Source organism: Vipera berus (assembly GCF_964194415.1).
Source record: "Vipera berus genome assembly, chromosome: 2".
Taxonomy (NCBI): Eukaryota; Metazoa; Chordata; class Lepidosauria; order Squamata; family Viperidae; genus Vipera; species Vipera berus.
The window spans coordinates 233,834,435-233,885,190 of record NC_138203.1 but is presented as its reverse complement, the minus strand read 5'-3'; the positions used below and the strand labels follow the sequence as shown (position 1 = coordinate 233,885,190).

The window sequence follows — 50,756 nt, the reverse complement described above, 5'->3', positions numbered from 1 at the left end:
TTAAGCAGTCAAACTTTTAGCCAGTCAGTAACCTGATAATTAATTTTCCCTTAATATTTTAATTTAACATTTAATATTTTTAATTAACCACAATTTCTTTATCACAATTCCTCACACAATTTAATATTTAAAATACACACCTTATATATAGATTCTACCATCTACCTTAATAATAAGGGACGTGGTGGCTCAGTGGGTTAGGACGCTGAGCCTGTTGATCAGAAGGTCTGCAGTTTGGCAGGTCGAATCCCGAGTGCCGCGTAAGCTTCTGCCAACCTAGCAGTTCGAAAGCACGTAAAAATGCAAGTAGAAAAATAGGGACCACTACGGTGGGAAGGTAACAGCGTTCCGTGTGTCTTTGGCGTCCAGTCATGCCGGCCACATGACCACAGAGATGTCCTCGGACAAGCGCTGGCTCTTCGGCTTTGAAACGGAGATGAGCACCGGCCCCTAGAGTCGGAAACAACTAGCATACATGTGCGGGGAACCTTTACCTTTACCTTAACAAACTAGTAAAAACAATATAATATTCTTATTTCAGTATTTATGGTTCTAGATTTTATATAACCAAAAAACTTTTTATCTCAAGTCATTACAATATCTTCTATTTAGAATACATGTTATATTCATTTAAATATATTCTATTTTAAATCTCATATGTAAGTCAAAACCCCAATACTTTTCAGTCTTATTCTAGCTTTTCTTCTTTGCCAAATCATCCTTCATGTCTTTGCTTTTAAATGTTGAAAAAACCATCCAATTGCTGTTTTCTCAAGAGGGCTAGCTGATCTAGCAGGTCGTCTTCTTATTTTTCCGACTCAGCGTAGTTGTCCCGCAGTATTTATCTTCTCTTTTGTCTGCTTTTCTTTTTGATCTTCGGATTCCTTCTGGTTTATAAGAAGGGTCCTTTCTTTGTTCTCTATTATCAATTTCTTTTCTGTGTTTTCCATTATCTGTTTTTGTTGAATATCTAAGTCTTCTGTCATAATATTTGATTGCTTCGCTTTCTCTGTAGAATCCTGTATAGATGATTCTTTAGTTAAAGTCATGATTTGAGTTTGCATATCCAGGCTGGTTTCTTGTTTTTTTCCTGCCACTTCTTAATTCATCACCAATTATAAGGAAAGTATGGATAATCGCTTTTAACATGCAGAGTTTGTTCCTGTTCTTCCTCTGTGGCATAAATCCATTCCTGTTCTTCTTCCATTATAGTATATTAAAATGAAAGCTTACAGTCAGAGAATCCACTAAGTAAGGAGCTGAGCTGAGTTTCTTGCAGCTGGTGTCTGAGGTAATTTATATCTTATCTATTTTCAAAGCTGTCAATAGGTCTCTCTTAAAGAATTGCACTTTACAATCTCAATTTTAGCCACCAGATATCACCCCAGAGTTATTTGGATCTTTTCAGTTTTTTCCTTCTATTTTAAAAGAAAAAACCCCAGATCTTCATCAAAAATAGTGAGTAAAAATCAGAGAAAAATAAAAAGTAGAGTGTTACAAATCTTATAATCCACTAATTTTAGGAAGTAAAGTTCCAGTTAGGATCCCAGTAGTTTTCCAACGTTTTAAACTCCCCTGGGTAATCAGTCGCCACTGTTTCTGGAGGGAGGGCTAAAATTCCCCTTCCCTCACCACAGGGGGGAAAGTACTTTAGCAGCTTATGCAGGTAAGTAAGTAATTAGCATGTAAGAGAGTAGATCTCATCCAGTCTCTTCCACGCTGCTTTAAGGTTGCCAGATGGTAGATGTGACTTTGGCTGTTAGCAGCATAGGGATGAGCCATGTTTCGTCCGCCTTTCGTCCGCCGGTCTGGAGGGAATCGCCAGCTCTGACGGGAGAGTTGCTGCTCTCCCGCAATCCAGCGAAAGCCCCTCCTTGCTGGTCACCTCTTTGGGGTGACTTTCGGCCCTTTTCAGGGCCCCCCAGCGATCTGAAACTGAACGGGGAAGAGAGAACATCCATTCATGGCGGCCATGTGGCAAACCTGAAGTCAGAAGTCCTGCTGAATTCAATTGGGCTTGCCCAAGGGGAATGGGGCCCGAAAGTGCAGTACTAAGTTGAAGCATTTTGCTTCAATCAGATGAAAAACAGAAAAAATTGTTTGAAGTGGAATATCACAGACTCGACATGACATCCTTCAAGGGAAAAAGGAGTACTGTTTTTAAAACCACAATGATGGCTTTAAAATGTGTTTCAGAGCCATGATGATAGCCCTGAAACTGTTGTATGGTTACCTGTCTTCAAAATGTTCGGGATAGCTTTGAACTAATGTATGAAAAATAATGGAATAGGAGATAAGAATCGATGGGACAAAGTTTAAGCTAGCTTTTAGTGACTTTTCCACAGTCCTCCATTAAAAATATTTAATGGAAAAACCATCAAAACATTATTGTGCATACAAATGAATTCCATATTAAAAATGCTAAAAAATACAAGCATTGTTTGTAAATCTCATCCTATAAATGTGCAAACATATTTCTTATGGAAAAATTAAAAGAAACCGAGATGTAGTTTGGTTTATTGGCTAAGGCAGCTTTTTGAGTCCCAAACATTAGAAAACCATCTTTAGTAACCAAATGAACCTGTTAGTTGGACAATCAACAAAAATGACACAGTTTACATATATATCTTTTAGAATTGGCTTTTCTACTGAAACAATAACAATAATAATAATAGAGTTGGAGTGAGGAAAGCTAAGGCTCAAAATGAACTAAGGCTTTCAACAACAGTAAAAAAATAACAAAAAAAGAAGCTTTCAGCATGTAAAAAACAAGAAAAAAGTTAAGGAAATGATTGGTCCATTAGTGGGAGAAAGTGGCATGAAGGTGACAAGCAACAGGGAGAAAGCAGAACTACTCAACTCATTTTTTCAATCCGTATTTACACAAAGGGAAAAAACAGTCCAACCTATCAAGAACAGTACCGTAAACAACAGATTAGAAACACAAGTGAAGATAGGCAAGAAAATGGCAAGGGAGCACCTATCCACCCTAGACGAGTTCAAATCACCAGGACCAGATGGATTACACCCCAAGGTTCTCAAGGAACTGGCAGATGTGATCTCAGAACCACTGTGTCAGGACCCACCCCAAACCACGTCTTAGGAAGACAAAACTCTTGGAGTCAAATCTAGTCCAAAAAGAATCTTTACTATGACATGCTTGGTTGTAGGAATACAAGACAGGACTTAATATTGTCCCATGAACTAAACCCTTATAAAGAATTCCCGGTTTAACCCCCCTTAACTCCATTTGGTCAGTCCCCCATCATTTACCTTGTATCATCCCTCTCGTGGGAAAAAGGAACTTAGGACCTTTTATGTTTATTGCTCTCTTCTGTGACACAAGCCAGATGCTAGCCCCCCCTTTTGTTTCCCAGTTCAAAAGGCTTCTCTTTTCCTTTGAAATGCCTAATACCGATTCAATACACATCCATTCCCTCCTCTTCGGGAGATGGCAGAATCCATGGAATAATGTTTGAAACATACATTTATGAATATGATATAAATGGATTCTGACAGTCCGCTCTTCTTAGAAAAAAGATGTGTCCATCTGTAGGGGAAGAAAAGAAAAGAAAAAGAAAAAAAACATATGTAAATGTTAACTCGGTTTGTTCGGATATTCTGTATGAAATCTCTTAAGCAGCTTTGGTGCTTTAACGTGGCGTTTGCTGACCCATTCGTTTTCTGAGGAGGGGAGGTGTTTCCAAGCCACTATATATTGGGTCGTTCCATGATGTTTCCTGGAATCCAGAATTTCTTTCACCTCAAAATGTTGTTCCACTTCCACCATGATGGGAGGTGGTGGTGGTGGAATTTTTGTTCATAGGGGAGATTGTTGTTCTCTCTTTATTAGACTGCAGTGAAAGATTGGGTGTATTCGTCTAAGATTTTTAGGTAGTCCTAATTCAACTGTTACTGGGTTTATGATTCTTTTAATTGGAAAAGGTCCAATGTATTTTGGTTTTTTACAGGGTTGGAGAGACTTAAGGTATTTTGTAGACAGATATACCATCTCTCCCACCTTGAACGGTGTGGGATCGGCTCTTTTCTTGTCTGCCTGTGTCTTGTGTGCTAATCTAGCCTCTGTTAACGCATTTCTGACAATAGGCCAGGTGTATTGTAACTGAGCAATCCATTCCTTTAGTTCTGGAATTACCGGTTCTTTTGGGGCTAGATCAGTTATGCGGTTGAAGCTCTGGCCTGTAGCTACTTGAAAAGGAGTGTAACCTGTGCTGGAGTGAACTGCATTGTTATATGCCACTTCTGCAAAAGGCAGTAGGTCCGCCCAGTCCGTCTGTTGGAAACTTATATAAGATCTTAAATATTGCTCAAGTACTGCATTAGACCATTCAGATTGGCCATTCCCCTGAGGATGATGACTAGATGTCAGTCCTTGGGTAGTTCCAAACAGGGATAAAAATTCCTTCCAAAATGCGGAGGTAAATTGCACCCCCCTGTCAGATATGATGCGTTGTGGTGCCCATGCAATCTGTAAATATGCTGTACAAAAGGTTTTGCTAATGCTTTTGCAGTTGGAATTTTTTGGCAAGGTATGAAATGGACTTGCTTAGAGAAGAGATCAGTGACAGTCCAGACAACGGTGTTTCTGTTGCTTTCTGGTAGTTCTACGATAAAGTCCATGGCTGTTTCTTTCCATGGGGCTGAGGGATTCGCTACCGGTTGTAACAGTTCTGGCGATTTCCCTTGTAACCTCTTGGCCATTGCACAAATTTGACAACTGCTCACATAGCTTTCTATGTCTTTTTTCATAGATGGCCACCAAAATTGCCTTTTAGTTAAGTGTAATGTTCTTACAAAGGGACGTGGTGGCTCAGTGGGTTAGGACGCTGAGCTTGTCGATCAGAAGGTCGGCAGTTTGGCGGGTCGAATCCCGAGTGCCGCATAACAGAGTGAGCGCCTGTTACTCGTCCCAGCTTCTGCCAACCTAGCAGTTCGAAAGCACGTAAAAATGCAAGTAGAAAAATAGGGACCACTATGGTGGGAAGGTAACAGCGTTCCATGTGCCTTTGGCATCTAGTCATGCCGGCCACATGACCACGGAGACGTCCTCGGACAAGCGCTGGCTCTTCGGCTTTGAAACGGAGATGAGCACCGGCCCCTAGAGTCGGAGACGACTAGCACGCATGTGCGGGGGAACCTTTACCTTTACCTTTAATGTTCTTACAAACCCGAAATGTCCTGCTGATTTTGTATCATGGCACAGTTGCATGAAATTGGTCCTCTGGGTGGCAAGTATGTATAACTTCTCACCCACCCAAGGTAACCCATCTTTAATAGTGCACACATGCCTATTTTTCTGGAACCATTCGTCCCCTTCCAAGGACTTTTGGAATTCTAACCCGGTTTGGCTATCCACTTTCGGCTTCATTTTTACTTGTGTCCTGGTGGTGACTGGTGCTGCCAGTTGTTGTTCTGGTACGAGTGGTTTAAAGTCAGTTACCCATGTGCTGTTATATTGGGGCATGCGAGATAATGCGTCTGCCAGGAAGTTCTTCCCCCCCGGCAAGTGTTTGAGAGTGAAATTGAATCGGTGAAAGTGTTGGGACCAGCGGGTTTGCTTAGGAGTGAGTTTCCTGGGCGTTTTTAGTGCTTCTAAATTTTTGTGGTCAGTCCAGACCTGGAAAGTATTTTATTTCCTTCCAAAAATTGGCGCCATGTTAATAACGACCACCTTAATGAGAATGCTTCCTTCTCCCATATTGGCCATCGTTGTTCAGTTTCTGTAAGTTTCCTGGATGTATATGCGCAAGGTTGCAACGCCCCCTCATCATTTTCCTGTAGTAATATGGCTCCGACTGCTACGTCGCTTGCATCTGCCTGTATTACAAAAGGTTTGTTGGGATCTGGGTGTTTAAGTACAGGTTCAGCAGAAAAGAGTCTCTTTAGCCTCTCAAATGCTGCTTGACATTCTATTGTCCATTTTAGAGGCTGGCTGGGTTTCACAGGGGACCCCCCCCTTCGTTTTCAACAAATTTGTGAGGGGCATGGCTATTTGGCCAAATGCGGGGATGAATTGGCGGTAGAAATTTGCAAACCCCAGGAAACTTTACAATTGCTTCCGTGTGCGGGGGGGTGCCCACTCTAATACTGCCCTGACCTTCTCAGGGTCCATTTCGATGCCCTCTGGAGATATGCGCTATCCCAGGTAGTCGATTTTTTCCTGATGGAATTCACACTTCGATAATTTAGCATATAAATGGGCAGCTCACAACTTTTTCAGGACTGCTCTGACTAGTTTGATATGTTCCTCTTTGGTTTCTGTGAAGATAAGAATGTCATCGAGGTAAACCAGGACCCCCTTATATAGGTGCTCTCTTAGCATGTCATTAATTAATTGCATAAAGACTGTGGGGGCCCCTTGCAGTCCGAATGGCAATGCTTTGAATTGGTAGCACCCCATTGGGCAGTTGAATGCAGTCTTCCATTCGTCTCCTTCCTTAATCCTAATATGGTAGTATGCTTCCCTCAGGTCTAGTTTGGTAAAAATCCTTCCTTTCGATAGGTGGGATAGCATATCCTTCATTAGGGGAAGGGGGTACAGATTACATTCACTAATTGTATTCAGATTACGGTAATCGACACACAAGCGGAAAGAACCATCTTTCTTCTCCCTGAACAGAACTGGGGCGGCCACTTTGTGTTTGGTAGGCTCAATAAATCCCCTTTCTAAGTTTTTCTTTATGAATCTTTCCATTTCTGCCATTTCCCTTGGGCTCATGGCATACATCCTAGGTTTTGGGAGTTTTGCTCCGGGTTTGAATTCTATGGTGCAGTCTGTGGGGCGGTGGGGGGGAAGCTCATCTGCCCTCTCCTCACTGAAAACCTCAGCCAGGTCCCTGTATTCCTCCAGTTTCTCTGGTAACCCCTTCTCTTTCCCCACTGCTGCTGTCTCCTCCCTTTGGGTTGGGGGGGGTGTTTGGGGGTTTTACATTTTCCTGCTCCCCTTTTGGGAAGTTGAATTCTGCTGTCCTCCAGTTTATCCCGGGGTTCCATTTCTTCAGCCATTCCAGTCCTAAAATCATTGGGCATTCCATGCCTGGGGCCACTATAAACGTTATGTCTTCCTCTTGAGACCCCAGGGACATGTGGATTGGTAAAGTGGCTAGGGTAGCTGGTCCCCACCCTGCTATAGATCCATCTGACTGAGGAGATTGGTTGTTTTAGCCTCCTCACTGGGATGCTCAGTTTCTCCACCAGTGTTGGGCTGATGAGGCAGCGGATGCAGCCAGAGTCTATCAGAGCCTTTATTTCAATGGCTTTAGGTATAGAAGAAGCTAATATAGTCACTGCCTTAAGTATGGGTGGAAGAGGTCCACTTACCAATGGTTCTCCCTCTGAGCTGTCTTCCGAGGTGTCCACCGCCCCTGCGGTGTAGGCCGGAGTCCAATCCCAGGTTTTGGCAGGAATTGTGGACTCTACAGCCTCTGTCCCCTTCATGGAAGGTTCTTTTGGGTTGCCTTGAGACTTCCCCAGCTTTTTGGAAGATGATGCCTCTGTTTTGCGTGGAGGGGCTTTCGAACGACATTCTGCAGCACGGTGGCCCTCTCTCCCGCAATTGAAACATCCCTTTGATTTTTTAGCCGTGGCCGGTGGGTTTTCCCCCTCACGTGTTTGCTCGAGTGGCAGGCAGCCCCATGGCTTTCCTCTGCGTTGTCTCTTCAATAGGTCTATTTCCACTTCCTCTGCCAGGACATACCAGTCGTCGAGATGGTAGGGGTCTCCTCGAGGCAGGCAAGCGTCATACAGGTCGTAGTTTAGACCATCTTTGAAATGGCTGAGGAGGATGTCTTCTGGCCAGTTCAGCTTGCTGGCGATGGCTCGGAATTCTTGGGTATATTCGGCCAAAGGGTATGTTCGCCTGCCCTGCCTCACCATTTTGATTCTCTCCCAGGCCTTCCAGTCAGCCAAAGGGTCCTCGAATCGTCGCCTCAAGGATGACATGAATTGGTTGAAGTCATTGAGCTCTGGGCCGTTGGAGTCATGCAGGTTCACCACCCAGTCTGCAGCCATCCCGTCCAGGGCAGATTGCACAATTCGGATGCGTGTTTTGTCACTGGGGATGTCCCATCCATACTCTTCCATGTAGCTGAGGACTTGGGTTAGGAAAAATCCCAGTCGTGATGGCTCCCCCTTGAACTTTGCTTCCAGGGGCGGGAATCTTTGACTGGAGCGTTGTCTGCGCTGCGGAGGGTATCGCTCCTCATCTTGATCCCCGTCTGTGGGTCTGGGGGGTGGGTACCACTGAGTCAGCGACTCTTGTTCCATTGGATGGCCCTGGGGTTTCAGGTGTTGGATCCCTTCCATTACCCCTCCAGTTGCGACCCCTCACTGGCGTGCAGGGAGTTCTCCATCTCTTGTTTCCATTCCGGTTGGTGGTCGCTCCGTCTCAGGGTCACTTCTCCTGAAGCCTTTTCCCACTCACTTTTCCTTCCAACGCCCATTGACCATCGGGGTTTTCATTCGTGCTGCTCCACCATTTCCTCCCAGGAGGAATATGACGCTTCAGCTTCCCAATGTTTCTGGGAATTCGGCTGGGAGGAAGACTCCTTCTCCGTGGGGCTTCCCTCCTCTCTTGCTTCATCGTCAGACATCATATTTATTTGCAAAGTCCCCCGGTAAGGTTTCTCCTTCCAGGTTGACTTTCAGTGCAAATCCTGTCTAATGTCAGGACCCACCCCAAACCACGTCTTAGGAAGACAAAACTCTTGGAGTCAAATCTAGTCCAAAAAGAATCTTTACTATGACATGCTTGGTTGTAGGAATACAAGACAGGACTTAATATTGTCCCACGAACTAAACCCTTATAAAGAGTTCCCGGTTTAATCCCCCTTAACTCCATTTGGTCAGTCCCCCATCATTTACCTCGTATCATCCCTCTCGTGGGAAAAAGGAACTTAGGACCTTCTATGTTTATTGCTCTCTTCCATGACACAAGCCAGATGCTAGCCCCCCCTTTTGTTTCCCAGTTCAAAAGGCTTCTCTTTTCCTTTGAAATGCCTAATACCGATTCAATACACATCCATTCCCTCCTCTTCGGGAGATGGCAGAATCCATGGAATAATGTTTGAAACATATATTTATGAATATGATATAAATGGATTCTGACACACTGAACTATATTTTTCAAAGATCCTGGAGCACTGGGGAACTACCAGAGGACTGGAAAAGAGCTGATGTAATTCCCATCTTCAAAAAAGGGGAAAAAATAGATCCAGGAAATTACTGACCTATCAGCCTGACCTCAATACCTGGGAAGATCTTGGAAAAGATAAGCAACGAATCAGCAAGCGCCTAGAGGCAAACAAAGTCATTAGCAAAAGCCAACATGGGTTTGTCAAAAACAGATCATGCCAGACAAATCTTATTTCATTCTTTGACCAGGTGACAAAATTAGTGGACTCTAGTATCCTGGATCCATTTTTTCCCTTTTTTGAAGATGGGAACTACATCAGCTCTTTTCCAATCCTCTGGTAGTTCCCCAGAAACTGTTTTATAGTTTTTCTCTTTTTCTCAGCTGAAAACAATAGGAAACTCCTGTCAGAGCTTTGAGGCTGCAGAGAGGACCAGGATTAAAGAAAAGTACTTTAGCTGGTTTTGTCCTAAATACTCCTCTTATTATATTTTTCTCTAATCCACATTTTCCCAGGGAGATTTCTCACACTTAAATTCAAAATATTCTTATATTTTAAATAGGATTTTAAATAGGAAATGCTCTTAGTTCAAAATCTTATTTCCAATCAAGCTGGCCCTTGGTCTGTTTAAAACACTCTGAAATGAATGCTTATTTCCAAATAATATATTTTTCTTTAAGTTCTTAAACTGACATGAAACTTTTTTCCATGAGAATTGAAGAAAATCACCCAATGTAGTAAAACTTATCCTTCTCAAGGTTCTTGGTATCCAGAAAAGCAATTTACAAGCCATATCAGTGAAAGCTATTAAGACAAGAAGTGAACTAAAGGCTCCAAATGCAATTTGGGCAAGACTTCCAGAGCTGTAAAACCCGCCACAAATTGCTGTTTTACGGTCTCATTGTGGGGAGCATCTGTATGGAGAACTATGAGGGATCCCAGGTCCTCCCCTTAATCTGGAGAGGAGTTTAGGGAGCCAATTCATTCACTGGCTCTTTCTTCTGCCTTGGTCATCAGCCCACTCTTCAATTTGCCATTGCTTCCCTGCTTCCCTTTACTAGAGTTTTGTACAGTATTCCAAACACTATATAAAATATTATAGGAAATAAAAATGTATTTCAACTTTGGTTGATGAAAATAACTCTGAGCTTTTCTACAGTATTGTTCCCATCTTCCCATTTGGAAGGCATGGGTATTTATGGTACAAAAAAGTTAAAGTAAATGTTGATTTTAATAATCATTATTATCAGAACCCATTCTTTAATGGGCCCCTTTTCTTCCTATCCTGACCCCTTCTTATTTTCCTAACCCATATCTCATTCTCTTTTCTTCCTGGGTTCTACCATGCTCCTGGAGGGGAGGGGAAAATGCTTGCAGGTTATTGCCTTGACTTCCTCTATCACTACAATGTAGCACTTTGCTGTTTCTGCATATTTCTTCTGTGAACATTCCCCTTGTTCTCAGCTAGTAAAGTAGGGGAGAACAAAGGAATGTACTCTGGCAACTGGTTTATCTCCACATTTTCAAGAGAAGGTGCGAAAAGCTGACAAAACATCGCTGCAGCCCTGGAAACAGCCTGATGTCATCTCCTTTTTCCCACAACAAACTTAACACCTGGGGATTGGCCCATTTGAACTGACCGAACTATGCGGTGGGGTTTTGCTTGGGACACTTTTAACCTATTGATCTGAGCGGGAAACCCTCAGATCCTGTCTATTATGCCTGCTATCAACTTCTCCTAATAAAAGGAGAAGGTTCAATGTCTTAGTGATGGTTTTTAAGTCCTTACATGGCATGGGTCCGGAATACCTCGGGGACCACCTGCTGCCGGCGTCGACTCCCCTCCGCCCCATGCGTTCCCACAGAGAGGGCCTCCTCAGGGTGCCTCCAGTCAGAGAATGTCGGCTGGTGGCCCCCAGGGGGAGGGCCTTCTCTGTGGGCGCTCCGGCTTTGTGGAATCAGCTGCCGGTTGAGCTCCGGATGGCACCAGATCTCCGCTCCTTCCGGCGCGGATTAAAGACCCATTTATTTGAACAAGCTGGCCTGGCCTGATGGGGAATTACTTAGGGTTTTAATATTTATATATATTTTTTATTGTTTTTATTGTGGGCAATAATTTAATTCTTTTTTAACTTTTGTATTTTTGTAGTTTTAAGATATGCCCTGTTCACCGCCCTGAGTCCTTCGGGAGAAGGGCGGTATAAAAATTTAATTAAAATAAATAAATAAATAATAAATAAAAGATCCTTTTGGAAGAAACTGCTTCCACGAGTTCTACTTTCTTAGGATGAGGATTTGAAGTGGGCCCTGACAGACGCATCATATTAAGAGTCTGGAATAAATATAAAACAAGTTTTAAAAAAGCTTTCTTTAGAAAAGAAATGCTGATGAAGCCAGACTGGTGAATGTATGGTAAAATAGTATCTTTCAATTCTGGAGACCCCATCCTCAAGTCTAGGAAAGAATTAGAATTAGAAGGTCATGCTTCTAATGGTTTACCTATCAACAAATGAAGAAAAGATTTAAACTAGACAAAAAAGGCCATGGTTTTGAGTTTGCTAAAAATGAATTGGAAATCCTACTATGTGGTAGTGATGATCATTTAATTGCCAAGGTCTATAAGATGATATTAAAATTGAATTTGGAAAATGAACATGTAAAACACTGTATGAGCAAGGAATTATGGGTATAATGTGAAGTTTGAACAATGTGAGAATATGTGGGTAAAAGGCTTAAAATTCACATTAAATTATAACCTAAAAGAATTTTTTTACAAAATGATGTATCGCTGGTATTTAACACCAGATAAGTTATCTAGATCTTGAATGTATAAAAGTATTTCAAATGAATGTTGGAAATGAAGAAGGAAAAAGAAGGGACTTTTAATCATTTATGGTGGACATGTGATAAGGCAAAGAAATATTGGAGTAGGGTTCATATATTAATGCAGAAAATTCTTAAAGTGAATATAAAGATTAAACCAGAAACTTTCCTTCTGGGCCTAATGGAAAGAGAATTGGGGAAAAAATTGGAACTCTGATTTTATATATGGTGACAGCAGCAAGATTGCTCTATGCACAAAAGTTGTGGTACTGCACTCTTTGAGACTCTAGTCATTATCCAAGTATGTTCTGTGACATCATGTTAAGCTGCCACTTTTTATTAACTCAGATGTAGGGTTCAGCCTCTTGCACAAGCCCTGCTAAAGTGCACCTTAATCTTAGACTACTTTTTTCAACGGAAAGTACTGTACAATCCAGTGCATCTAAATTAAGGTTGTGGTGATCAGGATAGTGATACCACTAGATGGTAGCACTCTCTAGTAATTGCCTAGAGAGCTAATTTAGTGTAAAGCAGGGGTGTCAAACTGCCGGCCCATGGGCTGGATGCATCATGGCAAAACTGCACCCACCCCATTGCCAGCAATGGAAAGAAAGTCACAATACGTTGCGATACATCATATGACATTGCGAGTTTGACACCCCTGATGTAAAGACAGAAATGGGTAGACCTTGAGTTTTAGTTCAGAAAACCACTTCTGAAAAATTTTGCCAAGAAAGCTGCGGGGACTGTCCGGGCAGTCTCTGCGAATCAGATATGATTAAGAAAAAATGGACTTCTTAACCTCAACAAAGCTACTCCACCCCAAATCAGTTTTCCTTAAGCTGGGAATCTTCTAGCTGTGCTGCACTGCAACAACAGTCAACCTGCATATAAAGGGTGAAATGAAACATTTACTATGTTTCACAATTATCATTTCAAATTCTTCTGAAGCCCACTTTGTTGTTTGTCTTCATTTAACTATTGCTTGTATTTTTTTTTTCTTTTGTCAAAAATAACACTCAGCTTGGCTCAAGTTATATTTTGCTTTTAGTCTATTTTTGGAACACCCTTCATGCCTTCATATAGTTGTTTCTTGACCCTCCTACAGCTTGTATAGACTTGTAAACTTCAATTGTTGGTTTTAAAAAAGAAGCCAGCTATATTCCCTTACTATTTTATAGGAAAATATAAAAAAATGGATCTGATTTTAAAAAGAGAAACCTGCTGGGTTGAAAGTACAGAATAGTCATTATTTGTATGTTTCCCCTCAAATCTGCATCCATTCTTCCTACATTCCCATGCTAGAGAACCAAATGGGTCTTTCCTTATCTGTAAACTCAGACTTCCTCTGGAGAATGAAAATAATTGCCAGGTGGTAACCCAACTGCATCTCTTCTCCTTGGAAACTTTTTTTTATAACTTCCTGTTCTGCTATCAGTTCCCCATGCGGCCTTGAATTTCTCCTCTTTCTCTCCAGATGTTAAGAGCAAAGCATAAATGTCTCTAAAAAGTGCAGGCAAAAGTATTTGTAGAGCCATGCTATATTAAGAATGTTTATTTGAAAAGTAGGATCCATTTAATATCACTTCAAATCGGATCGTTTCTTCCCTTCTCCCCAATTTTAATATTTTTTTTCTGATAAACACTTGAGGTACTAAACTTACTAGAGGGTTACAAGGAAAACCAATAGGATTTAGGATTTCTAAACAGAAAGTGACTAACAAGACACAGGACCCATGTCTATAAATTTATGCATGGTAGGGAAAATGTGAAGAAAAAGAAATACTTGTCCCTCATGAGCGTACTGATGGAGGGCCGTCCATTAAAAATTAAATGCGGGATTTCTAAAATGAAGTGCTTAGTTAAACTGCATTTTGATACCATGAGAGTTGATGATGGCCACTAATGTAGGTAATGTAGGTAACAACCCAGATGCATTTACATTGGCTACTAAGTCCATAATTGACTATTAATTGCCATCAAATTATTTTTAGTGGCCACATAAACTTTCTCCATGACAATCTACCTTTAATCTGATCTGAATCCAACCACCTTACTGCCTGGACATTTGTGTTTAACGAGAACTGTTCTGCTTGAGAGTTTTGCATATGCACCTGGTTGGCATGAACCATGGAGGCTGTGTGTGTGCTTTTATTTGTATGCTAGTCATCTGGGTGGTGACTTGATAATTGGTATCTGCATTTCCATGATAACACCTTTCCTCAATTTAATATGTGAGTGAAGTTCACTGACTATCACTTTCTGATTAATCTGTATTCTTCCCATTCTGGTAGTCTCCCAATCTCAGCTTTTGCTTTTTGCTTTAGCCATAATGTCATGTCACAAGCTACTGTATATGTGTGCCCTGTCAACCCAGGATAACCTTCCTTATAATACTCAAACAACATTCAGGAGGATTGATTGGTTTATAATATTTAGTTTATTCAAAGAAAATTAAAATACAAAAGACCAAAATATATTAAAAAAAGAAAAATAAAAAAGACAACAATCAAGACATTAAAAAGAAAAGGTGTCTTTGAAAAAAAAGATTAACACATATACACATAGAAGCCTCCCTAGTTGAATGCTGATTAACATAATACATTAGCTTCCTACCCCGTGCAAAACAGGCCAAAAGAGTTTTAAACTACTAAACTACTAAATCTGTTTACAAATGGTTAGCCAGTAGTCTATATATTATATTAATTAAAAAATAGTTAATGGGAAAAACAATAACAATAAAATATATAAAAGTATAAAAGTAATAAAAATATTAATAATAAAAGAGAGACAAGATTGAAATTCCAATACTCTCTGTTAACAAACTGTTATTGTAATCAGCTCATAGTAAATTTACTATGGCTTCAATCCCAGCTTATCCCCAAAATTAACCCTAATTAGTTCCTGATCAAATATCAATGTTTGCTTCTTAACGCCATCTCTTATCAATTGCTGATTGATTAAATACAATAAGACCAGGGCTTTTTTTCTCATAGAATGCCCAGAACGGAGTTCCGGCACCTTTTTTGGATGGAACCTTGTAGGATAGGCAAGGCGGGTTGTATGACATGTGTGAGTTCCAGCACCTTTTTTGTTTACAAAAAAAGCACTGAATAAGACCAATCTCCAAAACCAATCTATCTTCCCCCAAAAAGCCAGATGAGATTGTTCCCCCAATTAAATGTAATAAGTTCATGCCCCACTCTCCTTCAACCCCCCTAAAAAGGACCTATTTACCACTTTCCACCCAGAGGGTTCGCTACTATTCTATAATTTAATTTAATTTAATTTATTAATATTTCTATACCGCCCTTCTCCCGAAGGACTCAGGGCGGTGTACAGGGCAAGAATAAAAAACATAAAGTTACAAAAATTAAAAAGTAATTAAATACATGCCCGTAAAAAACAATAAATACATTAATAAAACCCCCAATAAAATGATAATAAAAAACCCCACCAATCCCACCCTCAGGCCAGGCCGGCTTGTTCGAACAGGTATGTTTTCAGATAAGAACATAGGATTAAATTTCAAGAAGGTGTATGAAGTCAACTCTGTAATTTCTGGAACCATGTTTCTTCCTGGTCCATTTACTGCCAGAGAATCACACTCTAAGCTCTGAATATTTTCTGCAATCTGGGTTGCTTACATTATTTCTGAGTCTATATTTCTTGCCAACGAATCTGCTGCTTTAAAAACAAATTCCTTTTGTGGATCTAAAGTATTTAGGGCTGGTTTCTACAGAATATTTCCCATGATCTTTATGAGTTCATCCAATCTTTTAGAAAAAAATCCAGCTAGAGATTGCATGTTGCTAAACAGTCTCTTTCTTTTCCTCTTTTCCTGAGTGTCAACCTCCTCCTTTTCTCTGTAATCCAACATGTTATTGCTTAACAAAATAGGTAAGCAGAACTGGGAACAAAGAAAAGGAACTATTTTGATCCAAAACCATTTTTCAAGTCAATAAAATACAGATTCCCTGCAATGAATATTCGGTAATATATAGTCCAAATATAAATACTTTCACCATCCAAAGACATGTGCTGTATTTCCATAAGAAAAAGCAGAAGCTGATGTAAAGAATAGAATAGAATAGAATAGAATAGAATAGAATAGAATAGAATAGAATAGAATAGAATAGAATAGAATAGGGTAGGGTAGGGTAGGGTAGGGTAGGGTAGGGTAGGGTAGGGTAGGACGGAACAGAATAGAATAACAGAGTTGGAAGGGACCTTGGAGGTCTTCTAGTCCAACCAATGCTTAGGCAGGAAACCCTATACCATTTCAGACAAATGGTTGTCCAATCTCTTCTTAAAAGCTTCCAGTGTTGGAGTATTCACAACTTCTGTAGGCAGGCTGTTCCACTGATTAATTGTTCTAACTGTCAGGAAATTTCTGCTTAGTTCTAGGTTGCTTCTCTCTTTGATTAGTTTCCATCCGCTGCTTCTTATCTTGCCTTCAGGTGCTTTGGAGAATAGCTTGACTCCCTCTTCTTTGTGGCAACCCCTGAGATATTGGGACACTGTTATCATGTCACCCCTAGTCCTTCTTTTCATTAAACTAGACATACCCAATAATTAAAAAGAATACCGTATATACTTGAGTATAAGCCGAATTTTTCAGCCCACTTTTTGGGCTGAAAAAATCCACTTCGGCTTATACTCCAGTGAACAAAAAAAAAAGAACTTACCGAGGACTTGCGCGCGGCCGAGGCTTCGGTGCTTCCGGGATCGCGCGCACCTCTCCCAAGCCGCCGCCGTCCGGAGACCTGCCGAAGTTTGGGGAGGTTTGGGGAGGTGCGCGCGCACCTCCCCAAACCTCCCCAAACTTCGGCAGGTCTCCGGACCTCCGTGCCCTGCCTGCCTGCTTCTTTCCGCTGCCTGGCTGCCCTACAATGTAACCCGCTTCATGATAGAGTGCGACGCCTGCAAGGACTGGTTTCATGGCAGGTAACACAAAGCGGTCATTCTCGCCTTTCCCTCCCCCCCTCACCCGCCCGCTCACTTTTTTTTTCCTCTCAAGCATCACTGGACTGGGCCAGGGAAATCAGAGAGAAGCTGGGCGTGCAGCGTCACGGCGATGGCTGGAAGCCTCGCCCAGCTAGAGACAGAGAGGAAAGAGGGAGGGAGGGAGGGCGCGCGCAGGCAGAGAGGGTTTGTTCAGGGTGGCGGCGGCGGCGGCGGACACGGGGAGCTGAGGCGCCGTCTGGTAGGTAGAGGCCGTTATGGGAAGGAGGCGGGAGAAGGGACATGTGGGGGAAGTACGGGGGCCGTGTAAACGGAGTACGTGCGGCGCCGCGCGGGTCTGATAGAACTGGGCCGGCAACGGGTGCTTGTGAAGCGGCTGAGGGCTGGCTAGGAAGGGGGCGGCGGTGGCGGCACTGGCGTTTTGCGGGTGGGACAAGGCTCTCGAGAGAGAACATGGTGGAGGCGGAACCGACCCCGCCGCTCCCTGCAGGGGAGAGAAGCCGGGCAAGCGCTGCTCCAGTCCTCGCTCTTCTTCCCTCTCCCGATTTTGCCTTCCTCTCCAAGATAAGTTCGAGCGGTAGGGGAAAGTTAGAGCCCCTTTCTGAGGCCGCCCCTTACTTGGGATTGTTGGGCGAGAAGGCGACGTGGGCATGGAGGAGGAAGTAAGTCGCGCTTTACTCGTCACTGCGGGGCGGGGAGAAAAAAAGTTCTTGCCGGCCGGACTTGGATGGCGGCAGCGGCATCAGCTGGGAGCCGCAGCCCCGCTTAGTCCGGCTGAGCTGAACCAGCTCAACACAAAGCGATCGGGCCTTTCCTCCCCCCCTTTCCCTCCCCCCTCCCGCTCTAGGGCAGAGATCGTCTTTCGTCTCTTTGGCTCGCCAGGGCTGGAGCGGCGAGAGCGAGCGGCGAGAGATGGTGGGCTTTCCTTTCCTTTCCTTTCCTTTCCTTTCCTTTCCTTTCCTTCCCTTCCCTTCCCTTCCCTTCCCTTCCCTTTCCTTTCCTTCCCTTCCCTTCCCTTCCCTTCCCTTCCCTTTCCGTTAGAGAGCTACCTTCGTGATTACAATGTGGAGTGGCCGACTGAGGCTGAAAGCACATTAGGTAGCACTTGAGACATGCAGGCAAATCCTGCTAAAGGGCTTTTCCCCCCCACTGGATCCGCGCTCCGCAAGCCTCTGCCGCCGGCGGAGGCTGGATCCGCGCTCCGCAAGCCTCTGCCGGCGGCAGGGCGCGGATCCAGCCGGCGGCAGAGGCTTGTGGAGCACGGATCCAGCCTCCGCCGGCGGCAGAGGCTTGCGGAGCGCAGATCCAGCCTCCGCCGGCGGCAGAGGCTTGCGGGGCGCGGATCCAGCCGGCGGCAGAGGCTTGTGGAGCGCGGATCCAGCCTCCGGCGGCAGAGGCTTGCGGAGCGCGGTTCCAGCCTCCGCCGGCGGCAGAGGCTTGCGGAGCGCGGATCCAGCCGGCGGCAGAGGCTTGCGGAGCGCGGATCCAGCCGCCGGCGACAGAGGCTCGATCCGCCGTTCTGCAAGCCTCCGCCGCCGGTTAATACCCTGTATTCAGCTCTGGGAAGTGGGGGGAAGGGGGAGAGAGGGGGAGTTTGGGAGGAGGGGGAGGGGGAGCTCCACGGTGCAAAAATAAAGCCCTGCCGCTCTTCGCGTTGCTTGCCCGACTGGCTGTCACGGGACCGCACGGATCGCCTCGCTCCCACCAGCAGCTGATTCCTTCGAGTTTGGTCTCGAGCGATTTTGCATTTTCTCCAGTGCTGAAAGCCACTCGGCGGATCCCAGCCTCGGCTTATACTTGAGTCAAGAACTTTTTCCAGTTTTTGGGGGTAAAATTAGGGGTCTCGGCTTATACTCGAGTCGGCTTATACTCAAGTATATACGGTAAATAAATAAAGAGAAAGCAGAAATAACAGATAAAAGAGTCCGGCTGGGGGTTGAAATAAATCAGCATTCAGCCAGCCAATTAACATTTAAAGTTAAAGAACAAACACAAAAATTAAAAAAGTAAGGTTAAAAGTCCCAGGCTTGCTTACTAAAATGTATTGCTAGCAGGAAGACATTTAAAAAACAAACATTGACTTTCTAGCTGCTCCCATAAGGAGCTGCAATCTTCAAGATTCCCTCTCCCAGGTGGGACCACAGCCATCCCAAAGTCATATTGGGTAAAAGAGAGAAAAAATCCCTCACCCTTTATCAGCCATCTTGGGGAGGTGTCTCCATTTGTTTGCTTGCTTGCTTGTTGCTTGTAAATGTTATTGGCTGCCCATCTTTGCAGAGGGTAATTGGGCAGCTTACAATCTTAAAAAATAAATACTATACAAACGATAAAAACTATACCAAAGATAAAAGACATAATAAAATACTATGAAAAACCAAATACTGCAACTCAATTAAAAGATGGGGAGGACTGAACAGGATGGGGGAGAGGTGGGATCTCTTGTTAATCTAACCAACCACTTCCACTGTGAAGCTCCCCCGTTGGAGCCCCGAGCTAACTGGCAGAGCCAGGTCTTTAGGGAATATCAGGAGAGTTGGAACCAACCTCACTCTGGGGGGGCAAGATGTTCAAAGGGCCCCTGCCAGGTTCCCATTTTATGTTCGAACCTGCTTAGCTTTAGTTGCAAGAGACATATGATTGGCTCTCATAAATTATCTCCCACACCAGTAATATCATCAAGACAAAAGGAAATAATCAGACTAGTCCCATCCATCAGTCCGAGTTGGAACAATTTGTAGGAGCATTAGAGCTAAGGGCAACACCTATCCGAAAGGGGAACAAGAGCCCTAGCAACTGCTATTCAAACAGGAAATGTCATTATGACCTGAACAGTATAAAGTGTTCGGTTTGTTCTCACTTTTTAAAGCCTGATCTTCCTCTTCATTTTCCTCCCTTCCTTTTTTTTGCTGGTATACTTAGTAATAGGATCTAATCTTGCCCTCCCCACCCTTGCCACACCATGAAATCATTACAGGGAATGATATCATACATAATACATAAACTATATATGTGTAGACTTCTTTTCATTTTGTCTCCTGCCTTTAATTTATTTTACCGACTGCAACCCTTCTTTCTCTTTTTCTGCACTGAAAGGGAATAGAATGGAGGGGGATGCTGATATGTGTGAGGTTTTTTGTGAGAATATAATCATTGACCAATGTGAAAAAAAACACCCTTCAATTGTTTCAGTCTCATGAAGAAACTTGAATTTAAACTAAAAGGAGTCAGATTCCTCATTGAGAAAGTTTCCTATATTACAGTATATGGGAATAAATTTTGCAGATGTCATAGGGGAACTACAGCTCTGACTCCTTGACCATTGTAAATTCCAGATGACCTTTCATTAGCAAGCTAGAGACAAGAAAAGCAGTGGCACTTTTGGAAAAATGGAAGCGGGCATGAAACTTAATCATAGAGAATATGTACAATATCCCCAGGTCTCTGCTCACATGAGAAAAGAATAATGTTTTAAATCCTATAAGGTCCCTCCCACTGAGAATGAACAATATTAGATAAGAGTCTTAAGATGTTCACCATTAAATAGAAGGGGAATGTAGATCTCTCCAGATACTATTGAATTAGCCCTACAGGCCAAGGATTAAGGAGGGTGTTATGTACTGGGCTTTTGAGGGAATACCACGTGGGTTGCTGGAGCAGCTAACGGCTCTCCAGCAACCCAGACTACAAGTCTCCTGTGCTGCAATTGGCTGCCGCCTAGGGGCTAGACTATATATTGCGGCTAGTTGCAGCCATTCCCTCGGTACAGTCTCAGCACGAATAAAACGATGAGTTACCCTGTACTCCGTTCCGTGTCTTCATTCCTGTGCCAAAGAACCCGCTATTTAACAGAGGGATTCAGGGAATGGCAGCCCAGCCACTTCTACATAGTTTCCAATTCCAATTCCATCTCTTGGAAGAGATGAGCCATTACTCCTGGCTCGATTCGCCATAGCCTTTTCTAAATGTTACGTGTTGCTGACTGGGTGGATTCCCCAATAGCAAAGGTGTTTGGCTGGCTTCAGGAAGAGGAGGAGGATGAACTTCTAAAAGAGTTCTTCTTGGACTCCCTTTCTTCTAAAAAGCAGAACCATTTTGTCCTGCTATGAGACAGAAAAGAAGATGTCTGCCATTGTCACCTGCAGTCCAAGCCATGTGAATTCAGAGGATAACTTCCATTTCAGGTCATCCTTACAGGGCAGAAAGTTAACTTCCTCAACTGAGGTTGACCTTAAACTGAAAACAGAGAAGTGAATGGAGTGTAAGTGAAGCTGGGAAGCTGTTGCTTGATTTACATAGTGATTACAAAAGGAGCACAGTTATAAATTCTACTATTTTTGGCAGTGCGAGTGCTAACGAGGGAGACGTTCTGCATTCTCTTTTGGCAAAGCTTAAAAGATGCTGCATTTTTTTCTGATCCTGCTCTTTTTTGGCCAGGTTGTTCAGAGTCTAAGAATCTGCTCTTTCAACGTGAGATCATTTGGAGAATCTAAGAGGAAAAACCCAGAAATCATAGATGTTATTGTAGAGGTAGGTTGTTCTCTCTTGGGATTAAGTTCAACTAAATAGTGGGGCTGTCAACTGAATAATTATATATTAACACAGATGAGTTTCAGATTAAGGTGCATTTGAGCGTAAATAAATCTGTGATTTGAGCAACAAACCTACCCCAAAAAGTCATCACCAGATCGAAACTACATGGATAAGCAAGACTTTAATTGCAAATGCTGTTGTTAGTAACTATGTAAGTTTACGAAAATATATGATTTCTTAGGGGAAAAAATCATTCTTTTCTGATGTCTCTTTGGATATTGCCACTTCTAATTAGTTTAATTGCCAGTATAAAATACCTCTGAGCTCATTAAGAAATGATCATGATAAGTCAAAAGGTGCTCATGGGGGCAAAAGTGACTTTATTAGGAAGAGTTAAATATTTAAAGTAGATATCATTCAAAGATTTGGATAATAGGAGCAGGTTAACAAAAATAGTATTTTATTCTCACATTGCAATGACTTCTGTTTGGAGTCATTTTGGGTTTCTCAGGAAAAGCAGAATATAGCTTCTTTCCATGAAATGTTCTTTCCTAGTATATAATGAATTTTCAAATCTCTAATTCTGATAAAATATGCTATTCTGTATATGAGTGTCTTGATGCAGATTCATTGCTGTGATATTTTCAAGGGTGGCCCAAAATGTTCATTTAACAGAGTGAATTTATTTGGTTATTCAGCAAACAGTAAGTCAATATTTGGATTTAGGCAGATTTAAAATACTACTATGGATCATTAGTCATTAATAGAGCTGCGATCTTGTACGTGTGTATGTGTTTACATTTAGAGACATAGACTATTATCATTAATTTAATAATTGTAAGATTGCCCTACTCAAACAAGGTGCCTCTGGTGGTATAAAACAACAACAAACAAATAATCAAGCCAAAAAACCCCCACAAAGCATTAAAACATACACAATTATATGATTGTTAATCCAAATGTAAAGACAAATGCCTTCAGGCTCAGTAATCATGAGATATTTCCAAGAAAGAGAATTGAAAGCTAATAAGCTTTATTAAAGTTTAATATTTAGTGGAGTAAATATACAGTGCTTCCTGGAATGGATACCAGGCATATGTGCAATGGTCCATCCTGGCATACCCATGCCAGGGGGTGGGTTTGTAATATTTTTATACCCAATACACTGAGCATTCATTATTCATCAGTACAACACAGACTATCAATTAAAAATGTGTGAGAATCTAATTTACCAGCCTGTGAAATATCTTCCCTGTGAACTCCTCAGTGTCCCTGCACCGGTCATCACTCCCTCATTAATTCCCAAGCTGTGGTATTCATCTATAACACATTTTTTAATATTAAAAGCCCACAAAGTGATTAAATATGGCACTAGCTTGGTCCAGGGTATACAATTATGTGCTTATAATTTACGTTATATAGCAAGTGTAGAAAATAACTGGAAGTAGTGAGGAAATTTAAAAATAAAAATATATGTGCTTTTAGTATTATCATGTAATCATATTTTATATTTTATAATAATCATTTTATAATCAATTGCCTGAGTAGATGCTTTGAGCATATGGGGGAAAATACAGGCCTCAAGTGGAGGGAGGGGGAGAACAGGAGTTACAATAGGGGCCAAGTGTGAGTCACCATCTAGGAATTGGTTTTAAGTACCTTCTGCTGCCTGGTACCCCTACTTGATCTGAGAGGTGTAGAAGATTTATTTATTTATTTATTTATTTTATTTTATTGCATTTATATACCGCCCTTTCCCTGAGGACTCAGGGCGGTTTACAGGGAGTTAAAAATCAAACATACAAAAGTTAAAAGCCAAGTTAAAAAATATTAAATCAATCCTGTACTATTAAAAACCCCAATTAAAATAATTTTCTCCTCAGCCTGGGCCCGAGAGCTCAAAGAGCCAGGTCTTCAGGCCCCGGCGGAATGATCGGAGGTCGGGGGCAGTCCTCAGCTCCACCGGCAGCTGGTTCCAGAGGGCAGGCGCTCCCACTGAGAAGGCCCTATCCCTGGGTGTCACCCGCCGGCAATCTCTTACCGGCGGAACCCTGAGCAGACCCTCCCTGTGGGAGCGCACTGGGCGAAGGGCGTTTGAAGCCGGCAGCAGGTGTTCCCTCAAATACCCCGGACCCAGGCCATGTAGGGCTTTATAGGTAATAACCAGCACCTTGAATTTCACCCGGAGGGCAACCGGAAGCCAATGCAGCTCGCGGAGTAGAGGTGTTACATGGGAGTATCGGGAAACCCCCATTACAACTCGCGCGGCCGCATTCTGCACCAGTTGAAGCCTCCGAGTGGTCTTCAAGGGCAGCCCCATGTAGATGGGAGACAACTCTCCTTGATAAGCATGTACATGAATTGATAAGCATGTACATATATGGTCTGAGTAAACAGGATAGTAGGGGAGGGATCTTATTAGTATAATGTAAGCAAACAGGGGCGGAGATAATGTATTCTGTTTAGGCGCTTCTGATAGATTGTAACCTCCAAAGCCTAAGCCAATGGGGCCATGGGGGAAGGAATGGGGCGTCGCCAGTGCTTTTTTTGTAAAAGAAAAAGGTGCCGGAACTCACACATGTCATACAACCCGCCTTGCCTACCCTACAAGGTTCCATCCAAAAAAGGTGCCGGAACTCCGTTCTGAGCGTTCTATGAGAAAAAAAGCCCTGGGCATCGCGATAGGATGTATAATAATATGTGATTTTGGAATTTGGGGGTGTGGTTCAGTGCTTGGTTACATTGCATTGTTTGCCTTCCTGAATCCACCAGCTTTTCAAACTCTTACTTTTTAGACTTTGTTGTGAAGTCTAATAAACTTCTTTTCTATTTGTAACTCAAACAGAGTGGATTTCAATTTGTGACTATTTTTGTGTCTAACACAATCTCAGTGCTAGCTGTTACATGCTCTACCCTGATTAGCAGCAGAATTTCAAGCAAGCTTGATTCTTCAGACCTAATAAGATTTTCTCAAACTATATGTCCTAATATTAATTAACAGGCCTTCTTAATACTGTTCTGGATCTAGGAGAACAATGTATGCTCTCCTAGTTTGTAAGCCTGAGCTGGAAAGACTGCTGAGTAGTTATCAGTATGGGTGCCCCATGGCAGTGCTTCTTAAGACCTGGCAAAGGGTCAGTTGGGAATTGTTACTTCTTTTAAGAAGCACGAAAAGGCAACTGCTGTTGAGGAACATCTTCAGGAAAAACTCTGAATAGCAGGTTGTATAGGACCTGGTAAATTCTGGATAATCATTACAGATTTGAGCCAAATCTTCCCATTTGTCCCCTGTAACCACTACATAACCTCTTCGCTGAAAGGGACATATTTTCAAAGGAATGGGGATCGTAGAAAACATTCATTGGTGAATGGGCAGCTTACAACCTGAAATTATGAATGAATATAACTAAATGAGCTCCACCCTGCAACCTTTCTCCACAAAACACAGATAGTCAAGTTGATAGCATTATTTTTTCAATTTCATTATTGCTGCAATGTAACCATTATGATCCTAATTAAATTAGAGCCCTAATCAACAATTCTCATAGTACAGCATGCCAAGCACAAAGCCTTTACAGAACATTTTTGTTTGCTCCTCAGATTATATCTCGCTGTGATATCATGCTACTAATGGAAATAAAGGACAATAGGAACAGAATATGTCCCTTTCTACTAGAGAAACTAAATGGGTAAGATGCAGATATGAAGTATATTAAAACTTGTAGGAGTGGATGCAGATTTGGGTGTCACTGGATAAAATACTCTGAATGAAGCCATTAATTAGAGTAAATATTTTCTGATTGCTCTCATCTTTATTGGAGGAAAGAAGAGAAAGAGAGAGGTAATATATGTTTGATATATAGATGGGTGAGTGATATGTGTATGAGTCATGTTGTGTCTGTAAATAGTTGCAAACATGTAAAATAGCAGGTTGCAAAAGTAGGTTCTTGAAGCGGGAGATTCTGGTGCAACCATTGGTTAAAGTAGCAAAGAAGCGGGAAGATAGCGATTGATGATTGGTTACAGTTTAAACAGTTCTACTATAAAAGCCTGAAACATTTGACAGTTGACAGTTGACTTATGTGTATTGAATAAACTCTTACTTTGTGAACCACTCTGAGTCATTGTCTACCTGAACCAAACAACTGGCGACGAAGGTGGGATAGACGGCAGACCAGAGAAGGTTCGGCGGAACAGCTGCGCAAAGGCGGCAAATTTGAAAGAAGCACAGTCAACCAAGCGGCCGCGGCGGAATAAACAATCCTCCGAATGGCGCAAATTGGGTCCTTAAAAGAATTCGACCCAAACTTCCCAGAGGACTGGGAAGAATATATAGGACAGGTCGAAGGATTCCTGCTTGTAAATGGGATAACGGACGACCGGAAAAAGGCGGCAGCGCTACTGACAATTTGCGGCACACCAGTATATCGGATCGCTGTAGGACTTTGTCAACCACAGCCGGTCTCTAGTGTTACGTATGCCGATCTGTTAGCTAAGCTAAAAGTACATTTCACGCCTAGGAGATCCAAACTCTTTTGGCGTCGTATTTTCGAAAAAAGGAACCAGAGACCGGGCGAATCAATTCAAAAATGCGTTGCCGCCGTCAGGGAAGCCGCAGTACGATGTAAGTATGACAACTTGGAAATCAGAATTCGGGACCGAGTAGTACTGGGCTTGCGAGACGAGCATCTACAAAATAGAATAATCGCCAAGCCCACCGGCGATTTGCAAGAAGTACTCGACGAACTATTAACGTACGAATCCACCGGGTATCGCGACCCCCCCGTAGTAGCATGGCCGCGCCTGCCGAAATCAACCAAGAAGGCCTTGTGGACTGTGGGGAGGTGGACCAGCAATGGGAAGATGACATCGCCGAAGTTTCCAGACGATTTGGAAAAATGGCGCCAAAACCATCCCGAAGTGAGGGGCCTGAATCGAACCGCCGATGCCAACCCGCAACACCGCAACGACAAATGACAGCGGCCCAAAGACCATGGAGAGACTCCGCAACGAGACCGCGCGACAACAACAACCGGTGTGGCAGCTGCGGGGGCAACCATCCCCGCGCCACTTGCAGATTCCGTACCGCCAAATGTAGATCGTGTGGAAAGACCGGCCACATCCAAGCCATCTGCAGGGGTCGTGCACGCGACAATCGCCTTCACGAAGTCGACGTTTGGCCCGAAGGTAAGGTAACCCCTTACTATAGTGGCAAAGAGACCCCTAGACCGTGGGCTAAAGTTCTGAACCGCGGGGAGGTGGCGCGAGTCAATCAGAGTAGGAAAAGGAAAAACAATAATTTTCCGGAAGGAAAATTAAAAATCATAGTCCATTTACAAGGGGTTCCTTGCAAAATGGAAATAGATTCAGGGGCCTCAGTGTCCATAATATCCAGTGAAACCCTGGAAAGGATTGAACAAATAAGTGGCAGGAAAATTCCACTTAGTTCAACCAAAATCCAATTAACCGATTTTCAAAAAACCCCAATAAAGATTAAAGGGAAAATTACCCTTAGTGTTAAATTTAAGGGGTTTAAGGGGTTTTTAGATTTAATAGTTACTGAGGGCCAGAGGACTAGTCTAATTGGCCTTAACTGGTTCCCTGCCCTGGGCATTTGGATTGGGGGAATAAACACAGTTATTAAAAATAAGACCCTCGAATCAGTCTGCAATGAATTCGCAGACGTATTCGATGGGTCTTTAGGTAAATACAAAGGGCCCCCAATTAAATTTAATCTAGACCCGTCGGTTAAACCCATCAGGCTTAAGGCCCGTAGGGTGCCTTTCGCCCTGAAGCAAAAAATCGAGGCCGAGCTCGATAAGCTTGTAGGCCAAGGCGTCCTAGAACCAGTCGAGGGTGGTTTGTGGGAAACGCCGATCGTCACACCCCTTAAACCTAATGGGGATGTGAGGATCTGCGCTGACTACAAGGCCACCCTGAACCTGGGAATGAAAAAACACGCTTACCCGGTCCCGACGGTGAAGCAGGTCCTCGCCACGATACAGGACGGCGCCATTTTTGCCAAGCTCGACTTGGCGCAGGCGTACTTGCAATTAACTGTTTCTGAAGAGGCTGCTGAAGCTCAGACGATAGTTACCCACAAGGGGGCGTTCCGAGTCCACAGACTGCAATTTGGTATTGCAGCAGCTCCTGGCATCTTTCAAGAAGTGATGGAGAGGACCTTAAAGGGCATACCTGGTGTATGCCCTTATTTTGATGATGTTCTGATAGCTGGAAGAAATGAAGAAATATTAGCAGGAACAGGTATTGGAAAGGTTTAGGAGGGCTGGACTGAAATTAAAAAAGGAAAAATGTTGCATTGGGGTTAAGTCCACTGAATTTCTAGGATTTAGGATAGACAAAAATGGAATTCATCCTACCCCTGATAAAATCAAGGCAATCAAATTGGCACCAGAACCAAAAAACAAGGCTGAATTACAAGCCTTCCTTGGCTTAGTAAATTTTTACCACACATTTGTGCCACACAAAGCTGCCATAGCAGAACCTCTCCATAGACTTTTAGTTAAAAAGACCCCGTGGCAGTGGCTTAACAAACATAGAGTGAGTTTCCAAACGTTAAAAGACATTCTTTCCAGCCATTCAACAGTAACCCATTTTATTGAAAATAAACCAATTTATTTAGCGTGCGATGCTTCACCTTATGGTGTAGGGGCTGTTATCAGCCACTTGGACAACCAAGGTGTTCAAAGGCCAATCGCATATTATTCCAGGACGCTTACTAAAGCAGAGCGGAATTACGCACAGATAGATAGGGAAGCATTAGCAATCGTGGCAGGAGTAAAAAAGTTCCATGATTACCTTTATGGTAGGAACTTTACCATACTCACTGACCATAAACCCCTTTTGGGCCTGTTTACCACGGATAAACAGACACCCCAAATAATGTCACCCAGAATGCTGAGGTGGTCAATTTTCCTCTCAGCATATTCATTCTCCCTCCAACACAGACCGGGCAAGGAAATGGGACATGCGGACGCCCTTAGCAGACTGCCATTAAATATCACTGAGGAAGACCCTGCCCCTGTGGGACAAATAATGTCTTTACAGGACATTCCTGACTGGCCTTTAACTGCTAAAGATATAGCTGTGGCAACAAATAATGACCATATCTTAAAAAGAATTATGGCCTGGGTCCTTAGTGGGTGGCCAAGTACTAACCCAGATGCCAAGTACATTCCTTATTTTAGAAGAAAGGATGAACTGTCATCTCATTTGGGATGTGTTCTATGGGGCAACCGTGTTGTCATTCCCGAGATCCACAGACCTTCAATTTTATTAGAACTACACGAGGGGCACCCTGGGATAGTACGTATGAAGGCATTGGCTAGGAGCCACTTGTGGTGGCCTGGGCTTGACAAGGACATTGAAGATTGTGTGTCTAATTGCTATTTATGTCAACGTTCTAGGCCTGAGTTGCAACACACACGTACTCATAAGTGGGAGTTAGCCAGGAATCCTTGGTCCAGGATTCATATTGATTTTGCTGGACCTTTCCAGGGGTTAACCTTTCTTGTAGTAGTGGACAGTTTCTCTAGATGGCTTGAGGTAATACCCGTCAGTTCAATGACTTCTGGTAAAACAATACAAGTCTTAAGGGGCCTCTTTGCCACTCACGGGTTACCTGATGTAATTGTGTCAGATAATGGGCCCCAATTCACCTCTGTTGAATTCCAGGATTTCCTCAGGGCCAACTCGATTAAACACACGACATCAGCACCCTTCCACCCGTCCACCAATGGCTTGGCTGAACGAAATGTGAGGACCACTAAGGACGCATTAAAGAGAATCATCCACGGCGACTGGCACCAAAGACTGGCAGAATTCTTGCTGACCCAACATACGACCCCATGCACGGCTACTGGTAAAAGCCCAGCTGAAATGAGGTGGGGAAAGAGACTAACCACCAAATTGGACAGGTTACATCCTGACAGACTACCATCAAGTGCGGAACTGGACATTCCAAACAGATCATTCAAAATTGGGGACCTAATCTGGGCCAGGAATTATGCACAAGGGGACAAATGGATCCCAGGGGTGGTCACTGAGATATTGGGACCCTTGTCTTACTCTATTGAGGGGGAAGGGAACAGGGTTAGCAAAAGACATATAGATCAGCTAAGGAAGAGAACTATTGGCTGCATGCCAGTTGAGGGGAATCAAAGTATACACGGGGGGAACAGTGCATCAGGGGTTATTGATAACAATATGCCAGTTAGTGGGGAAGCAGAAATGCAAACCAGCCCGTCCACAGCTAACCAACAACAACACAGTCAAATTGACTGGGAACTGCCCCCTCTGAGTAGGCCAGCATTAGCTGAACATCAAACACAACAACAACCACAAATTGTCAACAGATAAGCATCTGAGCCAGTTAGCCAAGAGTCCAGGCCCACCAGAGTAAGCCAGCCAAGCAGACAATCTGATAGGAATGACTTAGGTATCCAAAGCAATAGATATCCTTCAAGAGTCCATAGGCCACCCAAATATTTAAGGGACTATGTCAATAAATAACAACAACTGGGGGGTAAGGGGTGTTGTGTCTGTAAATAGTTGCAAACATGTAAAATAGCAGGTTGCAAAAGTAGGTTCTTGAAGCGGGAGATTCTGGTGCAACCATTGGTTAAAGTAGCAAAGAAGCGGGAAGATAGCGATTGATGATTGGTTACAGTTTAAACAGTTCTACTATAAAAGCCTGAAACATTTGACAGTTGACAGTTGACTTATGTGTATTGAATAAACTCTTACTTTGTGAACCACTCTGAGTCATTGTCTACCTGAACCAAACAAGTCACAAAACCAATATTGTTGAAAGGTGATCAGAATGAAATATTAGTCTGCACCATGCACATTTTTAAATTATAAATATTTAATATAATTAAAAACTACAAACAATAAATGTGCAAAGAACTTAGAACTTGGAACTTAGAATAGAACAAGAAAGGAACCACTTTTGTGCTCATTTCTTCATACCTCCCTCCAAAGAGTTCTTTAAATTGTTCTAAAAAAGGTAAAGGTTCCCCCGCACATGAGTGCTAGTCGTTTCCGACTCTAGGGGCCGGTGCTCATCTCCGTTTCAAAGCCGAAGAGCCAGCGCTTGTCCGAGGACGTCTCCGTGGTCATGTGGCCGGCATGACTAGAAGCCAAAGGCGCACGGAGCGCTGTTACCTTCCCACCGTAGTGGTCCCTATTTTTCTACTTGCATTTTTACGTGCTTTCGAACTGCTAGGTTGGCAGAAGCTGGGACGAGTAACAGGCGCTCACTCTGTTACGCAGCACTCGGGATTCGACCCGCCAAACTGCCGACCTTCTGATCGACAGGCTCAGCGTCCTAACCCACTGAGCCACCGCGTCCCTTTGTTCTAGATGGGCATAAATCCAGCCCACATACAGAGTACAGTAGTTCAAATACCAACACTGCAGAAATGTGTTTGTGTGTATGTACATCTCCATAAAGTGCATACTCTCCAGCAGGCACAACATCCAGCTTTAAAATAAATAAAAAAAATCTTGCCTTTTCTCAGCTTTTCTTAAAAGTCTGCTGCAGTTTGTAAATTGGCAAAAGTGGGGATTTTTTAAATTGCTATTTTTCCTTTCCCTGAGCTACCTTCCTTCCTTCCCACTGGCCTTTTCTGCTAATCTTTTGTAAGTCCATCATGCAAGGCTCCTTTGTTTTTCCAGTCACTTGAGTTTAAAAGACTTTACTCCCAGCTCCCAAGCATAAACTAGATGGCTCAGGAAAAGAAAAATAATATTTTAAACTATGGATCAAGTTTGAAACTGGAGCTGTTCTTCACTTCACATAGTGCTATAACCACTATGTCACTAAGAATGACCTATAGCAGAAGCTGCAGCACACCTTCTTGAAGAACAGGTGGGAAAATGGGGGGGAGGCTATTTCTGCCTATGCACATGAGCTAAGAAAGTATCTGGCGAAGGGGGTTGCCTAGAAGAAAGTAAACTACTGCCATGCTTACACTGGTACAAGCCACGAAAGGCTACTTTGGAAAAACAGCAGAAAAACACAGGCAGAGATTATATTTGTGGTGGGCTAAAGAGTAGGAGATAACTATGTTCTTTCCTGCTCTCTTATAAAGTACTGGTGGCAGTGCAGATCAACCCACCTGGATCTGAGTAATAAATTAAAAATCAGAGTTATTTTTCTTCCCAGACGGTCAGAAGGAACATACAATTATGTGGTCAGTGACAGGTTAGGAAGAAGGAACTACAAAGAGCAATATGCTTTTTTCTACAGGTATGTTGATTTCATAATTTCATTCAGTATATATGTTATTATTCAGAAACTGAGAAAAAAATGCAGAGGCCTACAGCTGCAGAAATGTGCACTCTCTCTCTCTCATCTATCTATCTCTGTCTGTCTATCTGTCTGTCTATTATCTATCTACAAATATACAAATGTACAAAAATAAAATGCAATAAGCACAAGTGGCTAAAACAGTTTAAATCAAATAAAAATATGGGAGGAAAACTGAGGGAAATTTTCTGTTAATGCACCATGCTGTCAGGGAAGCAAAAAAGAAACATCATTGTAGGTAGCAGAATCTTGCACATCTGTAGTTGCTAAGACAGGGAAGGCATTTTATTGTACAATACTGTACTTAGTATTGCTAGCTAATGACTACTGACTATAAACTTTTAGAAAAGAAAGTTGGAAGTGGTACCATATAAAAATATGAAAACCTATATATTCATTAGATGGCCAAAAAGAGATTTCTGGTGGTCTTCTGGGTTTTCGCAACCCAAACATAACAACTCTAAGTCAGTTAATGAACAAATAACATTGTGAGGGAGTTCTATGAATGTTAAATCACTAACTATCCAGCCAAATTTAGTCTAGGCCAGGGGTAGGCAACCTCAGCTCTTTTATGACTCATGGACTTCAACTCCCAGAATTCCTGAGTCAGCTATGCTGACTCAGGAATTCTGGGAGTTGAAGTCCATGAGTCATAAAAGAGCCGGGGTTGCCTACCCCTGGTCTAGGCTCAAGTGCCCATGTCCATCGCTCCTCAGATATTAGCTCTGATTATACCAAATATTTTTGTTAACCTAGTTTAAGTAGATGTTAAGTCCCAATGAATTCAATTATTTTAGGATTGTAACTTAACCATACATAGTGTTTTTGTTACCTATTTTTTTATTCTTGGCCACCTTAAATCAGAAAGACAGCCTTGAAACAATCAAGATTAACATGTCCACACCTGGAGCAGTAACCTTCTACTGATATATTAATTTACACTGCAGATTGGAAAGTGTCTGTGTGAAGCAAATCTATCAGTATCCTGATCTACAGCCAGGTGATGAAGATGCCTTTTCCAGAGAACCTTTTGTTGTTTGGTTCAACTCTCCAAGAACAGGTTAGACACAGTTAATGTCCTTGTTCAAGGTTGAAAGTGAAAAGAAATGGGATCCTTGGAGAAGCCTGAGATCTAGAAAACACGGAAATATCCCTGCTCTCTAAAGCCAAGGGTTCAACACCAGAGCTCTTTTAATATGATATCTGTTTGGAAAAGCAACCAAAACTCCCACCCAAATAAAAAGGCCAAATCCCAAAGAAGGACCATTTTTTCCAACTTGATTTTAATGAGGTTTAAGGATAGAAATAGAGGTCCTCCAGGAGGCAAACTACTCAAACTTGACCTCCAACTCTGAAAAACATGTCCACATTGCAGAAGCTACCTCATTTCACTAGGGTGATTTGAGGTGCTAGGTAGAAAGGGTATATGTGGAGAAGGAGCAGAGATCACTGCTTTAACATGGTGTTTGGACCAGTCTGATGGATCTGCTATGGTCACCATTATCCCAGCAAGCACAATTGATACAGCATAATCACAAGTTTTAGTGTGATTGATATAATCCAGACATGTCAAACTCACGACGTCACGTGATGTCGCGCAACATATCAGGACAGTTTTGCCATTGCCAGCAATGGGGTGGGCGCGGCTTCTGCAGGACACATCCGGCCCATGGGCCGGCAGTTTGACACCCCTGATATAATCACATTTTTTAAAAAGGGCTTCTTTAAGTTGCTGAAAGAAAGATCAAGCCATTTTTGTGTCTTTTGGTTGATTCATATACTTAAGGCATGTATGTCCCTGCACATAACAACAACAACAACAACAACAACAACAACAACAACAATAATAATAATAATAATAATAATAATAATAATAATAATAATAATAATAATAATAATAATGTTGGAAGGGACCTTGGAGGTCATCTAGTCCAACCCCCTGCTCAGGCAGGAAACCCTATACCATTTTGGACAAATAGCTGTCCAGTCTCTTCTTAAAAACTTCTAGTGTTGGAGCATTCACCACTTTAGAAGGCAATACAGGTAGTCATTGACTTACAACTATAATTGGGCCTGGCAATTATGGTTGAAAGTTGTGACAGTCCAGAACGGGTCGTCACACGATCAGACCCAATTTTATGACCTTTGTTGCATCAGTTGTTAAATGAATGAAGCAGTCATTAAGCAATCCCAGTGCTTGCTATGGACCATGTTTTGCTGGAAAACAGAAGTAAACATCAGTTTCCATGGTAAATCATGGTCTGGTGACCATGGGGCATGGCTGTAAAAGTGGTCCGGTTGTTGAGCAGCCAAAAGGAACTTTGAAACCAGATCATAAGTAGCTTTGGGGAGGTCTGTCACTAAGCGACTTGTAAATTGAGGACTATCCATACTCTAATGATACTATTGTACTATTAGATAAATTCAAGCAGCAGCTTTGAAAAACAGATCAGGAGGATGGCAAATTGAAGTGAAGCCCTTTTCATTGTTCTCAAGTAATTCAGCAGCCATTTCATTGCACCAAAGGCTCCATTTTCTAGAACAGCTTGCCATTTTAGCTGACCACTTGCTAGCTGTTGCTCTACATAGACAACTTGCAACTGGGGTTGTTTCTGTTTCCATTTCTAATATGATCAGCTGCGTGAAGTGGTGCTACTGCAACAAGGGAGGTGGTGCGGTAGGAGGAGTACAGGAGCCTTCTCCTGAGTCAGGTAGAGGGACATCACGAATTCCCACTACAGAACAGCTGGATGAAACTCTAATCACAACAGGCTTGTCCACTTTCTTTCCCCTTTTACAACCCTACTTATCCTACCACTTGCCAGTTTTAAAGTCAGCAATTTTTCAGTCTGAAAGGATAAGAGAGTGATACTGGATAATCAGAAAGAAAGAAATTGGAGGGCTGTGCTGCACAAGCAAAAGTTTATTTTGTTTTTGCACATTATCTCTGGGTTCAAATGCATGGAAATTAAATGTCTGCTTCTTCAGTCTGTGAGTTTTTAAAAATGCCAATAATCCCTCCTATTTTCTTCTTTTTCTTAACAAAATGTTTGTTAAGCGGTCACAGAATTTGTGATCATCCCGATACACACAATGCCTGAAATGGCTGTGCGAGAAATCGATGAACTCTATGATGTGTTTCTGGATGTCAAGCTGCGCTGGAAGACTAAGGTTAGCCAAAGCCAGCTCCACAGAGTGAGCCAATCTTCTCTCATGTGTGCATTGTGTGTTTAGTAGCTCTATCTTAAAATATGTCTTTCATTTTTAAAAGAATTTCATATTTATGGGAGACTTCAATGCTGGCTGTGGCTATATGGCAAAGAAGCAGTGGAAAAATATCCGATTACGAAATCACACTGACTTCGTTTGGATAATTGATGATAAAAGCGATACAACTGTGAAATCAACAACACACTGCCCCTATGACAGGTAATGGTTCAAGTTACAGTTGACTCATTTGTATTCCATTCAATTCATCTACTAATGCTATCTATGATTTGCAATATGAAAAGAACCTGTCCTGTGAGGTTGGCAAAGCTCTAGTTGACTCATCAAAGGAGATGAAGACAACAAGAAAATAATGAGAATCAAGCTAGCTAACTTATATGTAAGGCAGACAATCTATAGTCCCAGATTGCCTGTATCCCCCAGTCTTCTTTTGGAGGTTTTGACTATCAAAAGTGGATGGCATGGTAACCCATCCTTTTGAAGCAAGTAGTACTAAAACTATATGCACCCTAAAAAGACTTCATGCAACAAAGAAAAGTATTATTCACACACACACACACACACACACACACACACACACACACACACACACAAAATCTTGGATAGCCCTGCCTTTCGATTCATGTACTTCACATCATTGTCCCAACCACTTCACATCATTGTCCCAACCACTTCACCAGGGTCATACCCAGTTATAGTAGCCTCTCCCACCAATAATTATGGGAGTCAGACCAAGTTATATAGAGGCCAACTGGCTGGTTATAATTCAGCCTTTCCCAATGAGTAGCATGGGTCCTCTTGTGGCATAAGCACGTCTAGCTGAGAGCACGTTGGCTCGGAAGTCTAAATGGTGGAAATATTCCAATGCTTCTTGGTTTAATGACAGAAAGCCAGGGTGAAAAGGTTGGATACCAATCAGCTTCTTAAAAAGTTAATTCATACTGTGTCTGAGATACAGCAAAATGGAACTAAAGCTGCCAGCTCTGGCTGAAATAACTTTTCTTTGATATTCAAAAAGAAAACACAATGCTAAGCACATTGATTTCTGCTTTAAATTGTAAGCCGCCCTGAGTCTTCGGAGAAGGGCGGGATATAAATGGGATTTTAAAAAAAACTTTGTACCTTCATTAATAATAATAATAAGTTGGAAGGGACCTTGGAGCTCATCTAGTCCAACCCCCTGCTCAGGCAGGAAACCCTATACCATTTCAGACAAATGGCTGTCCAGTCTCTTCTTAAAAACTTCCAGTGTTGGAGCATTCACCACTACTGGAGGCAGGTTGTTCCACTGGTTAGTTGTTCTAACTGTCAGGAAGTTTCTCCTTAGGTCTAGGTTGTTTCTCTCCTTGACTAGTTTCCATCCGTTGCTTCTTGTCCTGCTTTCAGGTACTTTGGAGAATAGCTTGACTCCCTCTTCTTTGTGGCAGCCCCTGAGATATTGGAACACTGCTATCATGTCACCCCTCACCCTTCTCTTCATTAAACTACATATACCCAATTCCAGCAACCGTTCCCTATATGTTTTAGCCTCCAGTCCCCCAATCATCTTTGTTGCTCTTCTCTGTACTCTTTCTAGAGTCTCAACATCTTTTTTACATCGTGGTGACCAAAACTGGATGCAGTATTCCAGGTGTGGCCTTACCAAGGCATTGTAAAGTGGTATTAGTACTTCACGCGATCTTGATTCTATCCCTCTGTTAATGCAGCCTAGCACTGTGTTGGCTTTTTTGGCAGCTGCAGCACACTGCTGGCTCATATTTTAAGTGATTGTCCACTAAGACTCCGAGATCTCTCTCACAGTTGCTACTATTGAGCAAGGTACCACCTATACTATACCTGTGCATTGGATTTTTCCTGCCTAAATGTAGAACCTTTCTTTTTTCACAATTGAATTTCATTTTGTTAGATAGTGCCCAGTGTTCGAGTCTGTCCAGATCCTCCTGTATCTTAAGCCTATCTTCTGGAGTATTGGCTATTCCTGCCAGCTTGGTGTCGTCTGCAAATTTGATGAGTTCCCCATCTATCCCCTCATCCAAATCGTTGATGAAGATGTTGAAGAGCACTGGGTCCAGAACAGAGCCCTGGGGCACCCCACTACACACTTCCGTCCATGTAGATGCGGTTTCATTGAGGACCACACGCTGAATACGGCCTGTCAGCCAGCAACGAATCCATCTGGTGGCGATGCTATCTAACCCACATTTTTCTATCTTATCAAGTAGTAGGTTGTGATCTACTTTATCAAATGCCTTACTAAAGTCCAAGTAAATTATATCTACAGCATTCCTTTGGTCCACTAGTTTTGTCACTTGGTCAAAGAATGCAATAAGATTTGTCTGGCATGATCTGTTTTTGACAAACCCATGTTGGCTTTTCTATTCTACTAGAATAGACTATCTAGATATTGTCTTCCTTGATCCTTCTTTGGATATGGTTTTATGATATGAAAGATACCTGTCCCCTGGATCAGATTGCATAGCATCTGTGTTCAGTGAACTTTTTATAGCTCACCCACAAATATTTCAGTGGTCCTGAATCTGTCTAGAACAGACAGCATTTCCAAAGTTGCCTAGTCCAACATGATTCACCAGCCAATTCTTCTACTTTTTCCAAACCTCAACCCTAAATAACCCTCTTTTACTTCCTGTCTCTACCTCATAGCAACTGTTATGCAAAACCATAAAAACTGTTTTGCAGTTAGTTATCAGGGTATTATTTGAGGGAAATAATGTCTCTCCAGCCTCTTTTGAAGTTCTCTAATGAAGGGGAAAGTATCACTTCATGAAGTAACCTGCTGACAGCTTTTATTCTATCCCTCTTTAATCTACTCTTCTATTGTATATCCAGTTTCTTTAACCATTTTCAAAGAATTTGGTTTCCAATTCCCTCACCTTCTTGATAGCCTTCCTCTGAACTTGTTCCACTTTGCTGGTGTGTGATTACACCTGCTTGTTACAGCATACAGCATTTCTGACCAAGGTAGAGTAGAGTGGAGTAATTACAGTGCTTTTTTTGTAAAAGAAAAAGGTGCCGGAACTCACACATGTCATACAACCCACCTTGCCTATCCTACAAGGTTCCATCCAAAAAAGGTGCCGGAACTCCGTTCTGAGTGTTCTGTGAGGAAAAAAGCCCTGAGTAATTATATTCCATGATTTGAACTCCATGCTTCTATTACTATATCCCAGAATAGCATTTGCTTTTGGTAGCTGCATCACACTGTTGACTCACATAGATCAACATGGGATACTACAATACATGTAGATCTTTTCACATGTACTACTGCCAAGCCAGGTCACTTCTATGCTTTGTGTCTTTCAAGGTTTTGTTTTTTCTTCAGATATAGGACATATTTTTTCTGTTAAATTTCATCTTGTTTATTTCAGTTTTCTGTTCCAGCCCATCCAGATCTTTCTGAATTTTCTCTTTCTCATCTAAAGTGTTAGTCACTTCGAACTGTTGCATTTTTACTCGAGGCTCAAGTTAACTGCTGTGTAATTTCCCAGGTGCTCTTCCCTGTTTTGAAGAGGTATACTTGCTCTTGTGCTCCTCCAGTTTTGTGGACCCTGCCACCTCCTCTAGGAATTCTCAAAAATTAAAAGTTGAATAGGAATGGAATTAAGTAAAACAACTGAACAGGAAGCAATCCAAGTTCTTAACATTCTTAACAATTAAGGCAGCTTATCTTTATCTCTGGTCAAACATGGTCTTTTATCCCATTGATTTTGGGCATGTCACTGCGTTTTTTTTAGTTTTGCCAGCTTCGCTCATTCCTAATTGTACATCTCTTTCTGCTCTGCACCTTATCTTATCTTGTAACCATAGTAACTCTAGCTATGTCCAGTCAATGTTTTGGTTTTGAACTGTTTTGTGCGCAGGCCTAGAAAAAGTTCTTACAGTTTCTGTTTCTCTTTCTCCTTCTGCCTGATGAGAGAATGTTAGTCAGTTTAGGTTTTTTGTTTTCTCATTAAAAGTTTTACTACTGAATATGCCTTGGATTTCTTTTCTTTGATATTGACCATGCAAATGAAACACGGTCCATCCACCTCTGGTCGGACTGTTAATTGTTCCGCGACATTTGGTAGCAGAGGATGGTTTATTTTTGTTTTCAAGATTTATTGATAGGCAATTAACCAGGCACTGAGGGGGCTGTGATTAATATGCCAAGAAAAAGGAGTAAGAAGGCCAGTTATTCCTCTGCTGAGGAGGAGGCAGCCGTTCCACAGAGAGATCTTCCTTCAAGTTTACAGACTCCGTTGGCATCGGCTACACGTCTTGGAGAAGCAGCCTCTGAGCCAAGGTCAGTTTCACCTTTTTCTGTTTTTACAGACTCTCAAGCTGATGCCCCAGTTGTAACTTCTGCTTATGGGAATCAGGCTGATTATGAGAGATTTGGTACTAAACCTAAGGCTACACTAGGGAAGGAGGTGAGCTATTATTCTCCAAGCACTGAGCAAACTGTGCATGAGAAGGCTTTGCGAAGTTATTATGAACAAATTGAAATTTTAGAGAAGGATCTGCTAAAGGCAAAGTTGTGTGCAGCATGGTATGAAAAGCATGGGAGAGCCTCTGCTGGCATTCAGTTTTCAGAATCGGCCATTTTGCCTCCCTCTTCACAAGCAAAGCCACACCCACAAGGGATTGCCATTGTGCCTTCTCCCTCAAAGACAGAGGCATGCCCACAGTGGAATCTTGTGTCAGACGAATGGGAGCCTGACTGTCTTCTGTGTCCAAGAATGCAGAATGCATTTTCACAGATGTCCCTTCAGCAGGCATCGCTTCAAGCTGCCACACCTCCTCATTCATTGAGAGCTTCAGCTAGAATGCCTATTAATACTGCTACTATTAAAGTTCCTGTCTCAGATGGAGCACAGCAGCCTTCACTCCAAGTGCAGCCTCCACTGGTTCCTCAAATACAAAGGCCAGTGCTGACTGCAGGCCAACTTAATGTAGCAGCTCAAGCACCAGCACCTTCTGCTGGCCAGGGTGGTATTGCAGCTCAAGTACAGCCACCCCCAGCACCAGTACCTGTAGCAGCTTCAGTGCAACTGCCGCAGGCCCTGGCACAGGCGCCACAGGTGCCCCCTGCTGGTTATGTCCAGATGACACAGCCTGCACAACCAGTGCCTCCTGCAGGCCAAGTCCCAATTGCACAACCTGCACAGCCAGTACCCCAATTGCATGTTCCTCAACAGGCACCCTCTATTTTACCACTGGCTGGTGATTCAAAACTGAAGCGGTCAGGACAGAATTACAGGGCATGGGTCAGTGAAGTTGGACTTTTGCTTCGTAGAGATGGTACCCATGTGATGGTGTTTAATCCTCCTGCCCAGCCATGGCCTCCTGACATATGGGACTTGAATAATAGAGCATGCACAACGTTATTGATGTCCATGGACACTGAATTGCAGCTCACATTTTCACAAGATGCAACTGCCCAACAAATTTGGGCTCAATTAGAAGCATGTTACCGGCCTACGTCCATTGAGTCTACATGTTTGCTTTTGTCTGAGTTCCATGGTTCTAGATTAAAACCTGGTGAGCATATTGGAGAACACTTAACTAAAATGAAAGGAATAAGAAAAGAACTGGGTGAAAAAGGCTATCCTATTGATGACTTTCAAATGATCAGCATTATCATTAACTCTTTGAATTATGACTGGAAAGATGCTATTTCTAAGATTAATCAAGTGCCTATTGCTCAACGCACAGTGGATCATGTATGCAGAATTTTAACCGAAGAAGAGGCACTTATGCAAGCCACGTCACATTTAAGGGAACCACCTGCATCAAAAGCTTCAGCGAGGCGTTCCTTCCGTGGAAGGGCCTACGTTCCAAGGATGCCAAGATGCTACATCTGCAATCGTGTGGGACATGCCACCCGGGATTGTCCCCAACGGTTTCCAGCGCCCGCCATGTACCAGCCCAGAGGAACAGATTCCAGAGGAGACAGAGGTAGAGGCGGACGACAAGGTCGTGGTCGTGGTCCCAGGCGTGATCCTCAAGCTCCACTTGCCACATTGGTTGTAACCAACGATCCACAGCCTCAACCAGAGTACGACAGACGTCTACTTTGGACTTTGGACAGCGGAGCAGCATTACATGTTACCTACAGAAAAGAGCTTTACACAGAGATGCACGAGCCTGAACCTGAACTTCATGAACTGTACTCTTTTTCAAATCATCCTGTTCAGGTCATGGGAAAAGGAACTGTTTATATTGAAGAGCTCGGTGCATTCATTCCCGATGTTTACTACGTTCCGTCTGCCAGTAGTAATTTGCTTAGTCAGAGTCACTTGTCTAGGGTGTCAAAATTCCAGGTACACCATCTCGAAAAAGCAAGTTATGTAGTTAAAGATGGAGATATTGTTGCTGAAACCATGTTGATTAGTGGTGTTTATTACTTAAAACCAAAGTCTAAGCCGCAAGAGCAGGCAAGTATACAAGCTCCAAAAAGGGAGAGCACAGGCCCAGTGAGAGATGTCCCAGAGAGAGATCCTGTTGCTACTCCAAAGGCTCCTAAAGCCAATAAAAGGACAAATAAGACACAGGTTGCTCATAGCAAGCCTGAGGTTCCTAATAAAAATGCTAATGTTGAGAATTCACTAACAGGTAAACCTTTGCATTCCAGGTGTATCCATAAGTGGCATAGAAGATTGGGTCATGCCAGTTTCCGTGTTCTGAAGAAGATGCCAGAGTTCGCAAGAGGTTTGGATCTAAAGGGGTGTAAGGTGTTCTTGGACTGTGCTGTCTGCAAGAAAGCCAAATCTAAAGCAGCAGCAATTCCAAAACACGCTACACGCCTGTCAACACGCATTTTTGATTTGGTACACACTGACATAGTGGGTCCTTTTGCACCAACAATTGGTGGTAAAAAATATTTCTTGACAATTGTTGATAATTACTCTAGATATGGTTATGTATTTCCTATGAGAGAAAAATCTGAGACCTTTCAGATCTTTAAAGACTTTGCCAATCTTGTCTATACCCAATTCGAAGTCAGCATTGCCAGAATTCAGAGTGATCGTGGTGCTGAATTCATGTCTCAGCGTTTCCAGGACTGGATGCGTAAGAATGGGATACTACACCAGACCTCAGCTCCTTACACTCCAGCTCAGAATGGAGTGGCAGAACGCAGAAATGGAGTTCTGCAAACCATGATGCGTTGTCTTCTTGAAGATGCTAACCTCAGTCTTCCATACTGGGGTGAAGCTATCAAATATGCTAACCATATCATCAACCGCACTTGGAGTAGTGTCATAAATCAGACCCCTTATTTCATGTTATATGGGCACAAGCCTGACCTCTCACGTCTCCATATTTTTGGTTCCTATGCTATGGTCAATATTCCTTTAGCCCAAAGAAAGAAAGGGGGTCCTGCAGCAAAAAGGATGAGATTTATGGGCATTGATGATAATTCAAAATGGAGCAAATATATTGACTCTCATCATGTAATACTGATTTCACAATCCGCTATTTTTGAGGAAGATGCTGACTGGTCCAGGATTCATTCTAACGATCCTGGAGTTTATTTTCCTAGAGATGATGCTGCTGATGCCATGCAGCCTGATGGTGAATATGCACAGACGAATGTTCCTTCCACGAGTTCTTCTCAACCCACTGTTCCGTCTTTGCAAGCCGCCGATGCTGCTGGCGATGAAGACGAGGACGAAACGGAAGAAGAATGGACGGTTGGTCCGAGACGTTCCAAGAGGACCACAAAGGGAATTCCACCAAAACGGTATTCGTGGCAAGTAACCAAAGCACCTTTACCTTTGATCTGTAATGTGACACTTCCTCCTGAGACGTTCACACAAATCAAACATCTTCCTGAATCAGAGCAAGATAAATGGTTTGAGGCAATGCAGGCTGAAATGGATAGTCTAAAGAAACTTCAGGTGTTTACGCCTGCAAGCCCTCCAGCAAACAAGAAAGTCATTGGCACTCGATGGGTCTACAGAATTAAAAAGAAGCCGAATGGTGAGTCGTTGTACAAGGCCAGACTTGTAGCCCAGGGTTTCGCTCAACGTTATCCTGAGGACTATACAAATACTTATTCACCCACAGTGCGGACTGAGAGTGTGAAAATCGCCTTAGCCACTGCAACTATCCTTGGCCTAGAAGTTTTCCAGTTTGATGTTGAAACAGCTTATCTACACGCTGATCTTGATGAAGAAATTTATGTCAAAGGTCCTCCAGGTTTCCGACAGCAAGAAGGGGATACTTGGTTTCTACACAAAAGTCTTTATGGTCTGAAACAGTCTGGTTTAATGTGGTACTTATGTCTTTCTGACAAACTAAATTCAATGGGCTTTATTAAGTCCGAAACAGATGAATGCGTGTTTACAAAAAGATCTGATAATAGGTATGAGATAATTCTTGTTTATTTTATTTATTTATTTATTTATTAGTTTTTATAAACCGCCCTTCTCCCGAGGGACTCGGGGCGGTGTACAGAGGAAGGAAGGTATACAGATGAACAATAAAAATAATAAAAACAATAGTGAAAACAAACTGGGACCCCAATTAACGCTATCATGCCAGGCCGGACTGCTGGAACAGGAAAGTTTTTAAGTCGCGTCGGAAGGTACGGAGGTCGGGGGCCATCCGGATTTCGGTTGGTAAGCTGTTCCAGAGGGCTGGCGCACCCACTGAGAATGCCCTCCCCCTGGGGGCCACCAGCCGACATTCCTTGAGCGGTGGCACCCTGAGGAGGCCCTCTCTGTGGGAGCGCACAGGACGGTGGGGTGCTGACATTGGCAGAAGGTGCTCCCGTAGGTAGTCCGGACCCATGCCATGTAGGGCTTTGTATGTCATTGTTAGCACCTTGAACTTCACACGGAAGGCAACCGGAAGCCAGTGCAGCGCACAGAGGAGAGGTGTGATATGGGAGTATCGGGAGGCTCCCAAGAGTGTCAGTGCCGCTGCACTTTGCACCAGTTGAAGCTTCCGAGTGGATCTCAAGGGCAGCCCCATGTAGAGAGCGTTACAATAGTCTAGGCGAGAGGTCACAAGGGCATGGGTGACTGTACGTAAGGAATCCAGGTCCAGATAAGGCCGTAGTTGGCGAACTAGTCGAACCCGGGAGAAGGCCCCCTTGGTCACAGCTCCTATGTGGTCTTCTAGGGAGAGCTGCGAGTCTAGGAGGACACCCAGGTTGCGGGCCCTATCAACAGGGGGTAGTAACTTGTCCCCGATGTTAAGCAATGGGACGTTCTGAATATCCTGGCTTGCCGGAACGTACAGCCATTCAGTCTTGTCCGGGTTCAGTTGAAGCCTGTTCCTCCCCATCCATTCCCGGACCGCTTTCAGGCAGCGGGACATCACGTCTAGGGCATCACTGATATTGTTTGGAGTTGAGATAAAAAGCTGGGTGTCATCAGCATACTGATGGTACCCTACTCCAAAACTGCGAATGTTGATGATATTGTTTATATTGGTCCAAATAAGCAGATGAGTGAATGTTTTGCTAAAGCTTTACAGCAGTTTTTCACATTGAGGTTTTTAGGACATATTAACACTTATTTAGGTGTTCAAGTTACCAAAACTCAGAAGGGGTTCAGTCTTGCACAGGAAGATAAGATTGAACAACTATTGCATCATTGCAACACGAAGGATGCTAAACCTGTGAGTATACCCATGCAAACTGATTTTCACAACTTGACACATGAACCGAGTCCTGAGTTCGAGGATCAAACACTTTATCGCTCAGTCATTGGGTCGCTCCTATATATTAGTAGTTGGACTAGACCTGACATTGCACTTAGTGTCAATCTCCTATCACGACAGGTAGGCAAGGCAAAACAGTTTCATTGGACATGTGTTAAGAAATTATTGAGATATCTAAAACACACAAAAGACATGAAGTTGTTGTTAGAACCCACACATACTGACTATGCAGAGTTATGTTGTTATGCAGATTCAGATTGGGCAAGTGATAAGAAATCACGTAAAAGCACTTCAGGTTATATGATGTTTTTGAATGGATGTCCTGTTTACTGGCATGTGCATAAACAGAATTTTGTTTCTTGTTCTTCTACGGAAGCTGAGTATGCTTGTGTTTCAGATGCATGTAATTCTCTAACGTGGTTTGATGCCTTAATCACAGATATCTGGACACCTCCGATTCGACCAATCACTGTGATGGAGGACAACGAATCTGTGGTTTATATATCTGAGAATCGCTTTACAGGTTCCAGGTCTAGACACATTGACATCCGTTACCAAAATATAAGACAAGCAGTTAAACAAGGTTTTGTCAAATTGCAGTATGTGTCTACACATGACCAAATTGCTGATATGCTGAACAAACCACTTCCTACAGCCCAACACGAGTATCTGCGCAAGAAGATGTGCCTTATCTGATTTTCTGCTTCGCTGACAAAAGAAGGGGATGTCACTGCGTTTTTTTTAGTTTTGCCAGCTTCGCTCATTCCTAATTGTGCATCTCTTTCTGCTCTGCACCTTATCTTATCTTGTAACCATAGTAACTCTAGCTATGTCCAGCCAATGTTTTGGTTTTGAACTGTTTTGTGCGCAGGCCTAGAAAAAGTTCTTACAGTTTCTGTTTCTCTTTCTCCTTCTGCCTGATGAGAGAATGTTAGTCAGTTTAGGTTTTTTGTTTTCTCATTAAAAGTTTTACTACTGAATATGCCTTGGATTTCTTTTCTTTGATATTGACCATGCAAATGAAACACGGTCCATCCACCTCTGGTCGGACTGTTAATTGTTCCGCGACAGGGCAGCTAATAATTAAACATAAAAAAGATGGATGACAAATCTACTCTTTATGATGCAAATGCAATCCTGTGCAGGTAGACTTGGCAAGGGTCTAAATCTAATGAGGCTTGCATCCTTGTAAATCTACATAAAATCATGAACTTCACATGGAAGGAGCTCTACCCTGATACAGTATATTCTCTTGGTATATAATAAAAATATGGGAAAACAGGGAGGGTGCAAACTGTTTCAAAGAAAGTTGTATATCCAGGCCATCACATTAAATTAGTATACAATTACTCCACTCCACTACTGAGAATTTTGCCAGAACTACCCTGGATAATTTATTTATACAAAATAAATTATATTTTATTCCATTGAATGAAAACTAGTAAAAAAAAAAGCAGGAGACTCTATCCTATATAATGGCATATATAAACTACTGCAGCCTATTACCCTGCCCAGTTCCATTGGAGCAACATACATTAAATTCAACCTGACTTGTTGTTTTTTTTAAAAAAAACACACCCGCCTATAATCTTATTGTATGCTTGCCTTCTTGCTGTGTTATGTGCAGAGGATACAAAGGGAAAAAAACAGTTCTGGAAAGCCAGAAGATGGGAGATTCTTCCCAGCTCCTTGTGATACTGCAGCAGTGGGTCAGGGTGCTGGATGCAGGCCACTGGTGCTCCTCAGAACCCACCCTTGGATTGGCACATTCCACCACATGCAATGTATTTCTGCAATGTATTTCTTCTGAGTGCTTAGGTAGTTACTAATGCCCTGGTCTTGTCCTCACTTTCTCTTACTGTATAGGATTGTGCTCCATGGGGAGATGCTCATAAATGCCGCCATGCTGGGCTCAGCCAATGCCTTTGATTTTCAGAGTGCCTTCTCCATGACTGAAGAACAGGTTTGTTAAGGCGTAGGGTGATGCGCCAGGGAAACTTTTCTAAGTTTTGTTTTGCTGTGACCTGCCAGGGCTTGTGATCACAGCTCTGTTGCATCAAAAGGGAAAGAGGCATGTATGTGGGATCAGTTGGGAAAGAAGGAGGGACAGGTAGAACTGAGACAGGTAGACTAGGAAGGGGAAATAAAGCAAAGGGCACCAGATTCCCACTACTTGTCCTCCAATGATGCTAATTAGATTCCTATGGGCAAAGATGCATTGAGAGAGGAAGCCAGCAAGAATGCCCGTTTCTAAAACAGCTTTTCCCAACTGACCTCCCAGGATGTTGGAACTGTAATTGCTACAAATCCTGATTGGGCTCTGCAAGTGTTTGTGTTGGTGAGGTTGGCCTAAGAGATTTTACACTACCGTAATTGTTGTTTTTCTGTGTGTCTGCTTCACTAAATATCACCAATTTATCTTCAGAAAAATTAAGGCTACATTACAATTCTCGATTTATGAATGGTTGCTTAATGACCATTGAAAGACACTCCCCCCCCAAAAAAGCTTAATAACCACTGTGTTTGTTTAACAACCATCCTGTTCTCTGCTTCTACACCTTCAGAAAAATGGTCTGGGCAATATTTATTTTTATTTTATTTATTTATTTTAATTCCATTTATATCCCGCCCTTCTCCGAAGACTCAGGGCAGCTTACAAGCTTAGCAGTAGCCTTCATTCAATAGACCGGTAAATGCTCGCATTTACATTGTTAAAAGAATTGTTTCTTTTCTTAGACTTTTGCTTTTGCTTATCCTGCTCTTTGAAACATCTTGCCCCCTGGAGTGAGGTCAGCTCTTACCCTCCTGACCTTCTGCAAGAGCGTAAAGATCTGGTTCTGCCGGAGGGCTTGGGGCTCTTATTGGGGGGGGGTTCACATTCGGGTGGTTGACAGACTAATAACAGATTCCCCCATTCCCCTCCCTGGGCTCATCCTACTCCCTCCCCAACTTTTTACTTAGGGTTGAGTATTTATCTTTTAATATTATTTAGTTCATATTGTCTATAGGTTTTGTAAAATTTTATCTTTTTAATATTGTAAACTGCCCAGAGTTACCCTGTGGTAAGATGAGCTTGCAGAGAAAGAAAGAAAGAAAGAAGAAAGAAAGAAAGAAAGAAAGAAAGAAAGAAAGAAAGAAAGAAAGAAAGAAAGAAAGAAAGAAAGAAAGAAAGAAAGAAAGAAAGAGAAAGAAAGAAAGAAAGAAAGAAAGAAAGAAAGAAAGAAAGAAAGAAAGAAAGAAAGAAAGAAAGAAAGAAAGAAAGAAAGAAAGAAAGAAAGAGAAAGAAAGAAAAAAATAAGTGTTGTTATCCAAGAAAAGAGCTAAAGTCAGAGAAGTTCTGCACACACAGTTACTTATACCAAAATAGTTTGAGGGTTTTTTTGCTTCTCAGCTTCGTTTTTCTTTCTGGTGGATTCTGGCCTCCTTTTCTTATTTTCCCTTCTCTGGTTAGTTCCAAGATCTGGAAATGCTCACTAAAGATCTCTTTCTTAAAATCTGCCCAGCATCAAGAAATGTTTACAAGATTCTAGTTGGGAAGCCCTGCTAAGACAGATGCTGAGTGCACAGGGCAAATTAAACCCCAGCCTAACCATGGTTAATATAACTATAATTTATTCCACTCAATTTTCTGGGTTCAACCAATACAGACTAAATTGGCCATAGAGGCACAGTTCATGCAGCAGGCTAGGCTAAATCTGACTGGCTACTTTATGATTCAGTGAGTTGTATGTATACGGAAGTCCATGGTCCCGAGTTAATATAATTTGGAGGAAGTATCTTTGCTTCATGTTTGTTGTAAAACAACAATGAATTTCAGCTACTGATCATAATATTAACTTTATACATAATAGTTGTATTATATATTAGTGCACCATAGTCTCTAACTTAAAATATACATTTTCTTCACAGGCTTTAGCAGTGAGTGATCACTTCCCAGTAGAATTCCAGCTGGGAAGTTCCTCAAGAAGAAGAGCCAGATATTGTAGAACTCTTGTACAATAAATCCAGTGAAATGTTGTTCTAGTCAAACCTAAAACATGCAAACCCAAAAATGTATATTCACAAGAAAAGAGCTGATTTTGGGGTCATTTTTATGGATGTCTTGCTACACTATGATATATTTAACTGAAAAAATGCAAAGCCCATATCTTTATAATATTCAAAACATCCAAGGTTAATGAAATGCTGCTTGTGTATGTATGTATGTATGTATGTGTGTGTATATATATATATATATATATATATATATATATATATATATATATATGTGTGTGTGTGTGTGTGTGTGTGTGTGTGTGTGTGTGTGTGTGTGTGTGAATTACTAACAAAGAATTAAGGGAGACTGAAATGCATTTCAAACTTATTAGTTTTCATCAGTCAGCCATACCCTTCTGAGATTCGAACCTGGGCTGATTGCACATTAGGCAGTTGTTTTTACCTCTTGAGCCACAGGATCTCTCTCGCTCTGTTAGCTTCTGCATGTTTGGGGCCTAGCAAGGTAATCTAAATAGTTAACAAGTATTTGACACATATCTTCCCTTGCAGAAGCTAACAGAGCGAGAGAGATCCTGTGGCTCAAGAGGTAAAAACAACTGCCTAATGTGCAATCAGCCCAGGTTCGAATCTCAGAAGGGTATGGCTGACTGATGAAAACCAATAAGTTTGAAATGCATTTCAGTCTCCCTTAATTCTTTGTTAGTAATTTACATAAATATATGAGCTGTCCGGTGTGACTACTGCCTGTTCGATGGCCTTCAAGATAGGCTGAAACAGGAAATAAAGATTTGCCCCATGTTTGGGGCCTAGCAAGGTAATCTAAATAGTTAACAAGTATTTGACATATATATATGAATTTGAATGAATTTGACATATATATATATATATTTGCAAAGTTCAAATCAGAGAACTGTAGATTTGTTGATTCAGGCTGGATTCTGAAGGTCCTCTTCATAAACTCCATTGTACTGAGATAGTGGTTTGGTTCATATATTTCTAATACACAGCTGGAGTTTGTGGCTCACATTGTACGAGCCAATGTGCTCCATCTCCAAATAATTATTGAAATAAATTATAACTTTAGATAGTCTTGAACTCCAAAAATTTTTGAATGCAGGCTGTTCTTGAATTCCTCCAGATGCTTTTGTCCCCAAATGTTCTTTCATAGGAATGTATGTTGACTGTCTTTAGCCAAGTAAGACATAGACATAAAAAATGATCACAAGTAAAGATGGGTCAGCCCACTGAAAACTATTATGTTCAATCAAATTTTATCTCATGGTTTGACTATACTTTGATGTGTAGGATCTAATTTCTTTGCTGCACTATAGTAACATATTAGAGACTGTGTTGTTGAAACCTGATAACAGTGAGTGTCCATATTAGTAGAGCAAGCAATTACACAAGGCTTTTTTCATTAAGCAAACAAGAAATATCTTTTCAAACTGTGTATATAACCATACACTTGGTAGTGTCAGGTCCCCAAACTCTCATTGTTTTCCCTGCATATATATTCTACTTTTGGGCCTGCCGTTCTGTTTGGGGGGAAGGGGAACATGCTTTCGCTTGGGATAAATTTTGCTTTCTACTTTCCCTTTTCTGCCTCTATCATCTTGAGAAAGGAATGTGTCTCCCTTATCAGGGAGATGGTTACAGTGAAATGAAAGCTGGAGAAAACCTTGAGATGGGCACCAACTGTACCAACTGACCAGGCAGCATGCCACTTGTGGATTGGATAGATTTCAAATGGACATTGAGATTTTGGTGGCAGGAGAAATATTGCTAGCTTAACTATACTGTTTGTGCAGGTTTTTCCCCAGATCTCGCCTTGACTTTCCTGCTGTCACTAACCCCTAATAAAAGTTCCCTTTTGAGACAATGCCTGTTTCAAGCACTCTGCTTTCTTGGGTGGTTAGCTGAGGTGGGTCCTTACAGATAGGGACCATGTAAGTGTTGAAACGAGTTGCCTATAAAGTGTGTTCATCCACAACAATATAATGGGCAGAAGGAATCACTTTGAGGAACAGGAAGGAAGATTTACTACCAAGACAACAGTCAGA

General features: G+C 42.3%; 1 protein-coding gene across 1 annotated transcript; it reads left to right on the top strand.

Moving 5' to 3' along the window:
- Positions 1–21,335: 21,335 nt before the first annotated feature.
- Positions 21,336–48,702, top strand: DNASE1L3 (deoxyribonuclease 1L3; the record flags this gene model as incomplete). The annotated part of the gene is made up of 8 exons (XM_081319070.1): positions 21,336–21,467; positions 25,071–25,159; positions 31,660–31,743; positions 32,751–32,863; positions 34,862–34,974; positions 35,075–35,232; positions 46,567–46,663; positions 48,610–48,702. 8 exons carry the CDS (start codon positions 21,336–21,338, stop codon positions 48,700–48,702), a joined length of 879 nt encoding a protein of 292 aa, XP_081175196.1.
- Positions 48,703–50,756: the final 2,054 nt, after the last annotated feature.